Here is a 72,089-nt window from a genome sequence, read left to right as displayed (position 1 = left end):
TCAGTCTCCTTTGCTGCTTTCCCCTCATTTTGACAACATCTAAGTATTGGAGTCTTCTAAGATTTAGCTTTAGGACCTCTTTTCTATCCACTTTACACCATAGATGAGCCCATCCATTCTCACTGCTTTAAAAATTACCTGCAAGCTGATGACTTCCAAACTTATATTTCTATTCTGGACTTGTCCTCTGAACTCAAAACTTCTGTCTCCAAAAGTATACTCAGTACATGTACCTGGATATCTAACAAGCATTTCAAATAGAATAAGTCCGAAGTTGAACTGTTTATTCAACCTCCAAACCCGCCCCAACCACAGCCTTCCTCATTTCAGTAAATGTTAACTCTATCACATCAACATAATCTTAAAGTGATTTCCAACTCTCTTTTCTCTGAGACTTTCAGAACTACCTTCAAAATACATCCAAAATCAACCTCTTCTCACCACATCTTCCATTATCACCTTCTCCCAAACTTCTGGTACCAATTACTTTGGTTATTACAACAACTTCCTAATTGGTTTACATGCCTCAGCCTTTGTCCTCTGCAGCCAATCATCTTATTGAAAGACTTCTCTGACCACCCTATAGACTCTAATAGTCCCCAATCCATTCCTTCTTGACTACCTTTTTTCCTCCATGTTACTTATCACCATCTATCATATTACATGTTAATTTTATCATTTGTTTAGAGACTGTCTTTACTCAAAAAATGTAAACTCCATGAGGGAAGGGACTTGATCTGCTTGTATACCACTGTGTGTTCTGCATGTAGATTAGTAAGGAGCAGGTACTCAATAATATACATTAAATGAATGAATGGACACACAAAAAGATGTTCAACCACACTAATAAGAGACTGCCTACTAAGATAGTAAATTTCACCTAGTAAAGTGACAAGGAAAATTATTGAAGTATCTGCTGTGGGTGGTGGAAATACAACAACAACAAGCTTTTAAAATGTTTAGTATAATTAAAAATGCCATATTTTTAACCCAGTAATCTTATTATTGGAAAATCTCTTCTAAAGAAATAGAAGCAACAGTATCTGTTTGTAGTAGTAACAAAGGATGCATTTTTATTGTCCTGTGATATGGATTTGGTAGAACAAATTGTGGTAAATCTGTATTACAGAATAGGTCAATTATATTGACCTTGAGGATGCTCATGATATATAGCAAATTTAAAAAACAAACTATGATATTGGTTATATATGGAATCTAAAAAAAAGGATACAAATGAACTTATTTACAAAACAGAAATAGACTCACAGGCATAGAAAACAAACTTATGGTTACCAAAGGGGAAGGGCAGGTAGAAAGATAAATTAAGAGTTTGGGATTAAAATATACACACTAATATATATAAAATAGATAACAAACAGGGACCTACTGTATAGCACAGGGAACTATACTCAATAACTTATAATAACCTATAAAGGAAGAGAATGTAAAAAAGTATAAATATATTTATATAAATGTATATAACTGAATCACTTTACTGTTCACCTGAAACTAACACAACTTTGTAAATCCATTATACTTCAATAAAAATTTTTTTAAAAGCAAACTGTAGAGTACTAAAGTCCACCTGGCAAAAAAGTTAGATTTACTATTTACTGAATCAAGAGAGTATTTGGATTTGTTTTAAGTGATTTGGGGAAGGGTTCAAGGAAGGTGGGATTTTTTCCAATACTGGGCCAATTAGAAAATGGAAACAATTCTATGACGAGCGTCTTAATGTGTTATCTAGAAGGTGAGAGGGATAGAGTGAGGCTAAAACTGTCTTTAATAAAGAAATATCAGTCACTCTCATTAGCAGAGAGAGAGGTGTTTAATTACTTTTGTGGTTCCATAGTGTTCTTGTTTTTGTCTGGGCTTAGACGTAATTACAGAGTGATCTTGTGTTGCCTCACTGATCCAGTCACAGAGTGATGTCGTCGTATATTGGTGTTCTGTGACATCTTCTGTGTTAAACAGAAAACGTGGCCAAGGTGATCACATTCTGCCAGCTGCCAGCTGTCAAGACTACTTTCTCCTTCTCAAGATTAATGTGCATACTGTGATATCTTTTTAATTAAAACATGGCATAGACAACATCTATAAGTCATAAGTGTATTGTATATATCTGTGTATATATATGTGCATATAGATAGCTGTACACACATTCATACTAAAGTGTATGTTGGTATATCTGTGTAGGAGTATAGAAATATGAAAAGTACACAACAGGTGATTAACATTAGCTGAAGGAATGGGAAGTAATACAATTTTGAGAAGAGGAGAAGGAAAAATTATTAAATTTTTTGCTAAATAATTTTGATACCCTTTATTGGTAGCCATGATCATGTACGTGTAACATTGTACATCTGAAGGAGAAAGCTAATGAAATTTAAAGGCAAAAGAAAAAGAACAATTTTTAGGTCTAAGGAAAAATTTACTTATAACCTAAAATCAGGAATCCCTAAGTTTTCTAATAAAACCCAGAAATTGGAAGAGGGGTTGAAAGTGGGAAGGAAAAATTCTCAGGAGCAGAAGTGACTCAAGAGTTTGGTACTTTCAGTTTAATATGTCCTGTAAAGCAACTGGTGTGCCCAGGCCAATGAATTTAGGTGAGAAATGAAACCAGAACACTTGTCTTTTTATCTTATAACTCGGGCATGAAACAATTTTATTAAGGGGGATAAGAATGGAGAAGTACAAGCCACAAATTCCTCTATTTAGCTGAGATGGTAGCTGCTGGTTAAAATAGAAGTAGTGAAAGGGCAGCGTGGTACAGAGCAAAGATTACAGCACTTACAGTCAGGAGACCTGATGTCTCTGCCAGTTTTGCCACTTTCCCCTGCTGTTTGCAGCATGATTTTAAGTATATCACTTACCATGTCTTAGTTTTAAACTTTCCATTGGATATTGAGGAAACTGGAAAAAAGGGTGTTGGTTTTCCAACAACATATAATTCTGTAGCATCAAATGAATGCCCTACAATTCAGTTCACTTCAACTAATTACCCTCACAGCGGGTAGCTCAGGAGTTAACTCAGACCTCGCAGGTTAAGGGCTCAGTTCCACAAGCCTACATCCACTTCAGATGCCAGCTGCAAATGGGGCCCCCAAGCTACTTGAACTTCAGCCCAGCCAACTATAAATTCAGGGGGGTTTTCCACAATCCCATAATATATCTCTCAGGCTCACAAATTTGCTACAATGACTCACAAAACTCAGGAAAGCACCATACTGACAATTACAGTTTTATTATAAAGTCTACAGCTCAGGAACAACCAAATGGAAGGGACACACAGAGCAAGGAACTGGGGAATGGGGATGTGCAGAGTTTCCATGCCCTCACTGGGCAACCTCCCAGCACACAGCCTCCCATGAACACATTGGTGTGTTCACCAATCTGGAAGTTCCCTTAGCCTTGTTACTTCAGAGTTTTTATCAAAGTTCTACTACAGACATGATTAATTAAATCATTGGTCATCAGTGATTAAACTCAATCTCCAGCTTCTTTCTCCTCCAGGGAGGTTGGGGGTGGGACTAAAAACTCTAATCCTCTAATCAGGTGGTTGCTTTTCCTTCTGGCAATCAATCCCAAATGAAGCTATCCAGGTCCCCACCCCCCCACCAAGAGTCATTTCATAAGCATAAACTCAGGTGTGGCCCAAAGTGGCTCATTAAGAATAAAAAGGCATTCTTATGATGCTGCGAAGGAGCTCTGCGTCAGCAACCAGTGACAAAGTCCAAATGTGTACTTTTTGCTATGTCCAAAAGGGCAATCAACTAGATTACTTCCAAGTCCCCGTCAGGTTCTAAATATTCTTCTATTGATTAAGTTTATTTACACTTTTAATGCAAAAATAGGATGAAAATGCTTAGCTATGCATTCCTTACCACCATCACCAAAAGACATGATTCTCAGTGCTAACAAAATTTCTCAAGATTAAGCAGAAATAAATAGGAATAGAAACAAAAATAACAATTTGGGAGGTGGAGGAAGAAAAGTTCATGCAATAAATCTCGTTAATTCTGACTTCTCTGTAGATTTTACTCTAACTTAGACTCCAAATAATAGCAAATGTTTTTTCCAACAAACAATTCAAATAAATTGAATAAATATATTTTCTGAGATGGCTACTTAAAAGGTATTTAAGATAATTAAGCAATCAAAGGTATATATATATTCATGAACAAAAAATATAAATAATGATATACTATTCACAACACTTTAGTAATCAAAACACGAATTCCCAGAGTCCCACATTAGTCTATATTTTTACAAATTTAACACAATATTAGACTTTAGTTCCTACAGATTTCATTTCTTTTAAATTGTAAACTTCCAAATTGTAAAAAGAAAACTAAAAAGAAGAGGAAAAAATAAACTGGTCTTAGTCCTGATGAATCAAACACAGGGAGAATTTTCTGTTCTCGTGTTTTTCTACACTATCATGTTTGTGGGAATTGTAACTAGAGATCTGTTGCTTCAGGATGCATAGGCAACTATAGTAAGGATTTTGTTCCTGGCCTTAAGAGCAAAGTAGATGTGTTTTTCTCTAGGTCATTTGCTGTACATTCTGTCATGACAAATAACAACTGATCAGAAAGCTACTGACAAAGGTTTCACTGTTCACTGGCAAGTAATCACAAAACAGGGCTTGAAGCTAAACCTCAAGATTTTTCAAAATGTACTAAAGACATCTTATATTTCAGTCAAACAGAAGTCACATTTATAGCACCATCTTGTGAAAACATAAGGAACTGGCATGCCACAGAAGCAAACAAAAAGCAAGCCCTTCCAAGCTCATTAAAGGAAATGTTTTAAAAATCAATTTCTTTTTAGTTGTCTGTTCTATCACTGTATGTCTGTATGTGTATATATATGTATATATTTATGAGCAATTCAATTTGGAAAACTTTTCTACTTACTTTCAATGTTTTTCTCTAAGCATAGTTAAATCATTTTGATAGTAATCACTAAAGCTACATGAAATAAGACTGTGTTATGCTTAACAAATATGATTTTATATTCAGGGAAAATATTTATTCCATTCCTGTCTCTCAGTATTCTCTTCTTTTAACCTCTTCTCTTGCCCCTCCATAGATATGAGGACACATTTTTTTAAAATGAATGAAAAAAATAGAGGTGAGGGAATTCATTTCTAAAGTTGCTCATACCAGGGCATAAATTAGTTCAACGTAAATTGTCTGCTTCTTTTCCAGTACTCCAATGAATACTTGTCCCCCAAATTAAACATGGAAAATTTATAGTTGCTATGTTTCTTGTTATGAAGTTGGTTTTCTGAATTTTAGAGATAAGAATCAATTCTTTACTCATTAAATTCTATAAAATATTATTTATTTTTCTAATTATTTGCAACTTGTACAGTTATCTGTGTAACTGTGGTTTTCAGACTTTAGTATGCATAAGAAACATCTAGAGGAAAAAAAGGCTAACGACACCTTGGAATTTCCTTGGATTTTTTTTGTTAACCGTGATTTCTAAATCTAATTTTTCCCTGAAAACTGCTTTCTGTATAGATGGTATCTCTAATTAACGACAATGTAGTAGAGAAAAATTTACAGAAGTTTTGGCCATGATTTTATCGCTATTATTTGGTAACTAAAATGTAGTGGAATAAGAAATATGTAATTGTTGGAATTGAGATGTAATTCCTGCTTCCAATTGTCAGGAAATTCTCCACCTCTCTTGAAAGTGAGGGTAGTCATCAGTTAGACCTCTTAACTATAACTTCCTTAATAAATAATACGTTGTAACCTGCCTTCACTGACCAAGCTTGTTTTAATTGTTCTTAAAAATTGCATAACCTGCAAGCTTCACATAGCTTGGAGAATACATTACAAGATGCCTTTAATGCCCTGTATATTAATAGATAACACCTCTGATGTATGGGTCACTATAGCAACTATCTTAAGTTGTTTTCCTGGAACATGAGTTAGTCTTGCCCAATTCAAACTGGTTGAGAGCACTGCCCATTCATCTGGGGCTGTGTGAGTGTCTGATGGATGATCTTTCACTGTCAAAGGGCCAAAAAATCCACCCGAGATAATGCCAGTCCCGTTGCTTTCTTATCAAGGGTCCCATGAAGAAGCACGTAACTCAGATAATTCTGCACAGAACAGCTAATATCTTCCCTTTTTCCTGCTTCCAATCACCTTGCCCTTCACCTCCAATCACCATACCTCTCTACCCCATAAAAATCCTGAGTTCCTTGCCTTGGGCAAGGCTGATTTGAGACATATTCTCCCATCTTCTTGAATGGCTGCCTCAGGAGTAAACTCTTTCTCAGCTGCATACCTTGGTGTCTGAGCTTCTGACTTGGTGCACAATGGGCAAACAAACCTGGTTCAGTAAAAATCTAACCTTGATTTCTTCATCTATAAAATAAGGTCTCAGAACTTTTGTGAGGATTTAACAACAAACTCTGCAAAAGCACTTTCAAAACTACAATATACAAATGTGTATCATTTGACAGATGAGAATGTTAAGGCTTAGGTTAAAGCCAGATCTCACGTGTGGCTTCTTTTCCAAGTAGTTTATCTGGCTTTAAGATGCTGCCCCCAAGTGGATGGTAACTGATAACACAGACTAGGTATGATGAGTTCAGATTATTAGGATCTTTGTAATTTTGTGGGAGTAAAAATTAAGTTCATCCAGGTGTACTTATGTTTATTAGATACCTTGTATTAATATAAATATATAACATAAATATAGAGATATATAATATAAAACAAAAATATAAAACAAATGATGTACGCTTACATGTACACATAGACATACAAAACCAATATAAACTCACACGGCGTATTTAATAGCAACTGTCATGGTTATTCTCCAATCACTAGTTTCCTAGCTGTCAATCAAGAAAGGCCTTTTCTGGACTTCCTAGGTGGCACAGTGGTTAAGAATCTACCTGCCAATGCAAGGGACACAGGTTTGAGCCCTGCTCTGGGAAGATTCCACATGCCACAGAACAACTAAGCCCATGTGCCACAACTACTGAAGCCCACGCACCTAGAGTCAGTGCTCTGCAACAAGAGAAGCCACTACAATGAGGAGCCTGCGCACCACAATGAAGAGTAGCCCCTGCTCGCAGCAATTAGAGAAAGCCCCTGTGCAGCAACGAAGACCCAACGCAGCCAATAAATTAAATAAATAAATTTATTTAAAAAGGTGACTTTTTTTTTTAAACAAAAAAGAAAGACCTTTTCTGGTTAGGACTACTGCTATTTAAAAGATAAAATAATAATACTGTGTATTAAATGTTTAAGCAGATTTTGTTAGCAACCTATAGGATCCATTGACATGCTATTTAAAATAATTTGAGCCAGGAATGATATAAATTGTTGCTTATTTTTAGCTATTAACACTTCTAAAAATACTTACACTACATTTAATTAATATCTAAGATTGTGTAATGTAACTTTTAAAGACCAATGAAATAAAATATAACTGGGTTTCAAAATACAGCCGGAATATCGCTTTTTCTCACCAACAAAATTTCATTCCCTGGTTCCATGAGAAATTAATAAAACCAACAACAATAATGACAAAATAGCAATAATAAACAAGATATAATTATCCTAATAGTATTGCATCTTGAATTGTTTTTTGGAAACCATTCACATTTGCAATTTAATAACAGAAATTTTTCTAGGTCTTAGGAATTTGATATTTTAGAACTGTTCAATTAGGAGTCTAAATACACTCAAGTTGTGGAAAAACCGGATTGGATGTTTTTACATATAAATTTAACATACATTTCATGTAATCTTCACAATTTTATGAGAAAAATATTATTTCACATGCAAGAAAACTAAAGTTCTCATGTTAAGACCTCATCCAAGTGTGTGTATGTGGCGGTGGGGGGGGGGGTCGGGGAGTAAAGCTAAAATTGGAGCATTTATCAACCAACTGCAACACATTTTTCTTGCCATTCCATTGTGATGCAGCCAGAATTAAAGACAAGATTCTATCTTCATGCAGGACAGCTACGTAGATAGAGAAATGGGCATGGGAGGAAGTGTGTGTGTGTGTTCTGCAGTTTGCATGCATTGAATTTGAATTTTTTTTTAAGAAATTTTATTGAGATATAATTGACATGCAATAAACTGCATATATTTAAAGTGTACAATTTGATATTTTTTTCTTATTAGTAATGTATATATGGCAATCCCAATCTCCCAATTCATCCCACCCCCCTTTCTTGAATTTGAATTTGATGAGAGTGGTTATAGTTCGTTCGTTCGTTCGTTCTTTCTTTCTTTCTTTCTTTCTTTCTTTCTTTCTTTCTTTCTTTCTTTCTTTCGGCTGCTCCAGGTCTTAGCTACAGCATGCAGACTCCTACTGGACTACCAGGGAAGTTCCTATACATTCTTTTCTTTTTTGTTTTTTTTTTTTTTTGGCTGCGTTGGGTCTTCGTTGCTGCACACAGGCTTTCTCTAGTTGCAGTGAGCAGGGGCTACTCTGCATTGTGGTGCATGGGCTCCTCATCGCGGTGGCTTCTTTGGTTATGGAGCACAGGCTCTAGGCATGCAGGCTTCAGTAGTTACAGCTCAATAGTTGTGGCGCACCGGCTTAGTTGCTCCGCGGCATGTGAGATCTTCCTGGAGCAGGGATCGAACCCGTATCCCCTGCATTGGCAGGCGGATTCTCAACCACTGCGCCACCTAGGAAGCTCTATAGTTCTTTTGAGAAGATTTTTAGGTCAGAAAAATAAACAGAGCCTGAAACTCCAGGAACTCAAATTAATCTAATGGGAGATCCCACTGTAAAAGCGGGTAAATGGCATTGCCACATGAGAACAGACTTTAAAAGATCAAAAACTTATACAGATATAGGGACAAACAGATTTATCATTTCTTCTTGCATCAGTTTTGGTAACATTTTTCCATTTCTTATTTAACTTTATTATTTAACTTTTCAATGCTTAAAATCAATCAGTATTTTAACATTTCTCCTGCACAATAAATTATCCTGTGGTACTTTAACTCCATTTGCCCCTCATGACTTACGTGCTATTATTATCAAAAGTTTTATTTCTTTCTCTTCTATTTTTTTCAATTTCATGAGTTTTCTGTGTCGTATTTAATTAGTGGTTAGATTTAACCACACATTAACCACTTTCTCTGCTCTATCTATGAAATATATATAATATATTGTGGTCTACAGAAGATTAATTCTCTTGGCTATGGAAAAAGTATTTAATTAGCCTTTGTTTTTAAAATTATATTTATAGGCTATATAATTTGCTGGATCTATATATTAATTATGAGAATTTTCTTTTAGTACCTTATAGATGTCACTACACTGTTTTCTAGCTTGTTTGGCTTATAATGAGAAGTCTGTTTTTATTTTTCAATTTGTTCCTTTGTTGCTAATATGCTTTTCTAATTTTTCATCTCTTTTTAAGATTTTCTCTTTTTCTCTGATGTTTAGCATATTGATTACGATGTGCTGGGGTGATTTCATTTGTTTTTTAACTTGGTTAATTGAGTTTCTTGGATCTATGTGTATGTGGAATTCATTACATTTGAAAATAGTTTGGCTATTATGTATCTCAGTACTTGTTTCTGTCTTCACTCCTTCCATCAGGGACTCTAGTGCATGTATTGTAGGCTGCTCTGTTCAGTTTCTTCCTTTTTTTTTCCATTTTTAATAGGGGGAATTGGTTAATTTTCTCTGTGTTTCATTTTGTGTAGCTTCTATTACTATGTCTTCAAATTCATTAATTTCTTCTTCTGTACTATGACTCATCTTCTGTTAATCCTATCCACTATATTTTTAATTTTAGATAATAGTCTTCACCTCTGTGGAGTCTGATATGGAACTCTCTGTATTTCTCTCCTCACATACTTATGCTTACCTCTATCTTTTTTTATCATAAGATATTTATAATAGCTATTTTATGGCCCTTGTCAGCTAATTTTAACCTGTGTCATTACTGTGACTTTGTCTATTAAAAGAGATGTCATATATCATACATTAAAGGTCAGATATTTATAGTATTTTTTAAAATATCTCATAACTTTTTGTTGTGAGTTTACCTTGTTGAGTGCTGGATTTTTTTTGTACTCTTTTAAATATTTCGGGTTTTTGTTCTAGTAGAGACAAATTTTGAATTTGATACATTAGAAACTTGCTATTAATTAAATCACATTCAGATTACACTTTATTTTAGGATAAATTTCATCCCACCACTGAAGCAATATAGGTTTAAGGACTCTACTTAGAGTGTTTGAGGATCTTTCTACTGCAGTGGAGGGAAATATAATCCATCCCTAAAGCACCCACCCTTTATTATGTTTCCTTCCCTAGTCTCTGTGGCTTCCTCACATGCATGTGCAGATTAATATTCATGAAAAGATTTGAGGGGACTCTGATTGTTATTATTATTTTTAATTTTAATAGGCTCTTTCAGAAGCAATATGACTCATATTTCTCAGAAAAAAAGAATTTAATTGAATGTTTAATTACTCCTTAGTAATTCTATTTACTCCCATTTATTTTGTTTGTCTTAATTTCATGCAGCAACCCTGTCAGTTTAGCTTCTGTTTTGCTTATCATGACTTTCAATTGTCTCCTGCATAAATTTTTAACAACTCAAATAAAATCAGCATATTCTTTCTATAGAAAGTATGTTTTAATTCTAGAGAGAAATGGAGCTATTTCAAAACTAATCTCTACTTTACAAGATTATGTTCCCTATCATATTATATTGTCTATCAAATTACATTGCCCTATCAAATTATATTGTTCTTCCTTGAAACTATTTTTATAGACTTGTTTTTATTTAAAGTTTAATTATTTTTTATTTGGTCAAATGTTCCTATGGAAAGCAGATAAAGAGTTTTTTTGTTTTTGTTTTTTTTTAGATAAAGAGTTTTGAAACAACACTTTTATATTATTATATAGTGTATAATTGCCACGCTTTAGTGTCTTTCTTAAATTTTGCAAACTGAATCTCTCTCTCTCTCTCAACTTTAAACTAATAGAAAAGTAGATTACCTTGTGATTTCTTTCCCTTTATATCAAGCAGCCACCTCTACGCTGTTACAAATGTTGCCGTAATAACTTCTATTCTGTACACCGAGGCCTAATAGAAATACAGAGACAGAGATTTTGGAGGAAGAGAGAGATGGCTTTATTTTTCTCTGCCAGGCAAAGGGAAGACAGCAGGCTAGTGCTTCAAGAACCGTGCCCCCATCCTTGGGAGTCTGGGAAGATTTTATACGTGGGGCTCGCAGTCTGGGGTATGTGATAAGAATCAAGTTGGTGGAGGTCTTGCATTCTTTTTCCTTTGCATTATTCTTTTTTTTCCTTGCAATATTTCAAAACAGTCATAGCTGGCGTCAGGCCACCCGGTGACTAGGGTTTGGCAGTTCGTTAATTCTGCGTTTTCCTGGCAGTTTGTTGTCTGTTCGTCTATGGTTTGTCAGCTGGGGACCTCCTTTCTGAAATGCAAAAGAAACTATAGGGATGATTTTGTTACAAAGGTCATATGGAATGCAGCTTCCAAGTTGTAAATAAGGTTAGCGAGTAAGAGGCAGGATGTAACTCACACAGAGTTAAGTATCAGGGATTAGCTTCCTGAAGTAAAAATCTAGTAACTACAGATATCTAGTGACTATAGATTAGTGACAGCTAAAGTAAAACAAGGAATGATTAACTCTTTCAGGCTAGGTTATCTTTCTCTTCTAGCCTGTTCGACATTCTCTTTGTTTTCCTCGCTCTCAAGAGGAAAAAGAAAAATCACTTCTATTTGCATTGTAACACAAGTACCCAGGAAAAGAGATTCCAGGTGATCCTCCTGGTGTAGGCCATTAAGAGAAATAATGTCGTTTTATTTTGTTTTGTTTTTTCCTAAGATTAAGAGATTGTCACATCTATGATTATAGGAAGAGAAGATTCAGGAATATTTTCGTTACACATTATATGCGGTATTACTTGAGTAATAAAATACATCTTCACATATATGCATCAAATTCTAATAGCTATTGATTAAGATCCCATTTCAATATTCTAGTGCTATGATATTTTATCTCTTTTTCTACATAAGTTTCATTTTATATTTTTATCTGTTAGTAATGTTTTCCTTGAGTTTCTTTCCATTGTTTGTGTAATTACCTTTAATTTGAGATCATGGTTCTGTACTTATACTACTGTCCTACTATAGAGATAAGTATAAGTCTTATATTTTTAGCAATTGTTAAATTACTCTGGCAGAATATTTATGTTTTAAACTAAAGCTGATTCAGGTGCAAGTTACTGGATTTATAATATTATCTTATTGATATTGTCAGCACCTTTAAGTGCTCCATTTATCCCAGTCTGGTGAAACATCTATTGCTCATTTAGTATCATGCACCCCAATACACTGCTTCACTCTTTCTCCAAGGCTGTCATTTCTCATTTATATAAATTAGACGCAATAAAACAAGGATTTTTTTTACAGGGGATGTAGCTGAGGAAACATATGTATCTGCAATCTCCATATCACAAAAGGGAAAAAAATAAATATATTGGACTGGCAGATACATAGGCTTCGTTTTAAAGGTGCTATCTGAGGACAACAAAGAGCAAAAAGGGCTGTTCATTAAACTAAACTAAAATAGTGAATTAAAGAAAGAATTCTGTCTGCTGAGTGTTAATCTTTTCTATACTCTATATTTTAGATCCAATAAAATGATTTTAATTTTTCCTTTACTATATTTCATTATCCCACTCTCCAAATCTCAAACAATGTTAATATGAGTACATAAGTATTCACAGTCAGAGCCTGAAAATGGAAAGTCAGGGAGAATCAGAATTTGAAGAGGATGAAAAATGCAAACCAAAAGTACAGTGGATATCACCTCACATCTATTAGGTTGGCTATAATAATAATAATTTTACAAACTAACAACAACAAAAGATAACAAGTGTTGACCAGGATGTGGAGAAAAAGGAACACTTATACAAATACACCATTGGTGGTAATGGAAAATGTTGCAGCAGCTAAGAAAAATAGTATGGAGGGTCCTCAAAAATTAAAAATAGAATTATCTTATGATTCAGCAATCTCACTTCTGGGGATGCATCCCAAAGAATTAAAATTCAGATATCAAAGAGATATTTGCACTCCCATGTTTATTGCCAAATTATTCACAACAGTCAAAATATGGAAATAACCTGTGTTTATCAACAGATGAATGGATAAGGATAATGTAGTATATACATACAAAGGAATACCATTTAGCCTTTAAAAAGAAGGAAATCCTGCCATTCGCAACAACGTGGATGAACCTAAAGGACATTATGTAAGTTATTGCATGACTCCAATAGATGAGGAATCTAAGATAGTCAAACTCATAGAGTTAGAAAATGCAGCAGTGGTTGACAGAGGTTGGGGAATGAGGGAAACGGAGAGTTGTTCAATGGGCATAAAGTTTCAGTAATGCTAGATGATAAATTCTAGAAATGTGCTGTACAACATAGTGCTTATAGTTAACCAAGTTGTATTGTGCACTTCAAAATTTGTTAGGAGGTTAGATCTTATGTTAAGTGTCCTTTACACACACACACACACGCACATGCAAACACAGGGACAAAGGAAACTTTGGGACGTGTTAGATATATCTATTACCTTGATTGTGGTGATAATATCACTGGTGTTTGTATATGTCAAAACTCGTCAGATTGTACACTGTAAATATTTGCAATGCATTGCTTATCAATTTTACCTCAATAAAGCTGTTAAAAGAAAAACTAGCAAGAATGGAGAGAAAAAATATTTGAAGAATTTGAAGATAACGGGAAGAAAAAGCACATTTAATTTAATGAAATGTGACCATTTTTGTGTATTTCTGGAGTGTTTACAATTGCTCCTCATACAGGTTTTATGTATTTCTTATTAAATTTATGGCTACAGATTTTATGTTTTTGTTAGAATTATGAACAGCTTATTCATTTCATTGTTTTACTCACTTCAAATGTTCATTAGACATTTTGTGTTTATACTGGCTCTTTTGTATATATAAAATTCTATTCATATTTCAATTTCGATTATATATCTTGCTATTATCCTACACTCTCTTGTATATTGAACTTAATTTTCCAAATATACATTTATATGAACTGTAACTAAAAAAGGATTATCTCTTCCTTTCCAATTTTTATGTAACTGGTTATCTTTTCTTGTCTAGTTTTATTGTTTGTATCTCCAAACACGTTTCATAGTAGTGAAGACATGGCCTTCATATTTTCTTTTTAAATATAGTGGAAATGACTCTAAAATTTTCTCATAAACTAAGCTGCTTGTTTATGAGCCAGGTTAAGAAAATATTATTGATTTCTCTTTTATTAAATGCATTCTTTGTAAGTCAGAATTGAGTCACATTTCACCAACTGCTTCTTTTCATAGAGAGTCAATTAGATAAATTTCTCCTTCATTCTATTAATGGATATATTATATTAATGGATTTTCTTTTGTGAATCATTTCTGTAACAAACCCCACTTAGCTGTGATGTATTTTTTATAACGTTTTTGGAATATGTTGCTAATAGCTTACTTAAGATATTTTTATGAGTAGTTTATACTTCTGTTATTTATCAGCAACAGACATAGATGTCATCTCATTCTGGCAATAAGAACAATATTTATTGCTGCATTCACAATTCACAGTGCCTAAAGAAGACAGAAAGACGAAGCTTTTTAAAAATCACCCTTAATCACATTATGGTTAAGCACTCTGGTCAGTCTCTGCAGTCAGGTAGCCTACATGCAAATCGTGGCAGTGTCATTAAATCTCTGAATGACAGTGAGCAAGTACCATACTTTCCTATGCCTTGGATTTTGCATCTGAAAATAGAAGTAATGACATTACCTTCCTCAAAAGGTTGTAAGAATTAAATAAGTTAAGGTATGTAAAGTACTTAGAATAGCACATGCATATTGGAAATGCTCAATAAACATTAAATTGAAAATGCAATGAGAGATCAAAACTCATACAGAAATTACTGAAGTGTAAAACTGATCACAGGAAAAGAGAATCATTCACAAGGATGTTAAACTTGAGAATTTCTTTAAGGATGTATCCTGTGGTAGATTGTTTGCAATATGGACACCATGATTCCCCTCTCACTCTGGCTCTAAGCTTGGCCAGATAACTTGTTTGACCTTCAGAACTCTGCGTAAGTAAGACTCAACTTCATAACATAGGCCTTGAGAAGCCTTGCAGGTATTGCCTTCACTTTCTTGGAATAGTACTCTGAAACTGTCATTCCAGGATGCTTGATCTGGTTGGATCCTGGAATCAAACAGTCAACAACCAGCACCAACCTTTGGACATACAAGTTAGGCTATTTTAGATAATCTAGCTAAGTAGAGTGTATTGGGGTTCTCCAGAGAAACAGAACCAACAGAAAGTGTAGATAGATAGACAGATAGATAGATAGACAGATATATGTAAAGAGTAAGATTACTTTAAGGACTTGGCTCGTGCAACCGTGGTAGCTTGGTAGGTACAAAATCTTTAGGGTAGGACAGCAGGCTGGAGACCCAGGTAAAGTTGTAGTTCAAGTCCAAAGGCAATCTGTTGGCAGAATTCCTTCTTATTTAGGCAAGATCAGTCTTTGTTCTACTAAGGTTTTCAACTGATTGAATGAGGCTCACACATATTATGGAGGATAATCTGCTTTACTCAAAGTCCACCAATTTAAATATTGATCTCATCCAAATACCCCTTTACAGAAACAACCAGAATAATATGTGATCAAATATGTGGACACTGTGGCCTAGTCAAGTTGACACATAAAATTAGCCATCACATAGAGTCACTAGATGACTTTAACAGAAGAAGGAGTATTTAGTGAGATAAGCAGAAATGCCCAGCACAAACTGCTGACCCACAAAATTGGTAGAAAATAAAATGATTGTCATTTACTAAATTTTGGAGTAATGTCTTTCACGGCAATACAATAACTCAGATAAGGAAATGTTTGATACAAGTTTTACAACACTGAGATTCAATCAGAATAAGAATGCATTTTTAAAAAATCAATGTTACATATGGGGATATGTGTATAAAAACAGTTGATTGAACCTGGTGTACCCCCAAAAAAAATAATAATAATAAAAAAAAAAAAATCAATGTTACCAAAGGAAAATTTTTGAGTTAAAAAGAATACACATATGTTGAATGAGTTCATTACCGATGGAAGAAAGTTTTACATATTAAAGTATGGAGAAGTCATTCTGGCTTACACATGATTTAAATTGAACTTTAGGCTAATCAAAACAGCCTGTTTGTAACCTAATTAAAAAATGGGTAGAAGAACTGAATAGACATTTTTCCAAAGAGGAAAGGTAGATGGCCAACAGGCACATGAAAATATGCTCAACATTGCTAATCATCAGAGAAATGCAAATCAAAACCACAATGAGATATCACCTTACACCTGTCAGAATGGTTATCATCAAAAAGAACACAAATAAATGTTGGCAAGGATGTGGAGGAAAGGAAACCATTGTACCGTGCTGGTAGGGATGTAAATTGGTGCAGCAACGGGGGAGAACAGTATGTAGGTTTCTCAAAATGCCAAAAATAAAACTACCATATAACCCAGCAATTCTACTCCTTGATATCTTCCCCAAGAAACAAAAACACTGATTTGAAAAGATACATGCACCCAGAGTTCATAGCAGCATTACTTACAATAGTCAAGATATGGAAGTAACCTAAGTGTGCATCAACAGATGATTAGGTAAAGATGTGGTACAGGACTTCCTAGGTGGCGCAGTGGTTAAGAATCCACCTGCCAATGCAGGGGACACAGGCTCGATCTTTGCTCCAGGAAGATCCCACATGCCGCAGAGCAACTCAGCCCATGTGCCACAACTATTGAGCCTGTGTGCTGCAATTACTGAAGCCCACGTGCCTAGAGCCTGTGCTCCACAACAAGGGAAGCCACTGCAATGAGAAGCCTGTGCACCACAATGAAGAGAAGCCCCAACTCGCCACAACTACAGAAAGCCTGTGTGCAGCAACGAAGACTCAATGCAGTCAATAAATAAATAAATAAATAAATAAATAAATAAATAAGAAGATGTGGTACATATAGACAATGGAATACTATTAGCCATAAAAAATAACAAAGTTTTGCCATTTGCAGCAACATAGACGGCTTGGAAGGCATTATGCTAAGTGAAGTAAGTCAGAGAAAGACAGATACTGTATAATATCATTTGTAGGCAGAATCTAAAAAACACAACAAACTTGTGAATATAATAAAAAAGAAGCAGACTCACAGATATAGAGAACAAAATAGTGGTTACCAGTGGGGAGAGAGACGGAGGGGAAGGGCAATATAGGGCTATAAGAGTAAGAGATACAGACTATAAAGTATAAAACAAGCTACAAGGATATATTGTACAACAGGCAATATAGCCAATATTTATAATAACTATAAATGAAGCATAACCTTTAAAAACTGTGAATTGCTATATTGTACACCTGTAACTCAATCTTGTACAGCAACGATACTTCAAAAAAACGAAGAAACACAACCAATAAACGTTTGTGCCCAATTAAACATGTATTGTACAACTGTTTTAACCATTAAAGAAAAGAATGCATTTAACAAATCAAAATGTTCTAAATATGATTCAAGAATTCAAAATGGAGTTGCATGGCCGTTGTGGACATGGGTTCAGACAGTGTACCTGTGTCACTGAGAACTTACTTGAATTCTCCGAACTGTATCAGGTTCAAGGATATCATGAGTCATTCTCAAAACAATATCTGCTGGCAGTTGCAAGCAGCAACCTTCTAGTCTCAAGGTCTCCCCTTACAACTATGCATTCATTTCACATTGCAACCAATTCTTGCTTAATAAGACTCTTACTTCTTGCCAGCTCTGATTATAATCCTCAACAAACAACTTATATAATTTTGCACTTTTTGCTTTTATAAGCTTTCTCCATTTTGTAGTCTGGCAGGACACAATTCAAGTGCTTCTTGAATCTGTGTCTCCTGGGCTATAGTACTCAGTTTGGCTCAAATAAAACTCTTTTCTATTCCTATTATGGATTTTTTATTGATTGCTTCCATCAACATTACCTAGACAAATTGTGACAAAATAACTTATAGGAATAATGTAACTCAAACACACATACTGTACACACATTGAAGTTGTCAGCTTCGTTGTTGTCTTTTGTAACAAGAGTTGGAAAAAGACAGTACAATATGATCTACTAGATATTTAGTGAAAAATGTCAGGATCAAAGAAATCAGTTATCACCCATGTTGCCATCCAGGTGTGAAGGTGAAAAATATATTACTAGATGTACAAATATTCAGAAAAGCTTTTACCTGTAGGCTTATCCTGAAATATTTACTTAGATTTATTCTATTTAGTTGATAGGTAAATTATATTAGCAATTCAAAGATGGAGAATTATTCTATAAAACATGTACAGTACTGATTTTCTTTTATTCTAGATTGAACTTGAACTCCACAAACTGAGAAAGAATACTGGTAGCCCTGTGTACGCAGTCTAAGGGAATTAAACTTGAAATGCTGTGTGGCGCTGCCAAGTTTCCTCTCCACTGCCATGACACAAAACGCATTTCTGTGAAACTAATTCCTATTTATGATCTGTATGAAATTTATTGCCACATCTGTTTATCAACTACAACAATAAAAGGTCATGTTCTATTCTAGTACTTATTTACTAAATATGACATATTTGGGACACTGTGTTAAAAGACATAATTATTATTTTTTCCCCTTCGAAATGGTTGCACAAAGAAATGTAATTTTCATTCTCAAGGATGTTGCATGATGAAATGGTGCAGCTTTAGAACACTTAGTTAATGGTCTAAATTAGTAGCTTTATTAAATATATAAATGCAAAGATCACCAGGATTTTCCAGAGATGTTTCTTCATTATAAAGAGCAATTCAGTTCCTCTGTGGTTCCTATATTTGAATTAACATATACAATTATCACCATTACAGGATTCAGCAGCAAAGAAGAAAGACACTTCAAATTAAAAAAAAAAATCTTTTTATAATTAATAATAATAATAATAGTTTTATGCTGCATGAACTTGAGAGATTAATTTTACCTACTTCTTATAATAACCCAATTGTTAATCATTACCAGTAATCATTTCAGATATATCCAGACATATTTTGTTGCTGTGGAGGTGGGAGGTTGCAGAGACCATGATAGCAAAGGCAATATTCAATTCAAATAGTTTCCAGGGAACTAATAGAAGGATACACCTTTAACAAAATGTTAATCTGCTTTATAATGTAATGGGTGGGGAAAGTAAAGTGTAACAAGATCCGTATAATCTTTTCTCCACTTAAGATCATATTTCTCATCATTTATACTTACCCAACTAGCATTTATCTAAGTTCAACTTCTTCCTAATGGCAAATGAGCTCTATTAAAGTTCTGGCTGGAAACTTCAGGTAAGAAAATTTTAAATCTCATGACAAGCAATACATAAGCAATGTGTAATGTACATGTGGACTTTATATTTTCTTCTAAAAGAAATATCAATCATTACAAATTTGATGGTTAATTTTTGGTTTGTTTCACTACTTCTCTTTGGAAAAGTTTTCAGGTTTTTGCAAATAACTCAAGGGTCCCTCCCCAACTCCGGTGTCACAATTCACAATAATTTCCCACAATAGATATTGAGGGAATTGTATTATAGAGCAACCAATTGGGAGTTTTATCTAAATGTGAGCTCAAGGGCCTCTTTAAAGCTTCACTTACCTCAGTTCCAACCAGTGGAGAGTTTATTTCTTCCTTCATTAGCCAACACATAAAGTAACAAATAAGACTTATACTGATGTATGGTGAAGGCAAAGATGATTCTCACAAGTGACAACTATGGTCTTTAAGATAGAACATGTATAAAGATCAAGATGACATCCTTTGGTGGGTATTTTATTTTTTTAATATTGTGCAGTGGATTTTTATATCTATATATTTAAATATACATATACCTCAAATAAATCTCAAATAAGTTTATGCAAAGTCAAATTTATTTATTAAAAAAATTTTAAATTTTCTCTAAAGAAAATCCTGTTTTGAAAACAATAACCAATTTTAGTATTGTAAATACTACGCTTGCTTCCTTTGTGCAATTAGGTAAAGCACATTTTTAATCATCATCTATGATAAAAATATTTTTATATACTAAGATATTTGTATATAAATATACTACAAATATAGTATAGCATTTGAATATGTTAGCTTTTTTTTGAATTCAATTGATTTCACAAATATATTAATCAAATTTTTAGCTGTAGTCTCAAAAATTTTCTGGAAAGTATTATCTTTTCAGTGCTCTTAAGGTTAGAATAATTAAAATCACATTTTCAGACCCTCATATTTGGAAAAAAATATTTTTACAACCTCTTTAAACATCTATGGTCAATATAATTTCTTCATTTGGTTTTCTATTAAATTTAAGAATATAAATCTAAAATTTAACCTCAATATTTTGACAAATTTCTTAATACTTGTCACATTATTAAGATATTTTTTAAATCAAAAAGTTTATGACATAACACTGGTTTCTTTTGTACACGTTACTCTACATAATTTATAGTATTTATTATAAGTTATATATTTATTATGTTATATATTTATTATAAATTAATAAGTATTTTATCTATTTTGTTGCATTATTTTATACTCACAGAAGCATCCTAAGTTGTTTTTAATTTTCATTTTCCAGATGGAAAAAAACTGTTTCATAAATATTAAGCAGCATAATGTAAAACTAGGACATTTTGGCCTGATTCTAAAAACTAAACTGTTTTTCTAATATCATGCTGACTTTAATATACTATGCTGATTTTTGTTACATTTATGTATGCAATTTTCTTCTCTTCCTCTGATAGACTGTAAGATGAATATAAGTATCTCTTTGATCCATCTTTTGCCCAGTAGGGAGTTCTGTGCCTAGAAGGTACCCAGTCAACACATATAACCTGACTAAAGACTATATTTTAGTTGTTTAAACTGGATCTGATTCCCCGCTAGTAAATAAAATGAATAAAATAACAGTCCATTGGACTGGTTGTCCATCCTAGTAGATCAACTATTTTAAAATCTCCTGGCAAGTGACTATGGACCAGGGTGACACTAGCAGGCAGAAATTTTGTGCATACCATAAAATCCTACTGCACAGAGGCTTGAATTGAAATCCACCCCATTGCTTGTCTGAATACTCTGCTAAGTTTTGAATAGTACTTTGTAAAGGGTGATAACTGTTTTCATGAAGCAGTTAATGTTTCACTACAGATTATCTTTGGTGATGGGGAGCTCAGAAGGACATCACTAAAAAAAAATAGGATTTCTGATTTCAACAGACATATTAAAACAAAAAGAGTCATCTCTGCGTATTCACAGATGTTGCATGCACATGAACAGTTTTCATAGAGATTATTTTAGTGGGATGACTTGATCATGAATTATTCAGCGCGAGTTACCCAAATTTATATTGTGCATTTTATATTGTGTCAGCATGTTTGGGGCGGTTTATGGTTCATAAAGATAGGTATCTTATAGTTGATAAGGGGACATGATATACTCTCATGTTAAACGCTGTCCTAGTGTTTAACACAGTAGGCTCTGGGAGACAAAGAATCTTAAAGCTGTTAGTACCACCTCCTTCTTTATTCTGCTGTATGAACTTATCAAGTTACTCAACTTCTCTGAGCAATGGTTCCTTCTTTATGTGGGAATAATTACAGTACCTACCTCACTGGATTTTTTTTAGTGAGAAATAAATGAGATTAATACATATAAAACACTTTGCATGATGTCTGACACATAGTGAGCACTTAGATACTAGCAATTTTTAAAATCTGAGTCAATAATCACCCTAGTTGTTATTCACACAAGCTTAGCTAGCTTTTGAGCAGCACTTTCAATAAAAGCATGCTTGAATTAGCAATTCTCTTCAAATAGCTCCTATTCACATGTATCATTACCCATCATTTCTTGTATATATTACTTGCACATAGTTTATTTATTTACTTTTAATATTTTCTCAGTAATTCATGAAAATAAAATATTTTCCAAAACATATTATTAAAGTAGTAATAATTATTGCACTCAGTATGTTTGTTTGTACTTTGCATTTTGTAAGTATTCTCTTTGCAATAATCTTATTTATTAACAACTAAGAACTACTCAAAAAGTTTAATTGTTGCTAATGACATTATATAAAGTATATTAAATATTGGAAAATCTATAGTACTAGGAACTCTACATTTCTGAGTAAGTTCTGGCTCTGTCTAAGCTTTGGGTACCTAGGCCTGAGTGTAGAGTTGAGATACACAGTGGCTTTAAGCAGCTTAATAGTAATAATTTAATAATTATAAGAAGCAAAGAAAGGGTTGAAGAATCAAATTCAAAAAAAAGATCAGAGAGCAAGTGTCATAACCAAAGTGAAAGAAACAGGTTGAGAGATGACATGTTACCCCTAAATCTGTAATTATCATAAAATTATGATTATAGAGCTACCATGACTAATGTTATTTTTTAGAGAGAAGACTCAAGCGTATCAGTAGTTTGAATCAAAACTTAGAAATAATTTCTTTCCTTTTTGCTTAAAAAGCAGAGCAATTCGTTTGTGTCACACCTCATTGAATCTTCTACATCAAGCGACATCATGTTGAACAAGAACATTCTACTGTTGTCTCTTCAGATAAGTCTCCTAGGAGCCACTCTTGGTGGGAATGTTTTGATTTGGCCAATGGAAGGTAGTCATTGGCTAAATGTTGAGATAATCATAGATGAGCTGATTAAAAAAGAGCACAATGTGACTGTCCTAGTTGCTTCTGGTGCACTTTTCATCAAACCGACCTCTAACCCATCTCTGATATTCGAAACATATAAAGTGCCCTTTAGCAAAGAAAGACTAGAAGGAGTGATTAAGGACTTTGTTTTGACATGGATGGAAAACAGACCATCACCTTTAACCATTTGGAGATTCTATCGGGAGATGGCCAAAGTCATCAAGGACTTCCACATGGTATCTAGAGAAATCTGTGATGGTGTTCTCAAAAACCAAAAGCTAATGGAAAAGCTGAAGAAAAGCAAATTTGAGGTCTTGGTATCAGATCCAGTATTTCCGTGTGGTGATATAATAGCTTTAAAACTGGGAATTCCATTTATATACTCCTTGAGGTTTTCTCCAGCCTCAACAGTGGAAAAACACTGTGGGAAGGTACCATACCCTCCTTCCTATGTTCCTGCTATTCTATCAGAACTCACCGACCAGATGTCTTTCACTGACAGAATAAGAAATTTCATTTCCTACCATCTACAGGACTACATGTTTAATACTCTTTGGAAATCGTGGGATTCCTACTATAGTAAAGCTTTGGGTATGTCACTTTATTATTATTATTATTTAAGTTTGAACAAACAGAGCTTTGTATCACTTCTCTATTTCTCTATGGCTAGTCTTCTTCAATCCTGCATGTTGATTACTATTACCTTCATTTGATAGCAGGAAAGAAGACAAAAGGTACCATGCTTTGGAACTACTGTGTTGTTTTCTAATTTTATGGACATGAAGGTACCGAATAAGTTCTTTTATGGATAACATCTGGTGACAAACACCTAAGTTTAGAGATAGGACTAAATTCTCAGATATAGCATCGAAAAAAGAAATTGCCTAGAAACTTCAGTGGGGTGTGCAAAAAGCTGGAAGAAATTAAGCTTTCTACAAGCCCATTATTATAAACATTGGTGTGTGTGCTTAAAAACATATGTTTATGAAAAATGATTATTGCACATAGATTTCCTCTGTTTACTAGGCTCTCCCTTAGACAGAGAGGTTACGACAAAGACTGAGATCAAGTTCCTGGCTTCAAGGATTTCACAGTCAAGCAGAGAAGTCAGACATGAAAAGGAATATTTATGGTATGAATGATGCAAATAATGGAAATATGTGTAAAAGACAGAGATAGGAGACAGGCAGTATGTGATGAGAGAGAGTGGTATTCCAAAAAACTTCAGAGTTAAGGTGTTACACCTCAAAAGGAAATTTTTAAGCAGTGAATATGAATTTTCCTGCAAACTAAATGTGGGGAAGGAAATAGTGTGCCCAATATTGTGGAGTCTTAAAATAGCATCTGTGTGTTGAGTATTACTGATGATTCAGTATTTATGAAAGTCAAAGTATAAAGTCAGGAAGCATGGAGAAGAATGTTGGAGATGTCAGGACTGCAAGAATGAATTTATTCAATACATGTTTATAAAGCCTCTAGTACATCATGCTAAGCATTTTGATTTTTAGCTAATAAGCAGCTGGGGAAAGTTTAAAGAGATGCATTATGACTGGGTTGCATTTGATGTAAAATACTTGGATAGATGTGGACCTAGAGTGGAGGGTTGTTACACTGTAGGCTATTGCATCACTCCTGGAAAGATGTGGTAAGAGCATGCACTAGTGAAGTAGCCTATACATGGAGAAAAACAATGCAGATGAGACTACAAAGTAATGCAATTAGGAGAGCAGGCTCTTGATGACCAGTTTCCAGTTAGGAGTGTGTGACCATGGAGGTATAATTAAACCTCCCTATACCTGCACTTATTTATTCCATCTCTAACAGGGCTACTGAAAGAACTAAATGAGTTAACATATAAAAGGATTTTAAGATTGTGTCTAGGAACTAGTAACCATTCAATTAGTGTTAGCTCTTTATCAGGTAAAATTAATAAGAACTGATAACATTGGTGTGGAGTATTAAGAGGGAGGATGGAGAGATTAAAATGGTTTATTCTTGTGCTATAATTGACACATAACATTAATTAGCTTCAGGTGTACAACATAATAATTTGATATTTGTATATATTGCTAAATGATCACCATGATAAGTCTGGTTAACATCTGCCACCACACATAGTAACGGTTTTTTTTTTCTTGTGATAATAATTTAAAAATCTACTCTCTTAGCAACTTCCAAATATACAATACAGTTTATTATCATTAACTATAGTCACCATGCTATATATTATATTTATTTTATAACTGGAAGCTTTTACCCTTTGACCCCCTTCACCCATTTCACCCACCCTCTACCCCTCACCTTTGACAACCACCAGTATGTTCTACTATATCTCTGAGTTAGGGTTTTTTTGTTTGTTTGTTTTGTTTTAGGTTACACACATAAATGAGATTGTATGGTATTTGCTTTTCTACCTGACATTTCACTTAGCATAATGTCCTCAAGGTCCATTTATGTTGTCCCAAATGGCAGGATTTCCTCCTTTGTTTTGGCTAAATAATATTCCATTGTGTGTGTGTGTGTGTGTGTGTGTGTGTGTGTGTGTGTGTGTGTGTGTGTGTGTGTGCGCAGCCAAGACATGAAAACAACATGGGTGGATACATAAAGAAAATGTGATACCACACGTAGCCATTTTAATAATGCTGCAATGAATATGGGGATATAGATGGATATCTTTTCAAGTTAGTTTTCATTTCCTTTGATAAATATTCAGGAATGGCATTGATGGATCATATGATAGTTCTATTTTTAATTTCTTGAGGAGCCTCCATGCTATTTGCCATAGTGGCTGTACCAATTCACATTGCTACCAATATTTCACAAGGGTTCCCTTTTCTCCACATCCTCATCAATATTAATCTTTTATTTTTTAGATAACAGTCATCCTAAGAGGTATGAGGTAATAGATCAGTATGGTTTTGATTTGAATTTCTTTGATGATTAGGTGCTATTGAGCACCTTTTCATGTATCTGTTGGCCGTCTGTATGTCTTTGCAAAAATGTCAATTCAGATCCTCTGCCCATTTTCAGTCATATCGTTTGTATTTTTTGCTACTGGGTTGTATGAGTTTTTATATATTTTTGACATTCACCGCTTAACAGATATATGATTTGCAAATATTTTCTCCCATACAATAGGTTGCCTTTTTATTTTGTTGATGGTTTCCTTTTTCGTGCAGAAGCTTTTTAATTTGATGTCGTCCTACTTGTTTATATTTGCTTTAGTTGCCTTTGCTTTTGGTAGCAGATCCAAAAAAGCATCACCAAGACCTATGTCAAGGATCTTAGTGCCTGTGTTTTCTTCTAGGAGTTTTGTGGTTTCAGTTCAAACCATAAAAGTCTTTATTTCATTTTGAGTTAATTTTTGTACATGATATAAGATGGGGGGGGGTCCAGTTTCATTGTTTCACATGTGGCTGTGCAGTTTTCCCAATAGCATTTATTGAAGAGACTGTCTACTCCACAGCCTATTCTTGGCTCCTTTGTTATAAATTAATTGCCCATATATGAGTGGATTTATGGGTGAGGAGTATTAAGAGGAATGTAAGTTACAATTGTCTCATCGTATCCTCTGGATATGTTAAATAGTTGCCCCCAAATTCAAAAACAGATATTTCTCTCTTGGAATCTAAACAAGCCTACCTGTTCTGATGTTTAGAGAGAATAAGCTCAGCTACCATGACAATCATGAACTACCCTATGAAGATAAAAGTGAATGGTCAACATTGTAGGGCTAAAGCTTAAAAATTAAGAAAGAAGATAAAGGAATGGCAATTGTATAAGGTAACAAAGCTGTCAAGATCTTCGAAAACTCTTTAATCTTCTCATGCATGTAGTAAATTAACAGTGACATCTGAACATGAGCAACACCTCAGTTAATGGACTAGAGGAATGTACACAGAGAGTTCCTTGGTTACGATAAGTGTCTACATTTTCATCACTTATGTTTTTATCAACTACTCAGTTCTCAAGCTTGGGATAATAATTATCAGGATTACAATGTTCTTGATTTATGTTGGTGAAATTATCCCTAGATAAACCTTCCCCATGGTGGAAATCTCAAAATCACATTTCATTGTATTTTGCTTGTAAGTTAATGCTGGTAATAGAACCACACTCTTTTCCTTGTCTTAAGACATTCAAATAATCTTTCTTAACAATTTGTTCATGGGAATGTAATGAGGATTTCTAAAACACTGCTTAGCCTCTGATTTTGAAAATATTATGTTTCTAATCAAATTACATTCTTCTGACTTAGAATGACTATTTAAAGTTTGTTTTACTAAAACACAGTATTCTTATTGATGTCCAGAGACTTGAACACTCATATTCAAAAAGTCAGGTAAGAAGTAAAATACTGACATAACAGAGTAATTTATTTTTGTGTAAGACTTTGTAGATGTGGAATGATAAAGTCAGATAATGAACGGAACTAATGTAAAAAGAATGAATTTCCAGTTTGTAATATGAATTTACCTTTTACTTTACCTTGAGTGTTCTAATCAAAGTCATCGCAACAAATACATATCCACTCAGGTCACAAATTGTCACACCAGAGTAAATAGAGGGCAACTTTCTATCTATAAGATTATTTTTCTGCCATGGTATGCTATAAGAACCTCAGAGTGAGCCCTTAGCATCTGCTAATTGTTAGGAACTGGATATTATCATTGTGGAAATTTCTTTTATTTCAGGTAACAGGTATTTGGTTCAAACTCATGGATATCATTATAGTAATAGCAGGCAATATTTGTCAGTCTCTTCTGTTGCACTGTATACTAAGAGCTTCACAAGTAATATACATCTTAATCCGTGCAATGAATTTGTGAAGAAATATCCACTATCGCAAATGAGAATATTGAGGTTTAGAAATAGCGAACATGTTAAAATCAAATCATATAGCTATTAGATTGAAAAAATTTTTGAACAAATCTTGCTGACACCAAAGCATCTAGAACAATTTTTCTCTCCTTTAAAATCTTCAAGTGCAAATTCATCAATTATTCGGAATGCTTTAGGTTTAAACTTTCTTGGGTACTTTTCTTCTTCCTTTTGATGTATTTAGTTTTTACAATCTGCTATTCTATTTTAATTTGCTGAACTGAGTTTCACTGGGCCATGTTATCACTAGGCAGCTTGCTATTCCTTTAGGCACAGGTCTCTGCACGACTCTGCTGCCTGGGGCAATCTCCTGAGGATAGCTTTCTGGTCCTAACAGAGCTTCATTTTAACTGAAAGTGAGAAAAGGCTTCTGCAGATTTCAAATATATTTGTCTAAAGTTGATCCAGGTAAGTTTTATTTGTGTTTGGATTAAAAACAAAAAAGCTGCCACCAAAATTGGGGAACTATTTAGGAAAATAATAATGCAGCATTTTAATGCCAGTAAAAATATTTATAACCCATAAATATTACCTATTGCTACCAACAGTTTTACCCTGTGACCACGATAAAAACAAGCAGTTTTTTGTAAGTAATCTTTTTATATTAGATTTATATAAATATATAATGTATTTTTATATATGAATAATTAGGTGAATAATTATCTCTAAAAACTAACAATCTCTAAAAACTAACGCCATGTATAATAACAATAAACTATCATGCAAGTATATTAAGTTCAATAGGTAAAACAGCAGACCTTCAAAAAAGAAAAAAGCATGACCATAGTATTCTGTTCTTTACACAAATGAGGTACTAAGCACAGGTAATTAATTTAAAATAAAGTGCTAGAAATGAGACAAATTTGAGTGTGTATATTTCCACAGTGCTTCATTTACAGTAGTCATTTTAAAGGAGAAAAAAATTTATCAGTGTCTTTTCCCTGAAGAGTGATACATTCTGGTTTGAAACTCTTTTTCTTTCTTTTTTTTCTCTTCCTAGTCTTTGCTTCCCTCTCTTTCCTTCCTTCCTTTTTTCTTCTATTTTAAAATTTAAGTAAATCTTGATTGAGTAGAATTTTCAAATCACCACTGATAGCATTTCCTTTTCCACAATTACCATAAGCCAGATAATAACCACAGCTGTAACATCCAAGACGGAATTTGCTGTGGGACGTTCACAATTCCCAGGAAGAGCTTTCGCTCTTCTTTGCTCCCACTCAATGAAAGGGAATGAAGGTTATAATCTTTATGGATATAATCTTGAGCTTTATATCCTTGCATTTCTTAAATCATTTTTGAACTTTGGAACCGAGTACGCTGTTAATGATAGATCATTTGTGATGTGCCTGGAGACAGCTTGACTGATACTGGGGAGGAATTTGCAGGTGTTTGGGAACATCTGCACTAAAGCTCAGGTGCCCCAGGGAGCCGTTGTCTCCTTGGTGATGAGATCTGGTTAAATTGATCATTGTAAAGTCAGATTCTCTCCCTACAGTATCCAATAAAGCTAACACTTATTGAGTACAAATGCTGTTTTGAATAATTTACATGCATTGCTTCATTCAGTCCTCATAACTACAGAAAAGGCACCTTCATTCTCCCCTGTTTTGTAATGATGCTGAGTAACTTGCTTGAGGTTACAATCAAGGAAGTGGTGAAGCATTTAATGCCAGACCCAGGGCTAAAAAGAAAGCTTTAGAAGATACTCAGTTTGTATAGGGTAAAGCAAAGGGGAAAAAAGACAGTGCACCTAAATTTAAAATTTCAAATGAATGAACTAAATGCTAGTCAAGGAACTCAAGTAAAATTGAAGCACTAGTGTAAGGATAAAACTTTAAAGTTACTAAAGAGTTGATTACTCAGGTGCCCAAAACAGTGCGAAGACTGGTTTGCATGCTTCTCTGGCCTCCGGAGCCACCTCGAAATCTGAGTGACAATGAGAAATGAGTCAGCACAATTAAATCCTAGCACCCAGGGCAGTGTTCAGGGAGCACACAGGAGGAAGAAACCTTCAAGCCATGGCATGTGTTGGGGAAAAAAAATTGTAAGAAAAAGTCCTGTACAAAAATGTTGTTTTAAAGATTCTCAATTCAAATTAATAGCATTATACATTTTAAGATACTTTAATTTAATTTTATACAGATGGCTAACATTCTCCAGCAAGTGTTATATAGAAAATCTTACTAAATCTTATTCTGACAGCTTTATGTCTGTTTTATTACCCTTTGGAGTCCTCTCTTTCAAAATAGAGAATGAAAAGGATCAATTGATGCTGAAGGGGAACAAAACCTGCCACCCCAAAATGAGTCTCTTTTTCTTGAGGATTATCTGGGGCTGGTTGCTTTTACGAGACAAAGACTCAGAAAGTCTTTCTTTCTACCTCCTTTAAGTGCTTAAAAGAATTTGGATAAGGGGCCTGGTCCAGGAAGAGCCCTCTCACCAGAGATATCTACAGAGAACATGGGCTACTGTGGTAGGGAAACTCAGCAGGGCCTGGGGACCAAAGTCTACTCTGTGTCCATTGTCCCTAGGGCAAAGCAAACCTTCCTCTGCAAAATATTTGTTTTTCCATATCCGTGTGATTTGCCTTCCATTCCTCTGAAGCCCCACACCCCTATCCCCTTCTCCTACTCTCAGGCGTATAAGCCACAACTGCCTAACTTGCTCTTGGGCCTCACAGTCTTATGGAGTCCCCGTATATCATTGTTTTGTTTTCCTCCTGTTCATCTGTCTCACATCGATTTAAATTTTAGATGAGCCTGAAGAAACTAGAAAAGGTACAGGGAAAATTTTTTTCCTCCCCAACAATTCAAAGTACAAGAGCAATATCGTAATTGGTGCAAATTTTCTAAAACCTCTATTTTTCACTCATGATACTTCTGCATTGTTTCACAGGCATATGTTTTCTTAATTATTTTTCTAAGCTCTTTAGTTATGTTTAAGATGTTATGATCAAATAATCACAGCTGTGAAAAGTAATGTTTTCTAATTTTTACTCAAAATATATCTCAACTATTCAATTTAAAAAGTAGAATATAGAAGAAAGAACACTGGACTGGGAAACAGAATACTTATGCAGTTCCAGCACTGAGACTTTCAGATTGTTTAAACCTTTCTTGATGTATTTTCTTACATACGAAATGATGGAGTTGGGCAAATTGGACTTATGCTGTCTCCAGAATGACAATCCCTTAATGCTATTACTGAAACCTTATTAAGAAGTGCTATTAGTGAACTCATAAAGCAAACAGATACATGATCATTTTAAATTACAGAAACTCATTTTTCATGAAATTATGCATATTTGGCATATTATTTTTTCACTGATGGAAATTTAAATTTAAGCTTATACCTACATTATCCCCAAACATAATTTATTTTTTAATCTCTTCATAATTTTTGAATTTGCAAATTATGAAACATTTCAGGCATACAGGAAACCAGAGAATAAATGGAACAGATACCTACATTGATGGCAATGAAATTAAACACTTTAACATCCAAGAATAATTTGAAAACAAAAAAATACATATAATATCAGCCACTAATTAATCCTGCTGTCTCCTATTATCTTTTTTAAAGTAGATCATTGTTTTATTGTCTTGAAGAAACCACTTAACAGTGGAAAGTTGACTCGAACTCTTGAATTTTTTTTGAATTCAGAGTAATTTAGGGCTGCCTGCTTGCATTTGATTCTTGGGTGCATTTTGCTTTTAAGTGTTATTATAGCTGTTGCTAGTGAGTAATGTCTAATTAATTATTATATTATACTTACATAGACTTCAATAATTGGATAAGTCTCTGTATTTTATAAATAAACTTTCAGTTATCCCTTATATGCTGTTGTGTTTTGTCTCCTTTTTATAAGAAGGTCCATGACAGCAGCAGATTTCCTTATGAAGATATTTCAAATTCTCTTCACTAGGCCTATTTTAATGGCCATCAAGATTAGTCATACTCTTTTCTTGCTGTTTTGCTTCAAAATCTAATTAATTTTAAAATCAATGCCACTATCTCCAAATTGAGGCTAGCTCTTGAAAGGATGCAAATACAATTATTCTAAAAGCATCACTTCTCTCTCCCCTCTTTCCCTTTCTCTGCTTTCCTGGCCTTTTTATTCCTCAAGGACCTGAAATGACACAATTCAAGGGCAATAGATTAAGAAGAGAAAATCCAGCACTTAATTTCCATTCTCATTCCTGGTTTCTCTCCTTTTAGTCACTTTATTTGTTCCTATTTTCTCTTGTTAATGGCAGCCTTTGAAATAGCACGATCATATAGTTGCCTTTGTTCAGTTTGGCATTCACTAAGAACCACAACGAATAGATATCGTTACATCCATGACTAGCCAGTCATTCTGTAGTTAGCCCACTGATTTATTGACCAATCTTTAGGCAAATTTATTAAACTACTAACATTACTAAACTCTTGCTCTGAACCAAGCAGTTTGCAAAGTAGCTTTGCAGATAATATTGTTAATTCACAATGTAATATAAGAAATTAGCATTATCTCTCATTTACACATGAGAAAACTAAGGCTGACAGGGTCCAGGTAAATTCACCAGTGTCACAAAACTTGTACAAGGACAGTTTTTGAATCTGGGGCTGTTGAACTATAGAGTCCACCTAATTTAAGCTACTAAGCAGCCCTGAGTAAAAAGCGTGTGGTTCCTCATGTGCTAGTCCCTATCTCCTTGATTGTGTATAAAGGTATCATAGGGAAGAAAATAAAAATTTCCCTGTAACAAGGAGACAGTGATCAATTTGCTTTATTAGAGAAGAAAACGGTCCTCTATCAAGTGTGTAGCAATTTATTACCCAATTAATCCAGAACATCTTGAAGTGTTTGAGCAAACCTCCTCTAAATGAAGCTTGTTTTTAATTTTTTCCTAAACATAAGCCATGGGGAAATGATAATAAGGCCAGTCATAAGGCATTGCCAAAGTTCCTAAAACCTACAGAGATGAGACATGACATTGTAAAAAGCCAGCAATGAGTGAAATAACATGGTGATCATCATCCCCGTTACACTAGTCTGTCAAATATGCTGCGGAGTATCCAACTCAACATTAGTTTCATTATCCATGAAATGGAGTAAGTCATTTCTGCCAAGCAAGAGTATGAAAAGGATTGAATCAGACAATGCATGTAAAAATGCCTTGTAATAAAGACATTCAAATGGAAAGTCCTGTAAGTTTTGATAAAGTGGCTTTAGCAGTGAGAACTGTTATTTTTCATTTAACCTAATTTGGGGAAAGATGTACTAAATTGAAAACATATTTTGTAAGTCATAGATATTATCACAGAGAACACAGATATCAGACTTATAACCTGACTGCTTCTTTTTCTTTAAAATAGGGCCAGATTTCATTTCTTTTGTTGGAATAATCATATCAATGCATTTAAGAATTTGTTATATTGTTTTCATTTTAATCTATAAATCAATTGACTTCTTAATGAGTGTAGCTGTCACATTAAATATTATTTTATTTGAAAAAAATAATCTACCTAAATATACTGTGAAAGTCTCTTTTCATTTTAAAAGATCCACAGTGGGATGGTTTCCATAGTGGATACCACCATGCGTAAGAAGGTTTCCCATCTTCTGATTTTTAATTTGACTCTGATTGACATTGTTCTAAGTGGGAATGTGCTAATTTGGCCAACGGATGGTAGCCATTGGTTAAATATTAAGATAATTTTGGAAGAGCTGAATCAAAGAAATCACAATGTGACTGTACTGGCTTCATCAGCGACTCTATTCATCAACTCCAATCCTGATTCTCCTGTGAATTTTGAGGTGATACCTGTTTCCTACAAGAAGAGCAATATAGATTCCTTAATTGAACATATGATAATGCTGTGGATAGATCACAGACCAACCCCTCTCACGCTCTGGACTTTCTACAAAGAACTAGGAAAACTCCTAGATACTTTTTTTCGAATTAATGTACAAATCTGTGATGGAGTATTAAACAACCCCAAGTTAATGGCAAGACTTCAGAAAGGTGGTTTTGATGTGTTGCTAGCTGATCCAGTAACAATCTGTGGAGACCTGGTTGCTCTGAAATTAGGAATCCCATTCATGTACACTCTGAGGTTCTCTCCAGCCTCAACGGTGGAGAGACACTGTGGAAAAATCCCAGCACCTGTGTCCTATGTGCCTGCAGCCCTTTCAGAGCTCACTGACCAGATGACCTTTGGTGAAAGGGTTAAAAATACCATATCTTATCCTCTGCAAGACTATATATTTCAATCCTACTGGGGAGAATGGAATTCATACTACAGCAAAGTCCTAGGTAAGTCTCTAAAATATTCTCTTACTAATGCTTCCAGATACCTTATTTATTCATATTGTTAATACAGCAAAACTTTTCCATACCACTGTATATGCCAAGCTGAAATAAATATACTTATTATATCTTTGTACACATCCTTGAACATTATTTTTGGATAAATTCCTGAAAAAATGGAATGGTGGTATTAACATGTATGGCATTGTCTCAAAGCAAATAATCTTGTGCCTATTTAGGTAACAGCTTTTCAATGTGTAAATCAAATATAAATGAATATACCATTACTAGGGTAAATTATGGCACTGCTAAAAAATACCTTGGCAAACATGTTGAAGTGATATCTGATTTACTTTCCTTTCTTCATTCTTCATTTTTTCTTTGTCTGAGGAAGCTTTAAAAAGCCTAGGATTAGGTATTGGAAACTTGAATTTATACTCTTCTCTGCCTCTCACTATCACTACATCCTTTGGCTCCCCTGGATACTTGCATCAGCACTGCCTCCAGCTTAATTGCTCAGGGACCTTGGGCAAGCTTCAAGGTTCCTTGCCTCACAGATTCCTTGATGAGAATCAAACAAAATAAAACAAACTGTCAAGGTCAGTTCTGATTTGCTGTTTATATTACTTCTTTTTCTGATCTTCATGAGTCTTCCTGATTTTTCTATTTTATTCTCCCTTGAATGCTTTTTTCTCTAGATCTATTAGTAGTAGCAGGGATACTAATTAACAGCAAAAATTAATAGTTGATGCTACAAATGGTGCATTGTTGCAAACGTAATATGCAAAATACTATTTTTGTACTCACCTTTTGGCCTTCCTCTGCCCCTCCCTTTATTTCTTTTCCTTCCTTCTTCCCTCTCTCCCTATTTTCCTTCACTTATTTTACTTTCTTCCTTCCCTCTTCCTTCCTTCCCTCCTTGCTCCCTCCCTCTTTCTCTTCCTCCTTTCTTTCTTCCTTCCATCCATCTCGTTTTCTTTGTGTAGGAAAGTTACCAAGTACCAACCCAATACCTGTCTCTTTTCTAGGTACTGGGAATACAACAGTTAGCAAAACAGATCAAAATCTCTACTCTACTCTTATGGAGCTCACATTCTAGTAAAAGGAAACAGACAACAAATAAAATGAATCTATAAAATATATAGGATGTTAGATTGTGATATATGCTGTATAGTAAAACATGAAGACTAGGCGGTTCTGCAAGTAGTGTTTCACTTTTAAATAGGGTGGCAAAGGAAGGTTTAAAATGAAAAGATGACATTCAAACAAACAAAAAGATGACATTCAAACAAAAGATGACATTCAAACAAATGACATTCAAACAAAGGGGAGTGAGGGTGAGAATCAATAGGAGGAAAAGTATTTCAGGCATAAATAAATACAAGTGCAAAGACCCATGGCAGGTGGTAGATGCAGGATTTACATAAGGATTTATGATAAAGATTTACTGTAACTTGACCTTAAATCTTACCTTTCACAAGTAGAATCTGTAAAATTTTTCTCTTTCCTTGATTTTGGAATATTCTTTATCTTGTTTTCCATTACTTTTATACTTCTTCATGGAATTGGCCTAGAGGGAAGATATTGAACATATATCACAGATATAAATAAAACATATTCAAGGTAATTAAGTTTTATGTATACTTTTGTAAATATGGTAGAATTTTGAAAGTAAAATTCTGTGTGTTTATATCTTTTACAATGTAAAAGATAACTGTATTTTCTTTTTTTCTGGATTCCAAATTTCATATGCCTCAAAAACATATTTTACTTTAAATTTAGATGTTATTCACATGATTATTTCCCAACACATTTGAAACATGTGCTGTAATAATTATCACTGTGCTTATATGTATCACATATCAACTACTGCAAGTTTTGAATGACATAACTATCTATATTCCTTAAATAGGGGGATGCAAAAAGTAAAATGGTGAAGGGTCTAGCAAAGCACTGAATATTCTGGGTTCAAGTTCCACTTGCTAACTGTGTGACCTTAGGCTGATAAACTCTGAGTCACGGCACATCCTTCTTTTTAAAATGGGGAAATTATTTCACAGTACTCTTTAGGATGATCATATGACACTTTATGGAAATGTTATGTCAATTATGAAGGCTTATACTTATGCTGAATGTTATTTACACCAAACTACACCAGAACTCTGCAGTGACAAAGCTCCTAATTATGCTATCATGGGACTATATACATAGAAAGTAGTCAGTATATATTTGTAGAAAATGAATGGCCTCTGGGATATACTAAATCTCCCTTCTCAAAGGAAGCCACGGCAAATTATATAATGTGTGAAAAAGCCTTTGTGAAACAGAGTGTTCCCAACTTCTCATTTTCACAGTATAATAATCTACATACTAGAAATTAGAAACCCACATATTAAGAAATTAAATATCTTATTTACTTAAGTCCTTTATGCTCCTTATGTTACTAAATGTAGTTGAATAACAAATAACTACCTTGAATATTTTATTTCAAATCAAAGTATTTTTCCAAAAAGAACTGGTAAAATCCAATTGTCTTTTGTTTGCAGTTACATTCTTAAAGTATTAGAGACACCTGTAAACTGTAAACTGATACTGAAATAGGGCAGGTATCTTATATTTGATATTATTATCTTTGAACACAAAAGATTTCATAACATCAAATTTCTGGGGAGTTTCCATTTCAGTTCTGTGAGAAAAACAAAGTAGAAAAGCAGCATATTTAAATGAGGTTAAAAAAACAAATGAGAACAAACAAAAACCCTCAAATATTTATTTTGAAAGAAATAGAAGTAATTGACAAGGAAATATCTAGCTGCACTGGTTAAAAATGGTGTTTTATTTATCCGTGTGGAAATCTTTTATGAATGAAGTAAATTAAAATGATGATCAATTCAATTTTAAATATGCTTCTAACACCTAATGGAACAAGCATATCTGGGAATACGCCAATTGTTGTTATTAATATTCAGGAGTGAATCTATTAATAAATCTTGACCTAGCTAATTGTTCTGCAAGGGATCTTCAAATTGCACTGAGCCTGATCTCTCCCCCAAACTCAGAAAGGTCTGCTATGCATATAGCACATAGGTAGTTCTCCTGTGGGCAGGATTTGGGGCTAGCCTTTGCTACAGCTATAGAAAGGCCAAAGACTTGAATGTTGTAATGAAAATAGTTAACCCAGTAAGGAAACTGAATGGTCCCATTTTGCCTGTATCTTTTGGATTCCTGGTCTGTCTCCATTTTTCCCAGCAGACTGCAGACAAGAGAGAGGAAAGCCCAGTACTAATCTTGGCCAGTGTAGCCTGCTTTTACCTGTAAGTACCATGTGGGTTCCATGTTGGTCCCTCTTTCCCTGACGCTAAATTTTAGATGGATTCCCGAGAACTAACCCTACCTTTTCCCAGACCATTAAAAATAAATAAATTGTTTAAGTAAATAAGTCTCATAACATTTCCCCTCTACCCCACTTGCCTGAAACTGGGCTAGATTACTCAGTACACTTTTTTACATTTGATTTCTGGCTTCCTTTCTGGGCCCAATATTTTGTTGATTTGTTTTTATGTATCCCACTCCCATTCTAGTCCCCATTGCCAACCTCTCATCCTTTCCCTGGAAAACGTGGATCTCTCTGTTAATCTGCCCTCATATAGGCTTTTAATTCCTTCTCACATATGGTTTTCCTGTGAGAGTTTTAAAATTCTGTGTAACCTTTCTTTGGAAGTAAAACATAAAACATAAATTGTACAGTTCATTGCAGTTTTGCATTATAAACCTACCCATGCAAAGAACATCCAAAGCAAGACGCAAAACATTATTACACCCATAACTCCTTGTCCCTCCTCACATCAGTCCCTACAACTCCCATCTAAGGGTAGCAACTTTCTTGACTTTGAATACCACGGATTGAATTTGCCTGATTTTAAACTGTAGAGATGAATCACATATTATGGCTCTTCTGCATTTTGCTCCTTTCATTTAACATCATGTTTTGTTTTATTTGTCCAAGTTGTTGCATGTAGGTATACTGCGTTCATTCTCAGATCTGTCTATTGAATTAATTTTACTTATCCAGTCTACTGTTGATGGTCATGTAGGCTATTGTGGTTTTGGCTATGTATGATAAACACTGCTACAAACATTCTTGTACATGTCTTTTGGTGAATATACGTGTCATACTATGGGTGTATACATAAGAGTGGAATTGCTAAGTCATAGGGTATGCATCTGTTTACCTTTAGAAGATACTGCTGAAGTCTAGTTTCCCAAGCACTTGTACAGATTAATAATCTCATCAGCTGTTTACTAGGATTCCAATTGTCCTCCATTTTCATCTCACTGGGCATTTTCTTTTTGCTCTTATTTTAATTGCAACCATATTGTTCATCTGCAGTGCTATCTCATTATTATTTTTATTAATGGCTAATTTGCATGTGGTTTTTTAAAAAGTACATAAAACACACAATGATTTGTTTTATCATACCTTTGTAACCAACACATCAATCAATCTCTAGGATCCATTCTAACATGGCAGCTCTGCAGACATTTTCAGATACTTATCAGACTAACTCCTACCACTTAGTTCAATTTTCTTATTTACTTCCATTTTTCTTTTTTTATTGAAATATAATTGATCTACAATATTATATTTTTTCAGGTGTATGACGTATTGATTCAATATTTTTATGGGTGATACCCCATTTAAAGTTGTAAAATACTGGCTGTATTCTCTGTGCTGTACAATATATCCTTGTTAATTTATTTTACACATAGTAGTTTGTATGTCTTAATTCCACTTCCCCCTTCTCACTGGTAACCACTGGTTTTTTCTCTATATCTGTGAGTCTGTTTCTGCTCTGTTATACACATTCATTTGTTTTATTTTTTAGATTCCAAATATGAGTGATAACTTAGAGTATCTGTCTTTCTCTGTCTGACTTATTTTACTAAGTGTAACATCCTCTAGGTCCATCCACATTGTTGTAAATGGCAGATTTCATTTTCTTTAATGGCTGAGTAACATTCCAGTGTGTGTGTGTGTGTGTGTGTGTGTGTGTACATATAAGACATCTTCTTTATTCATTCTTCTGTTGGTGAACACTTAGATTATTTCCATAACTTGGCTTTTGTAAATAATGCTGCTATGAACATTGGGGTGCATATATCTTTTTAAATTAGTGTTTTTGTTTTCTTTGGACTTCCATTTTTCTTTTGTGAGCTTTTTAATGCATCCTATAATCATTTTAACTTTAAAAGTAACATCATTACATTGTCACTCATGTTCAATTTGTGACCCATCAAGTATCTCAGGTCTAGTTTTCTATTCAGTGATTCTGTAGCTAATGTGCTTCCTAGATATACCATGTGTATATCTAAATGTTATGGACTAGAATAACTAGAGAAGGTATCACCAGGGAAGCAGCAGAGGTGTTGCTTGTGATCCCAGCAATTCAGCCCCAGAGAACAGGGTTACAGCAGGAGAGGCAGTGCACACAACTCAGGCCTGCTGGCTGCAATGGTGCTCACAGCCACAGGTAACTGGGCAGCAGTCGGAGCAGGGCCTATGACTCTGTCCCTCCAGCCTTGGAGACACCCACAACTCCAGCCCCTCGCCCCTGCCTCCAGTGGTAGTGCCTATGAACCCGATAACCCCGAACACAGCAGAGAACCTGTGACCCCCACTTCCCTCCATCCTCCCCTACCCCCTGTGGAGACCAAGCTATTGCATGACTCTGGAGATAGCAGACACAGCAGAAACACCCACTATCTTGGAGCCTCAGGCAGCAATGCCAGTGACACCAGCAGCAGCAAGGCACCAAGGACTCCAAAGCAGTGACAATGCCAGCATTAGGCAACACTTCTGACAGAATTAGTGGACAGTGGGAAGTGCCTACTCAAATATAACCAGTCAGTGCAGGTAAGAGAAAGCAAAAACTTGGGCTGTAGTGCCTCCTACTGGAAAACAATAGGAGGACATCTAATTTCTATCCCATTGAATCAGAAAGATCTGATTAAAAAAAAAATTACATAAAGAAAGAAGTTCACTATTTTGAACGTGCCAGCAAAGGAACAACTCATCAAGGTCCATGAAGATCCACAGTAACATTGTACCAAAGAAAGAAAATGACAGTTCTCCAGAAACAAAACTTAAAGTCATGGAATATCACAATCTGATAGAGAATTCGGAATAGCTATCATGAAGAAAACCAACAAGCTACAAGAGAACTCAGAAACGCAATGCAAGGAGCTCAGGAATAAAATTAATGAATTAATTAACAGAAAGAATAATTTACCAGGGAGATTTAAACTCTAAAAAGAATCAAACAGAAATCCTGGAGCTGAAGAACTCAATACACTGGAAGTACCACACTGATTTCAAACGATATTACACAGCTGTAGTAATCAAGCCAGCATGGGATTGACTGAAAAACAGATACATAAATAAATGGAACAGAATTGAGAAGCCAGAAATAAACCCATGCATATGTGGAGAATTAATTTATGACACAGGGGCAAAGAACATACAGTGGAGAAAGGATACTGTCTTCAGTGAATGAGTACAGGAAAAACATTTTACTCAGAAATTTACATTGCAATTATGAATTACACTTTGTTTTATTGAACTATCCATAATGTTTTACTTATTATTCTTACTGCTTTCTTTTTTTTTCATTTTATTTATTTATTTATTATATTTTTGGGGGATACACCAAGTTCAATCATCTGTTTTTATACACATATCCCCGTATTCTCTCCCTCCCTCGACTCCCCCCGCCCTCCCCGTCCCAGTCCTCTAAGGCATCATCCATCCTCGAGTTGAACTCCCTTTGTTATACAGCAACTTCCCACTGGCTATCTATTCTTACTGCTTTCTAATTCCAAAATTATCAATATTATATATTTGTGTGTGTCTATGTTGATAGTGATGTTGCTGATATTGTTTAAAGTTGAACATATCTATCTATCTATATAAAGTGGTATTATATATTGTATAATATTATATAGTATATATTATATAGAGATATCAATTTAAAACATTACATATGTATAATATGTATGTATGTGTATGCAATATTATACTATGGATATATTCAAGTTTGAAAAACGTTATATATGTAGAACATCCCTCTATTCATTATATATAATATTAAATATATGTAAGTATAAATTGACAGTTTGTCTCCCTAGGTGCAGGGCTGTAACTTGGCAATGGCTATATGTTTCTTTGAAATGTAGAATGTAGAATGTCAGTGTAGACAACTATAGCATTTGAAAGTATGGCAGTTTTATTTTTTTTCCCCTAGTTTGTCTTTTTTTTTAATACAATTTTTAAAAGTTATTTGCCATTTACAGTTATTACAAAATATTGGCTATATATGGTGAACAATGCATCCTTGAGCTTATCTTATACCCAATAGTTTGTACCTCCCTTTTTCCCACTTCAACATTGCCCCTCCCCCCTTGCCTTTCCTTACTGGTAACCACTAGTTTGTTCTCTGTATCTGTGAGTCTGCTTCTTTTTTGTTGCATTCACATTTGTTGCATTTTTTAAGATTCCACATATAAGTGATATCATACAGTATTTGCATTTCTCTGATTTATTTCACTTAGGTGTATAATATATTTTTCTTGTGCTGAGTGAAACTTTTGACTTAATATTAAAGAGAAGTGGACATTCTAGGGTATACTCATATTTGATTTTAAAGGGAATGATTTTAATTTTTTCTTTCACTTAAAATGATGTTTAATATATAACCATTCATATTAGTTCAAAGAAGTTTCCTTCTCTAATTTTTAAACAAATTATTTTGTTGAAAATTGAAGGTTTAACCACTTTTTTAAGCCATTAATAATAATAGTATTAAGAAATTTTATCTCCTTTTCTTTTAATCTGCTAATATTATATATGCTATTGAAAAATTTTCTATTAAGACTTCCTTCTACCCTTGAACTAATCTCTACATAATATTTTGTTTTCTTGTTCATGATTGAATCTATTTTGCTCCTATTTTGATAAAGATTTACTTACCTTTGTATTCATGAGTGATTATGGATCTAGGCTATGTTTCTCCTGCAGCCCTTTTTGCTAAGTTTTTATTGCTTTTGGGGAATGAATGGAGTCTTTCTTTCTCTCTCTTTCTTCCTTTCTTTTTCTTTCTTTCTTTCTTCTTTCTTTCTTTTCTTTCTTTCTTTCTTTCTTTCTTTCTTTCTTTCTCTCTCTCTCTCTCTCCCTCCCTCCCTCCCTCCCTCCCTCCCTCCCTCCCTCCCTCCCTCCCTCTCTCTCTCTCTCTCTCTCTTTCTTTCTTTCTTTCTTTCTTTCTTTCTTTCTTTCTTTCTTTCTTTCTTTCTTTCTTCTTTCTTTCTCTTTCTCTCTTTCTTTTCCTAGCCCAAAGAAGAAAGATGTATTACTTGGAATTTTTTGCTACGGCTTATCTATAAAATCATATGGGTTTAGTATTTTCTTTCTGCAAAGGTATTTAACTGCTATCTCAATTTATAATGCAAATATTGTACTCTGGTTTGCAAATTTGTTTTTTTACAAGTCTATGGATTAACATAATTCTGAAGGTATTTTATATTTTCACTGAGATTGATCAAATACATAAATGTATAGTGGTATTGGGAGACAGTTTTCTCACTGCTGAGGAAAGGACTTAGAAATAAATAGATATAGAAGTAACTATAGATATGCATTTATGTGAGTATTAGTATATGCAAGTATATTTACTAGCTTTTTCTGCTGAATAAGACTAAAACCCCAGTAGCACTGAACACACCTAACATGCTCATCTTTATTTTTAAGTGCCATTCTCTAATAAAATGAACCAGCATTCTTTGAAGAAATGGTTGATTTTAAGATTAGGGCAGTGAAAACAGTAGAAGATCCTGAAACATTTTGTGGTATCAGAAAGTAAAAAAGTGCTTGAAAATGATGGGGCCATATCAAAAGAACGTAAGAACCAATATATGAAAAAGTTTCCAAAATCTGTGACAATTTGACCAATAAACTAAATAATGATAATAATTACATAGAGTCTATAAAAATAAATTTTTGAGTTATAGCAATATAAGTAAATAAATAATTGAATAAGTAGGAAATTCTTTAAATTCTAATTAATAAATTGAGAAGGAATAATTGAATCTTTTAATTGACTGAGTTTTTAACATTAATATTTTATATAACCATAATAAAGTTATCAAAACTAGGAGTTCTTATTAAAACATTGTCAGGTATCCTTCTGGTATTCTTTTGTCTTTCCAATATACAATCCAGGTTTCCCCCTTGCATTTTCTTGTCCAGTCTCCCTACTCTTCAATTTGTGACAGTTCCCATAGTCTTTCTTTGTTTTTTCATTTATGAAGAGTACCAGCTAGTTATTTTTCAGAATATCCCTTGATTTTTATTTCTGGTATTCTCTTGTGATTAGGATGAGATGATGCATTTGGGGTAAGAATACTACAGAAGCAATCTTGTGTTCTTCACAGTGGCATATCAGGTATTACTAGTGACCATATTTTGATCACTTAGTTAAGATGATGTCTGCCAGGATTGTCCCTATTTTGCCCTTTGTAATTAACAAGCATCTTGAAAGGAGATGCTGTGACACCATGCAAATCATGCTAATCATATGTTTGCACATATTTTTACAGTCCTTTACAGTAAAATTTCAATTAATAGTTACAGAAGGAATAATGGAAATAGAAAATCACTATTAGGCAAACCCATAGTAATAATTACGGTAGGGTATACAGAAATCTCTATACTTAATTTGAAATTTTTATGTCTAAAATGATTATTTAAAAATTTAAAATAATTGGAAGATTTGGTTAAAAGAACATAAATGTAGGGCTTAATTGTGCAGTCTGCTTGCATGAAAAATGCACAAGCTTTAAAGAGTGAAAAAAAGACTTGAAAGAGGAGGCACAGAGTAGGCAGAAGCAACTAGATTCAGGTCTTAGTCTATTCTCCATGCCTCTTCACCATTCTACCATATTTCCTATTCCATTTTTTATTCAAAACTTACTTCTACATAAGGTCTTCTGATTTCTCTTTTGGGTCACTGTTTATTGGTGGAGCTGTGCTTAATTTACTTTTCAAGCTATCCATTGACTTTTATATTTCATTTGTTGAATTCTTAATTTCCAGAAATTCACTTCATTTCTTTAGCAAATTTTCACAATTATTCTTTTTAATTTCTTGTTCCTTGCCCATAGTTTCAGACTTTACTTTCATACCTTTAAATATATTGTACAAAATAACTTTATTTTTCATTTCAAACAATAATAATATTTCAAATCATTGTGTTCATATTTCTGGTCTCTGTTGCTTTTGCTGGTTCTCAGTCTGAAGACTAGGTTCCTCATAAAAAGGAGCTGCTTATTTACCTTGAAATTTTATCTGTGGGAATCTTTGAAGCTGGGGTTAAAGTTTCTTCAAAGAGGCTTTTATAGTTTGAACTGGAAGTCCATAAGAAGGCTGACTGTATTAAGAATTCTAAGGGAAGATGTTTTTCATCCATATAATGTCAAGTCAAAAATATCAGTTTTGCTTGCTGTAAACTTCTGTGTAAGGGAATTTGTTTGTAGAAGTGAGGCCATATCTTGAGAATCTAACATTACATGAACATACACAGGGTGTAGGGTCTTGGACAAGTTTTCAGACTTTCCTTCTCCCCACTCCTGCCACTTACTGTGTGTTCAAAGAAATGACAAGTTTAAATATCAGAATTTTTGGGCTTCCTAGGTGGCGCAGTGGTTAAGAATCCGCCTGCCAATGCAGAGGTCACAGGTTCGATCCCAGCTCCAGGAAGATCCCATATGCCGCGGAGCAACTAAGCCCGTGTGCCAAAAAAAATATATATATATATCAGAATTCTTGCTTTAACTTTGTTTATGGATTCTGCTGACTTTCTGGCCAAATCAAAAATGAATTTTAATGGGGCAATTTTATATTTTATCCAGAATTTTTAATGTTGCAGTTTGACATAAGTGAAAATATGCCTATACTTTTAAATTTATGCAAATAAATCCTTCTGCAAAATCTGAGCTCTACCTTAGTTTTCTCATATAATAAAATAACTTAGAAATATTTCTCTACCAAACAACACATGCATGTTGAGGTTAATTTCTGAGCTATATTATATATCTCTGCTTTTTCTTTGACTTTTAACTGTTTATAACATATGAACTTTGTCATAGTGAGTAGATAAATTTATCAGTCTTTTTTTAAAATTACTTCTGGGTTATTTATCCTGAATAAAAGGACTTTCCTCCTTTAACGTTATCTCAATTTTCTTTTAGTGGATTTATGGTTCTGTCTTATCTTCTTGGTTCTGTCCTTTTCTGACTCTCTTTTGGATCCTGCTTTTTACCAATTACTACCACAACTTATGCAAAGCCTAATTATGCAACACAGCACAACTCTCAATCCTTTGTCCTGGATTTATCTTGGCATTTTCTAAGCAAACCTACTCTGGGTTTTCATTTTAACAAAACAGATAAACTCTCAAGAGATCTGAAATATCTCTTTCAAATTATTAAAAATCAACATAATTTTGTAACTGAATATAACCATTGATGTAACTTTACCACACTTCTTAGAACACATATACATTAATATTCTCTTTCACTTCTAAATCATACTTTTCAACCTGCTAAATATACTCTTAAAGACTTAGCTAACTCATAATTCCAGCATTCCCTTCTTCCACCAAGCAGCCCTCTTCATGGGATTTGCCCTTCCTCAATTCATCTCTACCTTCTATGATCCATCTCCCTTATACTTATATGATAGGTATTGGTTAACCGGTTAACTTATTTTCTGCAATAAATCTGTGAGATCATTTTTAATTAGAACTATATTTTACTTGTCTTTTTATGCCCTGTGCATAGGATAGAATCTGGCATACAATAAGTTCTAGAAATTGCTTGTTGAAGCTATGAAATATCAAAGGATTTGGAGAAGTAGAATTGGATTGAAATACGGGTAGATGATTGGACACAAAATCTGTACTTCTAAATTTTACCCCCTCTTGGATTCACAGACATGTCCAATCTTTAACTTACACATTGCAGGTCAAAAAGCTTCCCACAGCTACTCCTTCCTTAGTGTTTCATGATTTTGCTAGTCATTATCGCACTCTGGTTGCTCAAAATATAAACCAAGCACTTCCTTGTTAACAACTAGTCACTTTTCATTTCTCATCAGTCATTGAGACTTTCATTCTATGCTCTCCACTCACAAATCAATATTATATTCTCCCTGATACGCTCATCAAATCTTGCTTTCCTAATATTTAACTTTAACCACTTATATATTCTTTATTCTCTACAATTGAAATCCTATTTAAATGCCAGAATAGTTCTATTAAAGGATATATATGATCATTTTCTGAACCTGATTTGAAAATTTGAGTAGACTTTTTTTTATGGAGATTGAAACTGAACCCAGAGTATATCATTCAAGGCTCTTCAAAATGTCTCAATTTAACTAATATTTTCTTTTTCTGCACACTTCTTCTGTGTTAGCCTCTGCTCCATAAATACTGAACTATTAACTATATATTTAAATGACCATGAGTTACATATCATTCATCTTTTCTCCTTTTCTTCTATTCACCTTCAGAATTTTTCTCCTGTAATCTTTGCTTCTGGGCTCAGCTGAAATGTCCCCTCCATCTTGAAGCTTTGTCTGATTTTCTTCACATTAGAGTGACAGCATTTTCTGAGGCCCTGAAATGCTGTACCTTGTACAGTATTTAGTATATTCATCCTATATTATGTGACATATGTGTTTTATCCACTTACTAGCATGTGATCAACCTTATGACAAGACCTTCATCTTTATTAATCATCATGTTCCATAAGATACATCATACAATTTACTAGACTTACTTAAATGGATTCTTATATCATACTTTAAAATCATCCATTAAAAATATCATTTTTTCTATTTTAACATATTTAAGACAAACTCCTAGAATGCTGCAATCATTTCCTCCAAAATACATAAATATTTCATATCTCCTCCTGAACAAATATCATATAGTACTGTGCCCAGTTAACAACACAGGCAAAGTTCTCTGCATTTAGTAAGTGCCATTTCCTAACTCCAGAAATTAATTTTTAACTTGATCTATGTCTAAATTGCCACTTCACTTCTGTGCTCAGCAAATATTCAACCTTGCAGAGCAGTGTGTGAAGGAGCTGCTGTCATGGTGTCTGAGAAATGGGTTTCAGCAATTTTATTGCTGCAGCTCTGCTACACTGGCTGTGGATTCTGTGAGAAGATCCTGGTATGGCCCTGTGACATGAGCCACTGGCTCAATCTAAAGATTATTCTGGAGAAACTCACGGAAAGGGGCCACGAAGTAACTGTGTTGGTGCCTTCACAAAATTTCATCATTGACCACAACAAGCCTTCCTCACTGAACTTTGAAGTGATGCCTGCGTCACAGGACAGAGAGACTGCTGAAAATGTACTAAATGAATTTTTAGACCTATCTGTTAATGTCATGCCATCATTGTCACCCTGGCAATCAGCAAAAAAACTGCAAGAATTTTTTCTTCAAATAAGTGGAAATTTAAAACTTCAGTGTGAGAGTGTCGTCTACAACCAGTCAGTCATGAAGAAACTCCAGGAAGCCAACTATAATGTTATGATTATAGACCCTGTGATGCCCTGTGGAGAGCTGATTGCTGAGTTTCTGAGAGTCCCCTTCGTATACACACTAAGGCTCTCCTTGGGTAGCACAATGGAGAAATACTGTGGGAAACTTCCAGTTCCACCTTCCTATGTGCCTGTTGCCATGGCAGGACTAATAGACAAAATGACCTTTCTGGAAAGGGTAAAAAATTTAATACTTTCCATTTTCTTTGACTTCTGGCTCCAACAATATGACACTCAGCTTTGGGACCAGTTTTACAGTGAAGCATTAGGTAAGAGACTCTGCTCCTCATTCTAAAGTAGTTATCAGAAAAAGCTAAGGAGGTTTAAGAAAAGTCTAGGAAGATGAAAGGAATATATTTTTAAAACTTTCACTTCCACATAAAACTCTACAACTGATAGCAATGAACTGTTATTCAATAACTAATTGGGAAGGGGAGGCAAGACACATCTTGCTATGGTTACTCTTTCTTTACAGTCATCTATTTTGTAGGATATTTTTTGGTTATTTTTTGGCTGCATTGGGTCTTGCTGCATGCAGGATTTCTCTAGTTGAGTTGAGCAGGGACTACCCTTTCTTGTGGTAAGTGGGCTTCTCATTGCAGTGACTTCTCTTGTTGTGCAGCATGGGCTGTAGGAGCACGAGCTTCAGTAGTTGTAGCATGTGGGCTCAGTAGTTGTGGCGCATGGGCTTAGTTGCTCTGTGGCATGTGGGATCTTCCTGGCCAGGGCTCGAATCCATGTCCCCTGCATTTGGCAGGTGGATTCTTAACCACTGTACCACCAGGGAAGTCCCAAGATACTTCAATACTTAAAAGATTGTTAACAAACAAAACGAAATATAAAACACACTAATAAATGTCAATCCAATGGAAGATGTATTTTTTGTAAGATGCAGGATATCACAAATAAGTCTAGTACACTGAGTTTTCATAGAGGAGGATGTTTGACTTCTTATTGGTAGAGTGGAATGTTTGTTGAAAAAGGAAAATAATCTCCTTGCCTGATTCCACTAATAAACTGAAACCTGAAACAATGGGATTAAATTCGGTATATAATTACTTAGTCTGAATTTTGCTCTACAAATTTTGAAAATCATGAATTATTAGATTTAAAATTTATACCATTCTCCTGTTGGACCAGAGTACTTTCTATTCCCAACTCTCTCATAAATTTGGGATGAAACTTCAGTAAGTCCTATGTGAACTGCTTTATCATTGTTGGTAATACTGAAAAATTTCCTAGTCTGATTTTTACTCCTTGGGGGAGTATAATACAGAAACTTGGAAACCTGAAAGAGTTTATACCTTGAGGTGTTTAAAACAGCATATTTTCACTTCACTAGTTATATACATTCTATTTTTAATTGCTTGCCTTTTCTAATAAAGAATGATTTTGCTTTACAATTTTCACATACCTAGCTTTATCTGATTCCAACAGTTGGGGCTGTCTTTGACTCCAAATATTTTTTTTGTTGAAGTAGAGTTGATTTACAATGTTGTGTCAATTTCTGTTGTTACAGCAAAATGATTCAGTTATACATATGTATACATTCTTTTTTATATTCTTTTCCATTTATGGTTTATCTCAGGATATTGAATATAGTTCTCTGTACTATACAGTAGGACCTTGTTGTTTATCCATTCTATATATAATAGTGTACATCTGCTAACCCAGAACTCCCACTGTAGTCCTCCGCCACCTCTCTCCCCCTTGGCAACCACAAGTCTGTTCTCTATATCTGTGAATCTGTTTCTGTTTCATAGATAAGTTCATTTGTGTCATATTTTAGATTCCACATATAAGTAATATTATATGGTATTTGTCTTTCTCTTTCTGACTTACTTCACTTAGTATGGTAATCTCTAGTTCCATCTTCTTTTATTGCAAGTACTGTCATTGGTTGTCATTGCTGTACTCTCTCATGTTCTTTAGTAAGCAATTCTGAATGCACTATGAGTATAATTTCATTCTTGATGTCCTGATAAAAATAACTAATACAAATTACTAAAAAATTTGAATGGAACAAAAGTATATATAATGAATGATAATTAGCTTCATGTTTCTCCTACATAAGCACTGTCAACTTTTCTTGTCTTTACATCAAGATATTGTCTATGTATTATTAAACATAAATGCATATTTTTTCTTTTTTTACCAGTAGGAATGATGATTAAATATTCATGCTTACCTATTTTTTCACTTAATATAGATTTGACATCTTTCCGTGCATTTTAAAATCTACATTATTCTTTATTTAGTAATATTCATATGAATGGATGTAACAAATTATTGAACTGGTCTAGTGTGAAAGCTATACTTCAGTTGTCCAGCTCTGGTGTTACCAAAAAAACCCAAAAACTGTTGCCCTAAACTTTACTACTTATATCTCTGCCACAATGCCCTCTAAAATTTTTGAACTATTTAACCTTCATCTTCAGAGCTTTTCTTAGGTGGCCAGCAATTATTCCACTGTCTTAAGGGCTGTTTATCTTATTGATCTCTAACTGGCCTGCAATTTTAGGGAATTGAAAGCCTTTTTTTCTACAATATGCATTACAAACACCTTTTTAAGGCCATCAATTGACAGGAATTTTAAACTAATTTACATCAGCATAAAAATATTTTATATATATTTTAAAATATTACACATGTAGCTTCAGATTTTAGAAAATATCATACCAATAAAACATGAAGAATGTAAGTATACAGTTGAAAGAAATAATAAAATAAACCTCTGTGTGCCCTATAAGCAAGGTAAGAAATAGATAGTTGCCAGTTCCTTAGAAACACACTTCTTCCAGTAAAAAACACAAGCCTGATTTTGGTGAACATTTTCTTGGAAATTTTATGTCTACCGTTATATGTGATTTCCTCAACACTCTATTGTTTAGTTTTTTAAAATATTATACAAGCATAGATGTGCTACTTATGCTCAGTACTCAAAGATTCAACCATGTGTGTGTTTTTTTTTAAAGCCCTATAGATAGTATTCTGTTGTGTGACTATATCATGACATTCTGTGGATGGACAAGTACTACTTACAATTTTTTAATATAATGTTGTTATTATGAACATTCTTATATATGTCCTTTGTTGTAATAGAAGAGCAATAGTATCTATAGGATGTAAGCTGTATATATATATATATATATTTTTTTTTTTTTCCCCTAACTAGGAAATTTCAGACTTTTCTCAAAAAATTATACTCCAACCAAGACTACACAAAATTTTACCTTAACCAACACAGCATTTTACTCCTTGTACCACATCGTTACTTAGCATATCATTGAATGACTTTTATTAGCAGTCATCAGCAACTGTGGCCATGTTCTAATTTTATAATCCCCCAAAGAAATGATTTTTTTTAAGTTTTGTCAGTGTGATAGGTCTGAAGTTGTACCTTAGGTTTTATGCAGATTTCCTTGACCATTAATGAGATTGAGTAACTTTTCATATTTTATGGGCTGTTTTATTTATTTTTCAGTGAATATCCTTCTCATGTCTTTTGCCCTTTTCTAATGGGTTTGCTTGTGTTTTCATTATTGATTCAATAAATACCTTGTATATTCTAGATATCCTTTGTTAGTTTCATGTATCGCAGACAGTTTCTTGGCAGTTTACGATGTGCTTCTCATTCTGCTAATTATCATATGAAGACTTCAGGTTTTAAATTTAATGGAATCAAATTAATTAACCAGTTTCTTTGTGCACTTGAGGAAATCCTTTCTTACACTGAGGGTATAAAGATTTCCTTTTATATTGTCTTCAAAGAAGCTATGGTTTTGCTTTTCTTTTGAAGATTTTAATCTACTTAGTAATTTATTTTTGTGTATTTTGTAGGTTGGGCTCAATTTATTTTCTTTTTACCTTTCTTCCTTTGCTGTTCCTCCTTCTTCTACCTTTCCTGCCTCCTTCCCTCTCTACCTCTCTTCTCTCCTTTCTTTCTTCCTACCCTTGCCCAGGGATAAGGAGCTGTGCCATTACTATTTATTCAAGGCTTCTTTTCCCTACTTATCTGCAATGCTTGCTTTCTCATTTGGAAATTTCACTACCTAAGTGGTTTTGCTACTGTTCATTATCTTTCTTTCTTGTATTAGTTCTTTTTTCTAGCTTTATTAAGACATAATTGTCATACAACATTGTGTAAGTTTAAAGTGCACAACATGATGACTTGATACACACAGAAGTATAGCAAAATGTTTACTACAACGATGTTAGCACATCCATCATCCCACCTATTTACTTTTTTGTGTGTGAACATTTATTACCTACTCTTTTAGCAGATTTCAAGAATATAATACAGTATTGTTAAGCAGAGTCATCATGAATATTAAATCTCCAGAACTTATTCATCTTATAAATGAAAGTTTGTACCCTCTGACCAACATCTCCTTAAGTTCCCCCCACCCCAGCCCTGACAATCACCAATCTAGTCTCTGTTTCTTTAAGTTCGACTTTTCTTTTTTTTAAGATTCCATATTTCAGTGAGATCATACAGTATTTTTCTCTTTCTGACTTATTTCACTTGTAATGTTTCATTCGTTTTGTCACAAATGGCAAGATTTTCTTCTTTTTCATGGATGAATAACATTCCATTATGTGTATATACCACATCCTCTTTACCCACCCTTCCAAAAGTAGACTTATGGACTGTGGCTGGGAGGGGCTGGAACTGAGTGTAGAGCCCTTTTCAGGATCTCTGAGAGCACAGACAGGAGTGTCTCCTACTGGGTCCCTGGGCAGCAGATTTGCTAATGGACAGTAGCTGTGATGGGGTTGCAGCTAAGTAGGAAGCTCTTCAAGATCTGTGGGGACACAGCCTTGAGTGTCTTTTACTGGGTCCTCATGTTAGCAGGATTGTTTGCAGACTATGGCTAGAAAGGTCTGGAGCCAAGTATAGGGCCCTTTCAGAATCTCTAGGTTGCAGATCAGAGTGTCTCCCTCTGGGACCCTGAACCCTTATGACTGCTGACAGACCGTGGCTGTGAGGAGGCTGGAGTTAGGTATAGGACCCTTTCAGCATCTCTTGGGGTGCAGACAGGACTGCCTCCTTCCTGGTTGCAGTACCAGCAGGGTTACTTGAGGAATGTGGCTGGGAGGGACTATAGCTCAGTTACGAGGCCCTTTCAGAATCTACAGTCTGACTAAGTTTGGCAAACTAGCCTCCAGGGATCCCACAGGGGCTCAAGCCAGTTCATGGGCCACTTCAGGGTCCACAGCTTAGACCGAGGACTATATGTTTATTATCAACATGCAGGGGCCATGACTCCTCTTGGGTTCCCTGGCATATGGTGCTGGTGACAGGAAAAAAGAGAAACAGGCCATAGCTGAGTTCTCAGAAGTACAGAGCTTTATTCCATGCCTGTAGCCAGGATCATACTCTGAGGGTCAGTCAGCTGGTAGCAAGCTTGTCTTCTCGAAAGGTCTTTGTCTTGGACTGCACCCAGATTTCATAGTTTCCTATCTGGACCCCAAAGCTCCCACGAAGGCACATTTGTCTATGGATAAGTGCCAAGTCATTGTTGAGGAGGGGATACATGAAGGACATCTTATTTGGTCATCCTGCTCAAAATACCTGGAAGGGTAATACCCTCTCCCCTTGTGTCTCTTCTAGAGTACCTTGATTATCCTTAGCTCTTTGCTCTTCTATTATGGAGTTTAAAAATTAAGTGTAAAATTCTATAAAAATTATCAAGTTTCATGATTTTGAGATTTTAATGAGAATTATAGGGAATCTGTAGATTGACTTGGAAAGAATGGACATCTTTATGAATTTTGATTTTCCTATCAATGAACATGACAGCTCTATTTTTCTTTAGTGGGTTTCAATAACACTTTATAATTCTAATCATACCTAATTTATACAACTCTGACACAATTATTCAAAACTTATAAGTTGAAGTGTATATTTTAGTTGCATATTCTTTTATTCACATGCAGAAATTGCAGTTGCCTTTTCATACTTTTTGCATCCATTGAAATTTTCAGACTTATATTTATTCTAATAACATACCTGCATATTCTTTTGGAATATACAGAGAGTTTCAGCTTATCTGAACAGACACTCAAGAGCAGAGACTCAGGATTGGAAATCACCACAGGAACCAGTGCCTGGGTAAGAAGACCTGAACTGTAATAGGTGAATTGCTGGAGGTTCAGTGTGGACAAATCTGAGAGTTAAAAATTCAGTGGAACCCAGTCATAGAGGGGTCCCCACAGTATTGTGAGATTTACTTCCAGGAGCTCAACCAATTTCCATAGTAAATATCAAAGAAAAATCCCTTGCTTCTAGTTAGGGGAGGGGAAAAGGAATCATGTTGAAAGAAGTCAAAGCACTCTGTTCTTCCTAACACGGTCTGTCCTCAGAGTAAACTAGTTAACCAGCGCACAATGTGCTGGGGCATTGCCAGAGCCTAACTGACTGGGGGAAGGAAAATACTCAACTCCAGGCCCCTCTCGACTATCACATGGAAAAGGAATATACTCAACTCCAGACCATCCTGCCCCATATAAAGTGGGAGAAAAAATTGAGAAATAGTTGTGAAGACCCCAGAGGCATAGACTCAGTAAAATACTGAGACCAATTTAGGACTATAGAATGCTTCTCTCCCCACAATTCACCACCACATTTAAAAAGTCAATTTACATAGTGTCTTTTACCCAGCACATCATATCTGGCTATCAAGAAAAAATTACAAGGCATACCAAAAGGCAAAAACACATTTTGAGTAGACAGAAAAATCATCAGAACCAGAAATGGCAAGAATGTTGTAATTATCAAAATGAGGATTTAAAACAACTCTGATTAATATGCTAAAGGCTCTAGTGGATAAAGTGGACAGCATGTAAGAAAAGATGAACTGTGTAAACAGAGAGATGCAAATCATAAGAAAAACCAAAAAAGAAGAGGTAAAAACATGTAAGAGAAATGAATTCAAAGATGAAATTATCCTAATTCTTTCTAGACACTTTCAGAGGATAGAAGTTGAGGGACTAATTTCTAACTCATGAGAATTTCTGTTCTATGAGGATAGCATTACCTAGATGTCAAAACCAGACAAAGACATTGCAAGGGAAGAAAGCTACAGATCAATATTTCTCATACACATAGATGCAAAAGTCCTCAATAAAATGTTAGAAAATCCTGCTCTGTAAAATACAACATCAACAGAATGAAAAGACAAGGAACAGGCTGGGAGACAATATTTGCAAAAGACAGGTCTGATAAAGAACTGTTTATCCAAAATGTTTTTAAAAAACACTTAAAACTCCACAAGAAGAAATCATGAAACCTGATTAAATAGTGGCCCAAAGACAATAACAGATACAATACAAAGAAGATATAGAGTTGGCAAATAAGCATATAAAAAGATGCTCCAAGTCAATTGTTTTGAGGGAATTACAAATTAAAATAATAATGAGATACCACTATACACCTCTTAGAATGGGCAAAATATAGAACACTGACAACACCAAAATCTGGAAAGTTGTAGAACAGGAACTCTGCTTATTGCTGGTGGAAATGTAAAATGGTACACCCACCTGGGAAACACTTTGGTGATTTCTTATAAAAGTAAACATACTCTTACCATACTGTCACACTCCTTGGTATTTACCCAAAGGAGTTGAAAACTTATGTTCACAGAAAAACATGCACATAGATGTTTATAGAAGTTTTATTCATAATTGTCAAAACTTGGAAGCAACCCAGTGGCAGATCCAAACAAAGGAATATTATTCAGCCCTAAAAGATGAGTTATCAAGCCACGAAAAGATGTGGAACCATGGAATAACCTTAAGAACATAATATTAAGGAAAAAATTCAAACTGAAAAATCTACATACTGTATGATTCAAACTCTGACCTTCTGGAAAAGGCAAAACTATGGAGACAACAAAAAAATCAATGGTTGCCGGGGGGAGGATGGGGGTGGGAGATTAACAGGCAGGGCACAAAAGAATTTTGGGGCAGTGACAAGACTTTGTATGATACCGTAATGATTGATACATGTCTTTATTATTTGTCCAAAAGCACAGAATTTATAATACTAGGAGTTAATTATAATGTAAACCACAGACTTTGGGTGGTTATAATGTTTCAACTTAGGCTCTTCAGTTGTAACAAATGTACCATTCTGTTGGGGGATGTTGATAACAGGGGAGTCTATGCATGTGTGAAGACAAGGATACATGGGAAATGCCTCCACTTCCCCTTCAATTTTGCTGTGATCCAAGGATTACTCTAAAAAAAATAAAGTATTAATTTTTAAGAGTGATATGGTAATTATGCATGTTAGTTTTCTTACATGCCTTTGAAAGAAACTAATAACCTAAGGAGCCTAGAAAAGTTATCTCTAGATTGCTATCTACAGCTTGCATGACTTACCACTGAGAGATTGGATACATGGTAATTCAAATTTAACGGCCATTTATCAATTATTTATATAATTCTCCACTGTGTTCATAACTTATTTTGTGCAAAAATAAAATTATAGGAAAAAGATTGGTGGTAAACTTTAATTCCAAATTTTTGTTTTACAAGTCCTCAGCATAATGTTTAGAATGTCTTATGAAATTATTTAACAACTTTTGTGTACTTTTGCTCAATTTTGTTTTCACATTTGATTGGCTTTGTATTTCATAGTGGGCATAACTGCTTCAAATATAGAATTTTAGCTTATACTTTAAGCTAGATCTTTCTTAAAATGTAGTCTACAGGTTTGCACAATAATTTCACCTAAGGACTTAGTAATCAAGGTAGGATGTCATACACATGGAACAAGACATGTAAAGAACAATAACATATTGGTGGGGAAACTGAAGCAGTCTAATCTCTGGCAATTGCAAGCTGAGTGTCCTTGGAAATCGCTTCTTTATTATCAAATTAAATCATTGCCTACGTAACTTCAGACACACAGCCGAACACTACAAAGAAGTAACAATTCTAAACAGAGGCTATCCAGTCTGGGGTATATCTGATCACCAATTTTGAATAGAATCCTTAAGAAAGGAACATTCTCATTTGAATTTTTATTTACTTAGATGCAAAGCACGTTTTATGTGTATATGAATGACTGACTTGGTAATTTGCAAATACTCATTCTTCTCCAAAAATTTCCTAAAATGAATACTTAGAATCTGTCCCTTTCAAAAAACATCATTTAAAGGTAACACTAAAAGAAGTGTGTGATGTTAATAGTGTATGCATTTGTACTTTACATTCCAAAGGGGATTGTATTAGGTATAAATTACTCAGGGATTTCCTACTGAGAAAATAATGGCAAATCAATGAAGTGATAAGATTTGACTTAGCAAGATAAGGTAAAATGATATTGGTGGGATCTGTTAACAAGCCGAAAGGTAGAAATATAGTCCTGACTGGAAATTAGAAAACCATGGAGAGTTAATTTGGTGTAAATGTGATGGGGCTAATCTGTCATCTGTCATTTAATTGGAGAGAAACAGTATTAAATCCATCAGTACTTGGTTAAAAGTTTTGATTGAATTCATTTCCTGAAAGAACTTATTTTTGTAAAAGAATTTTGTTTTATTTGATTTTACTGAATTAATTTTTATTTTACATATTACTGTTCTTTCACTACCCATTCTTTCTCCCTCTTCCCACCTTCCATCCTTCTCTCTCTTCCTTCCTATCTTCTTTCCTTTCTTCCTTCCCTCCCTTCCTCCCTCCTTCATTATTACTTTAAATTCCCTTTCCTTTTAACATCTAGAAGTGATAAGTAATTTAGAGGAACTAGATTAATTTTTTTGCTTAATAGCACATGAGAAAATTATTGGTGCAATTTTTCCCCAGCAAATATAAATGCTAATAACTTCCAACCAACTTTCTTCATTTTCTCCAGGAAGACCCACTACCTTATGTGAGACTATGGGGAAAGCAGAAATTTGGCTAATCAGGACATATTGGGATTTTGAATTTCCTCGTCCATACTTACCTAACTTTGAGTTTGTAGGAGGATTGCACTGTAAACCTGCCAAACCATTACCGAAGGTAAGTCTATTTATAGTGGAGGGCTTTTTGGTACCTTATGATAAAATCCTGATTTTCCTTGAAAGCTTACAGGGTCAACAATAGAGTTATGCTGCCGGATATCTTTAGTTTGCTACTCCAAATCTATTTTCAAAATCATAGGGGTCTCTTATGAATGATATTACTTATTTTTTTTTTACTTTACTTCGATATTTAAGCAGAAGAATGAAGTCTTCCAAGTGACATATTAAAATATCAGTGTGTCCACAGTGTAGATATTGGATTGAAGAACAGGAAGCTGGAGCCTTGGAAATCACTAAGGAGACTGTTGTCGTCTTCCTCGCAAGCACGATCTAGTTATGAACAGGGATGTTTACTATGATCGCTTGAGTGATAAAGATGCTTTCATGAGCCAGGAAATAGTTGGTTGAAAAAAGTTTTTTGAGATGGCAATGATGAGTTCAATTTCAAATTCATTTTAAGAAGTTAAAGGAATTTTCAGGTGGAGACTTCTAGAAATCATCTGGTTAATGCAAGGTTGCAGTCTCAGCAGAGAGCATTAGAAAGAAATTGGGAGTCATCCACATATAGTAGAAATCATAAAGTTGAGAAACCCAGACGCTGAATTGGTTCTTTATGACCATGATATCAGGGTTTTTTTGGAGTGAAAAAGGAAATCATATACCCATATTCCAATGTTATCAAAGACTAAATATGGACTGCCAGAAATATTGGAAGAAAATATTGAGAAATAAAAGAGAATAATAGGTAAGCATAGTACATATATTGCATTTAACTATCTTTATCAATAGGCAATAAAGAGACATATTCATTTGCTTGTGTTGTAGGTAAACGAGCATAACCTCTGTAGAAGATAGTGGGTTAAATGATGTTCCCAGGAGAGTTCTTGATTTCTGCTTAGGGTAAGATGGATATTGAAATTTAAAAAAATTCATTTCAAGATTCTGAATATGCTTTTCATACCGAGTCATAGCTGAAAACAAGCTCTACTGAGTGTTATTACTGGAGATAATAAACCAATATCTAAAATAAAGGTACAGAAAGAGACAGGACATATTCCATGGCTCACTAGGTAATACCTTGCCATACTATTGTGTTTATCCTTCCACCCCCACTTTTCACATGCAGACAGTTTCACAAAAATGACTCAGGCATATTTCACAAGAGGGGAAAATTATTCCATTCCAAACCCAATTATTAATGTAGATATTTGGGCAATATGAATACCAGTCATATCTTATATCTCTGGTGAAAGAATTATGCCAGTCACTGGATACACAGAATAGAAAAGCAATGAGAGTTAAATCAAGAATCCAAATCAAACAGGTAAGTGTGTAAGTCTTAATATACCTGTGTGTGTATGTGCCTGCATGTGTGTGTGTGTGTCTGCGTGTTTAATGTTTTTTATTCAATCACCATCTTCTGTGGAGTTGAATCAAAATAGTAAAATACCAATTACCAGGACATCGGATATTCTCTTAACAGTAACTAAGCTAAAAATAGCAGTCTACTTTAATTTATGGCATTGTCCTGCTGGTAATTTTACTAGCCTTAAACTGAGAAACATCAGTGATTACAAGGTGACCACAAATAATTGCAAAGAGATAACACATCTCTAGAAGGTGACATTCACATAGATTATGTGAAAGACCTCAATCACAGACTTTGATGTGCCCCATTTGCACAACTATAAATGATGATCAAGAGAATTTTATTTGCAGAGAAATGCATATTTTACTTCAGTGCTAAGGCTCAAATTTTGGGCATGCAGTTAGTGTCACACTCTTGTGGGAAGGCAGAGAAACACTGTCTCGTAAGTGTTATCATGATTGTAGCAGGAATTTAACTGCATTATCATCTGTTCAAATATATTACTATACACACCGTTTCTTAAAACATCTTTTTTAGCCCTATTAATCAGGGAACTAATAAACATGAGAAGAATATCCTCAATGCCTAACAGGAATTTAGATCAAGTTATTCATAATTTATTGGCTGTAACTTGGCATGCTAAAAATTTTAATAGCCTAGTTCAGAACCCTTCTTTAGGCTTCCTTCCAAGGAATATTTTACAAGTTTGCAAACAACACTCTTGGTTCATAAAATTAAGCCTTGGGAGTAATAGTTCCATGTACCATGAAGACATCTGCCTCTTAGCACTATTCATTTTGTGTAATGCTTTGATTCCATGTCTTTATGTGTAATCACTCACTATATATTTTAGCCATAGTTTTCAGATATTCATTTCCCCTTAAAGAGACTAGATAATTCCATGTGGCAGAAGACAGAATCAGTCTAGCAATGTCCCTAACACTATTTGGAAGTGTAGGAGAGGCTTTTTCCCCCTGTGGTCTTGCACTTGTGTAATAGAGGTAATTTTATCTCTGCAGGAAATGGAAGAATTTGTCCAAAGTTCAGGTGAAGATGGCATCGTGGTGTTTTCTCTGGGCTCAATGGTCAAAAACCTCACAGAAGAAAAAGCCAATCTCATAGCCTCAGCCCTTGCCCAGATTCCACAGAAGGTTAGTACAAACGCCAGTCCTGGGAGCAGCCACTGTGCCAGCTGGAGTGTGTGTGGCTAATATTACTCTTTCCAGATGAAACTTGTAACTCGTCACAAACTGAGCAGAACTGGCACCACCTTTAAGTAAAAATGTCTCAAAACATTAAAATGTATTTCAGGCACATTTCACCATTTACCTACTGAGGCTTCACATGACTACGAAAATACATCTTTTTATGAAGTCATTTATTTTCAGTGAAATAGAGGTGAAAATGTTAAGATTCTAATACATTTTTACTCTTTGAAACCTTATGACTTGCACTGACTTTTCCTAAAAGTTCACAAGTGTGTCAGCTCCAAGGTCCAGGAAAAGAGAGATTTCACGTAGAGTAGAGGGGAATCATGCACAAAAATACACTTTATATCTCTAGGCTTTATTAGGACTCAATTAAAGTGTAGTTGGTTTAGAAATAGAAGCCTAATCTTTCTAAATTTTCTACAGTTAAAACAATTAAAAATCCTAATGTGATTACCAGTGTGTATTTTCTAATTTATGACACTCAATTAACTTTAATTTTGTTAATTCTAGATTTTTACTCTTTATATACTTCCAGTCACAAAATACCCTGTCTCTATATTTTCACATTAAAGTATATAAAACTCTATAATTGTTAAGTGTACTAATTAGGCCTGTTAAAATTCTGGATTTTTATTTTTAAACTTTTCTGTTAAAGAGTTTGCCACCTATTAGTATTTAATCTGAAATTCATCATACAGAGTTCCCAAAAGAAGAAAATTATGTAACAAAATGTTAGCATCCTAACAAGATATTTCATTAAATAATGGAGTGTAAACAAATCCTCCATCTCATCCCCACTCAAAAACAAGAAAGAGAGAGAGAAAGGGAGAGAGAGGAAGGAAGGGAGGGAGGGGGAGGGAGGGGAGAAAGACAACAAATCATCCAAAAAGCAGACAAAAAAAATTTAAAGCTAATTACAAGAATGAGTCAAAAATTATCCACACTTCGGTTCTATTAAAACTTCTGTTGGCCACAGTCTTATCAGCACTTTCCGTTCAAGGCTACTGTCTCCCCAGTCACTGCTGTGCAGGTGTGAATGTGTTACACCAGTTCATTTGTAACTGCAGTGCAAGCAAAAATGGATGCCCCACTTGTGATATGAGCAAAAGAAGAGCAGCGTGCAGTGATTCGTTTTTTGTGGTCTGAGGCGGTACCTGGTGCCGTTATTTATCAAAGACTTTGTGCACAGTATGGAGAAAGTGTTTTGTTGCAAAGAAGTGTATATGAATGGATAGGGAAGTTCAAGGAAGGTTGTACAAGTGTTAGCCACCAAGAAGAAGCCAGACGCCCGTCCACATGCACAGCTGATGATGACATTAAGTGTACACGTGAAATGATTCTGTCAAATAAACAAGTGGCAGTGAATCATGTGGCAAATCATTTGCAAATCAGCCATAGCTCTGCCTATGAAATAATCCATGAGAGACAGGTTTCAAAAAGTTTGTGCTGAAGCTTAAACTTTGGGTTAAACACAGAGGACTGCTATCCAAGGGCATTGTGATCTTACATGGCAATGCACATCTGCACACTTCTGCCCACACTGTTGACACTCTGCAAAAACTTCGTTTTGAGATGTTAAAGCATCCTCCCTATAGTCCTGATCTTGGTCCATCGGGCTTTCACCTGTTTGGTCCCTAGAAAGTAGTCCTACGAGGATGAAGATTCACTTCTGATGAAGAATTAAAGACAGCGGTGCATTCGTGGCTCGCAGATCAGCCTAAAACATTTTTTAATGAGGGAATATGAAAGCTTGTTGACAGATTGGACAAAATGTATTGAAAAGCAAGGAGATTATGTTGAAAAATGATGTATTTGTCTTTCCTAAAAGTTAATTAAAATAAATTTTACAGCCAGAGTATGGATAATTTTTGACTCATCCTCGTATATTTTTGGAAAACATTACATTTGACACTTAAGAGCTACGATGGCCTCATGACAAGTAAATTTACATAGTATTCATGTTTGTTTTTATGCTTTTTAACCCTCACATTCTGCCTAAACTAGTCCTATTTATTTTCTATTTCTTCACTCACAATCTCACTTCCAAAAGCTTTTAAGTGATAATGCTATATTTAATAGACATTTAGTACAAGCCCTTTCAAAAATAGTGAAGGGAAACCGTTTTACCTTATCTCTCAAACGTTTGCAAACTACCTCTTTTATATGTTCCTCTCAAGGATCACAGAAAGGAGGATGGGCTATGAAAGGACGGGTTTGTGCGCCACCTGTTGGCCATTGAGGGCAGAGCAGGATGCTCAGAACTCAGAATTTGGAGAAGGACATGCGCAACCCCTCACCCCCCTGCCCCCCCGCAAGGATAAATCACTCAATATGTCAATGTCCCAGACTCTTTACTTATGGCACCAGTGATGCTCTGCTTCAGCCATCGCTGCTTTCTTGCCTGGGACGTGCCTCACCCATTGGAACCATAACCTACGGAACAAGAGTCAGTCTTTGAGGCTACCTGAAAAATCCCCTGTATCCTGTCCCTAGAAAAGAGCTGCCTGTTTCCACTGGATCTTCAGCCTGTTAGGCACAGAGGACTACAGCTCTCCTTAGAATAAAGTCTTCCTTGATAAACTACCATGCATACTGGATCATAATCACAAATAACTGAAAAAGAAGATGAAAGTGAAAAATATTTGGACTTGTCTACATTTGTGAACTGAGGCCCAGAATTGATTCTAAGAAAGCAGGAGCTGTCTGAAGCTGTGGAATACAGCTGTCATGCCTTGGAGCTTGTCAGGGAGGGAATCAAACTATGCTTCTCTCTAATTTAGCAATTCCTCTCAAAATATAAAGAAATGAGGAAGAACATTATGCTCATGACCTTCTCTAGGCAATTGTATTTTATGCACAAGAAAGTAATCTGCACTCACACCAGCTATAAAATATCTGAAAACAAAATAATGTTATAGATTTAAACTATGATATATCTTGAATATCCAAAAAATTATCTAGAACACGATCTATGTTTCTTAAATTAAAAAAAAAACTTCCAAATTATAATTCTAATTTATCTTTTCAGAACATCAAGTCATATTTGCTATTTTCAGATTTTGGTATACTTTTTCTGGAAAAACTTTCTTCACAATATTCTTTCGTTTATGACTTAAAAGTTAACTGCTGTAATAGACATACATGAACATCAGTTGTTTGAACTTTTTATAAACTTCTGTTTACTTCATGTAACACCTCAACACAGGCTTTCAAATAGCTAAAAAAAAAGAAAGAAAGAAAAGAAAAGAAAAACAAAACTAGGGTGTTCATTCAAACAAAAGAATATTTGAAATCTTTGTTTTCAAATATTCTTGGACTTTGAAATATTGGCCTATATGATTTCTAAATAACTCTACAGCATTAAAATGTTTTAATTTTGTGTTTTTACTTGTAAAATTAAAGCACTGTCTTCCACAGGTTTTATGGAGATACAAAGGAAAGAATCCGGTCACATTAGGTGCCAATACTCAGCTCTATGATTGGTTACCACAGAATGATCTTCTTGGTAAGTCCAAGGAAAAAAAGCTGTACAGTTGGATGATGGACAAGTAGCTGTTTAACAGCAAGTAAATTCAATACACATTTTAAATATTTAAATATCCAAACTTTACTTGCAGTTTTAGAGCAGATATAATTAAAGAATTGGCCATTAGTTTTATAGATTGATGCTTCCTCTGGTTCACAAAAGAGAATCTTCAGTTAAGACTCTCATCACTCTTCAAGTTTCAATCTCAGTTCACATATTATCTCCTCTGTAAGTCTTTCTAGACAATGCAGAGGGAATTAATTCCATCTTTTTCAGGGATCACGATTTTCTGAGATAGCAATTCCCCATCTTCTTGGCTTTTGTAGAAAATACTGCCTTCTTCATTGAGTTATCCAGTAGTTTTTTCACCATGTCTCTCTGAAATTCTTTTAATATATTATGTATCATGAAATCCTCACCCACTTCTCAACCAATTCCCAAACTAGGTCATCCCAAAGCAAAAGCTTTTATCACTCATGGTGGAACCAATGGGATCTATGAAGCTATCTACCATGGGGTGCCTATGGTGGGAGTTCCCATGTTTGCTGATCAGCCTGACAACATTGCTCACATGAAGGCCAAAGGAGCAGCTGTGGAGGTGAACATAAACACAATGACAAGTGCAGACTTGCTCAATGCCTTGAGAACAGTCATTAATGAGCCTTCGTAAGTACTACTACTTTTAAAGTAGTATTAATTATGTTACCCATCACACTCAAAAATGTTGTGTTTCATGCATTTCTGACTAGTGTATTTTCAAATAATTATAACATGACCATTTAAAAACCATTTTATTATTTCATTTCCCAAATTGCTGAAGCAACTGTCTGAAATTGAAAAAGAAAACAAAGATTCAAATATTCTTTTGTTTTTTCAAAATAAATAATGTTAGTGATTACATAAATTCTTAGATATTTTTCTGGATAATCTGCTTATTTTATAAATAAATATGCATGTTTATTTAAATATTATAACCATTCAGTAAGTACAAAAATGGAAGTTATAATTCACCCAATATTGACGATTCAAAAATAATCATTGCTAACACTGAGGGTATATCATTAATCAGTATATGCATGTATACAGGGAGGAGTAGAGTAGTTAATAATTTTATAAATATCAATTGATACTATATATGGATTTTTAAACAAAATTTTAAATTTATCTGATTTGGCTAAATTTATAAACCATATTTATAAACTATATAAACTTTAGATACATATCATTATATCTTAATTTTTTTTCTCTGAAAGATCTCACCAAGGTTAAGAATTAATATACGTATACATAGTGTTAATTTTAGTGGCTAAAATTAAAACATATTGTTTTAATTTTGAGATGAAAGATTTTAAGTTTACTTCCATGAAGTTGGAAGTAATCTCATTTCTAATAGATATTACTTAAAATTTTAATTTGTCAATACTTAAGGCACTTATTTTCCTCACAGTAATTTAATCTTTTTACATATTCTGAAAGAATCAATGTTCACCATTGAATCAGAGATTCTTTACTTCAAAATATTTTGAATCCATTCTTAACTGAATATATCATTTGGAATTTTCCTTCATTAAAGACTCATGGACTCCCTGAAATAATGGTTAACAATATTTGCTCACTGCCTTGATAGGAGAATGACACCCATCTGAATATAACATACCTAGTTCTCCTTTCCTTTCCTTCTGAACTGTGCAGTGTTACTCATGATCTTCTAGCTTTAAATGCTGCTGTAGAGTGTTGAGGACTTTCTGATCAGTATTAATTTTTAAGAGTTTCATGTTCATCCTGCAAATAGATATTATTTTTTAAACTCAGAAACAAATATGACATATCCTTATAATTTGTTTTCTATGTTTTCCTGGGATTATAGCGTGTCCTTTTAACACTGTTAATCTAGAATGAAAATTATTCAGTTTTTCTTTTCAGAAATTAATTTTTGTTTGTTGTATCTTTTATTTCCATTTTTTAATCTCTATTTTAGGGACATCAGGTTTTAATGTTTCCTATGTTCAAATATTTGAGTTTGTTTTCTTTCTCTATTATTTTCTCATTGTGCTAATCATTTTTTACTTTTCTTAATTCACTGATTCCCTCAAATAGTCGATAAATTAGTAAATTCACTTTTTCATGAACATTGTTTGCTGTTTGTAATTTTTTTATTAATCTTTTAAAGTGCTATTTTTAACAACTAATTTCAATAGTTCACCTATGTCTTTTATTACCTCCTCTTGTTTCATAATCTTATCTTTGAGCTCTTATTCATAGCTCTCACATTCTTACTCTACTTAAACTCTCTTCTTCCCTTGAAATATGTATTATGCCTAATTACATTCTAAGTCTGTCATTTTTATGTTTTCCCCCAATATTGTGTAAGTTGTTGTCAAGTCATGTTTTTCATCTTGCTTTCAGTATTTGCTCCAAATTTGTATAGATACCTTATTTTAAAATTTGTTTCCAGATTATCTCAGACTCAATTATTTTTGTTCAGAGGCAAAACTTGAAGGATAGCTATAACATTCCATTCACATTACTGAAACCTGCAATTCAGGAGGTAGGAGAGAAGGTAAACTTGAACGGAATTTTGTGCAGCTTTTTTTTAGTGAAACTGTTCTGTGAAAAACCATCTCTTAAAGCCCTAGCCGCAAGGTTTTCTAGACAAAGTGGTCAATGTATTCATTTCTGAAAGGGAAGACACTCAATATTTGCCTTGAATGCATCCTAAAAAGTCAGCCCTGGTGGTACATCTTCCCCTCCCACCCACATTCCAGTCAAAAGATTTTTGTTGAGGCATATTCAAATCATAATTTTCAGATTATTAGAGGTATCATCGGGAGCTGGAAAGGGAGGTTAGGAGCTTCAGCAAGGTTTACCATGTTCTTTTATTTCTCTTAAATGATGACCTTGATGTCCAATCTATTAGGCTATTACCAAGTTGTTAATTGCTGATAATTTGATTCATTTTACTAAATATCAGAGTAGGTAAATGCTGTAATTTTTAAAAGTTTTACTTCATTTTATAGAAGGGTTACTAAATTTTCTGGTTGATTTGAAAACTATTGATGTGAAAATATCTAAAATTATTTATTTAAAAAATACCTTAACATTAATCCTAAACTTAATTCCAAGTCTGAAATTATCTGAGAACAAAAGTGTTTAGTGTAAAGTGTATATATAATGTATTTATATTCCATTTTCTTATTTCTTAAAGGAATTAAAGAACACAAAAAATACATTTAAATACATAAACCATAGAAATTTCAAGTACTCATAATATTTTAACATAACAGTCATAAAAAATAGTGTACAATAAAGATTAAATAATTATCTTAATGAACATAGTCATGTTTTGTCCTACCTCATTTGTAGGAAAGCTTACTTTCTTTTTATTTGGATTCACATGTACAAGTCTATCTGTCAAGTATATGCATATTTCAAATTTTAAATCTGTGTCTATAGATGGAGAAAACTTTGAATAAAAATATGATTTGGACAGTTGGTCTCTTATCCCCACTGTAGTTTGCTTAAAATGTATTAGGATGAAGTTTATGCAATTACTCTTTTGGTCCTACCTTATATTTCAATCCAAATTGAAAGAAAGTATGAAAACACAACAGAAACAAAAATAACAAAAAGAGAGAGTATGACTATTCTTCCTCACTGTGCACACACACACAAAACAAACAAACAAAAAAACCACGCGAGTAAACTCCCCCTTGCTGCTGGATGTTGTGTACCATGTTCACCGGTGAATGATGATTACATTTCTTCTTCTCTGACCCCAAAAGTGTTCAACTTGCACCAGGACATCTCTTCACATCTTTACCTTCTGTCATCTTCATGTCTCCAGGTTGGAACTTTTATTTCTAACACAAAACCAAAGGTAAACATACTAATTCTGGCTTAACCACCAAGAAATCTCAAGTGAAGACAGAACTTGCCTTTTGAAGACATACCTATATCCATTGTTGTTTGAGAGATTATTGGAGTTAACTAGTGCTACTGCGATGCCACACTGATTTTGGGCTTTATCCTACTGAGATATTTCTATTTACATTAAAAACTCAAAATCCATGCCTTTGTCATTTCTAAAATTATGCTATTATCTTCATCCAGTCCTGACACTGCCAATATATAGACACTGTCCTTTGCATCACAAAGTGTGCAATGGAGGAATTATCACAGTGTCAATATCTCAGACATTGCAAAAATGGCTCACTAATGTTGACTATCAGTTTCCTGCATCTGTCATCATTAGTTAGCCTGACATTAGAGGCCACGCTTATGGACTCTCTAATGGGTATTTTCTCTCAATATAGGGTTATTCACAGTCTTGGTCTGGAACAATCCTGGAAACTATAATTCACACAATACCAAAATTCCTTCTTGGAAAAATGAGGCTATACATTTACAACTGACTTACTCCATCTTTTTTATATGTTTGCATTTTACCACATTCTGCTAAGAATATATTTCTTCCACACCCCTCTTTCACAACTCTTTAACATGCTATGCAACCATGTTACAGTTCATGTTACAGCAAGAATTAAAATGTTTTTCTCAACATACCTATGGCTTTTGGCTTGCATAGCATATATCATGTAGCCTATACTTACCTTTAATTAAAACAAAGCTCTATAATTTCTATGTTTTTGCCTACCAGCTATAAAGAGAATGCTATGAAGTTATCAAGAATTCACCATGATCAGCCTGTAAAGCCCCTGGACCGAGCAGTCTTCTGGATTGAGTTTGTCATGCGCCACAAAGGAGCCAAGCACCTGAGGCCAGCTGCCCACGACCTCACCTGGTTCCAGTACCACTCCTTGGATGTGATTGGGTTCTTGCTGGCCTGTGTGGCAACTGCTGTATTCTTGGTCACAAAATGCTGTTTGTTTTCTTGTCAAAAATTTGGTAAAACAGGAAAGAAGAAAAAGAGAGAATAGATCTTTCTAAGTTTGGTAAAGTCTTGTATGGGCAATTCTGTTCATTCCAGCCACAATGACCTTAATGAAAACATGACATCTTCATATTGTTTTCAAAATTCCCATTGCTCTCTATTTTAAAGTAAAGTCTAGAATTTAACAATAGCATTAACTGGTGGGCATGTCCCATTCTTCCTTTGTCTTTTCCAGCTGGCTTTACACTCTTCCTCAAACATTCCTGACAAAGGTACACTAATAAATAATTTAATGTTTATTCTATTCATTATATCAATTTTTTCTTTATTTTTAATCTTAAGTCATATGCTGACTGACAATATGCTAAATCCTGGGGAACACGCAAAATGTAAGCCAAAGTTGATAGATACAGGGAACACAGAGAATAAGATTCACAGTTCCTCTAGGATATACAAAGTAGGAAACCATCATAGGAGACCATTATTAGAAGAGTAATGATTTCACTTGTCATAAAAATAAGTCTTTCTGCTTTCCCAGTGTTACTGGGGTCAGAGCATGAATTGACAATAAGTGTGATGGTGCTTCACACCAGGAAAGATCTACAAATTCCCATTAAACCATAGATAATCATATGTACATTCCTGCCTTTAGTCAGCAAGTATTCTTGTGTGCCCTTTAGTGCAAGAAGCTGAGCACAGCCTGCAAACAAGAGATCAACTGAATCACTGATTTTTTTCTCAGTGACAGAGAATGTCAGTAGTATATACGTTAAGGGGGAATAGATAATTTTTAGAAAAAATAACAAGAAAATAGGAAAAATTTTTAATAATTTTATGAAAATGTTAATTTATAGTACAATTGATAATATTGAAGTTAAATGTCAATTCATTATATTTAAAAATCATTAATGCTCATAATCTATAATTGCTATTTATAATCAAGGTGTAGTCTTCTGTCAAAAAACAAATATTCACTTGAAAGATGCAATTATTATATTAGTTTTTAGTCTCTATCTTCTACAAATTTAAATTCATCAATTAATTGTTATGCCAAAGATGTAAGATGTTAGCAGACCTATTCAACCAAGGATATGTTGTAGTAAATACATATCAATGCAAAGCACTAAAGAGAAATGTTTATATTGGATTCAGCTTTGCATTAATTTAATAAATAGATTAAAGATTTTACTTTCTTTACCCATTATAAACTTAATGATATGTCTAACTAAAGTTTTAATCTCAGTATTTGATATATAATCGAAGAAGTAAATAACATCCATTGTCTTACTGAACTTTTTGAAATTCTTATCTATTTCAATATGGTATATCAAAAATTACTTCCAATCTAAAAATAATTGTATCACTGGAAACATATAAGTATTTCCTCTTGAATGTGTACATTACTGAAAATGCAAATAAATTCTACAAATTCTTTTGTGAAGGCTGAAGATGTATTTGTTAAATGTTATCTTTCTGAAAAGGTGATTCATACTGATACATTTTGACTTTTACAATTATGTTTTAAGAAGAGATATTTATGTGCGCTCTATGCTCAACTTATTTTTGGTAATTAGAACATAGCGAATAGCTAAGATCTAATGAGAATTGGGCTGGCCATCCTTGGCCCTGAACACTACCTAAGTGCAGGCACCCATTTGGCTTCTGAGACTGGATACCTGTTACATACAAGACTTACTTCAGCACCATAGTTGCTGCTCACCTGATTTCTCCCTTTCTGTCCTCTGATTATCTACAGGTTTCTTTCTTTGCCTGAGAATCATCGAAAGTCACCTGGCAAAAATTTCTGGGTGATACCACTGTATTAGTTACAGTAACTGCAGCATATATTTGGATTTTTTTAAAAAAAGGTTAAGAACGGACTTTCCTTAGCAGTCATTCATAAAACTGTTCATTCTAGGAAACTCTCATTGGTAAATGCAGAAACCAAGTCCCATCAGCCAGGGTACTTTTGCACAGATCTTACTTTCTCAGACCTTAGGTATGACCAAGAGACTGAACTTAGTATTTGTACTTACTTTGTTCATAAATATTCCACATGCCCTTTATCCTCTGGTCAGAGTTCTTTACCTGATAGGATTATCCAGTCTTTATCCACTCCAAATCAGTGTAATAATATGTCTTGTCTGACTGACTTGTCATGGCTTTTCATGGACTTTTACTATTGGACACCAGAGTATTGAGTAATCTGCTGGATTACTAGGACACATCTAGATATAATTTTGCCTATATTTATCATGTGTCAGCAACCTAGTTTATCTTTGGTATTTTGGATAAATTACTATAGCCAGGAGAGTAACCCCTTCTCTAACTGAATTCTGAAGCAGAGGAGCTCAAAATAATTAAGAAGTATGCATGGCTTCCCATCTAAGTAAATTGTGTCCATATGCTTGTGTGGAATCACTGCTCTCTTGAGAAATGCAACCTCTAAACTGCCTGACTCTAAGCTGTAGTAATGAAAAACACACTTGTCTAAGGGAAATATCTAAGTGAAACACACTTTTTTAGAGGACCCATTTCCACTTTCAACCCCTTGATATTTTAACCCGTGTGTTCAAATGGAAATACAAAAGGTATCATATGTCAGGCCAAAATTTAAAGCATGCACTGCCTCCTGTAAGACAGCACCTAAAATATATTGGGTGTTATCCCCCAGCTAAAACCCTGAAAAGCTTTCATTACCTAATAGGGAACTTGGCAAAATCAGCAAATTCCACAGATACTAGACCTTGTGGCATTTCCTCAGCTGTGAACGTGTTTCCTGCTCATACACAATGTTGATATCATTACCATGGTTTTTATTAAGACTATGTCCATGGTTTGTGATGCTGGCAGATGTACTATAGACAGGTTTTAAAAACATTGGTAGGTTCCACAACAGTCTAAGCCACCTGCACAGAAAATTTACTTGTGTTTCTGGACCTGCTTTGGCCTGTTCTCATATTTACCATGTCTATTTAGTTGTAGAATGTTGCTGCTAATGTTCAGTTATATTTTCTTACTGCAACATAATAGTCATCATAAGTAGCATAGTCACTTGGTATCCATAATCAGGTGTTCACTCTCAACTAGAGCTTGATAACAAGCCAGGGACTGTTTCTTCTAATGGAGAAGAGATGTCAGAAAAATAGGTCATAGCAGTGCTCCAAAATTCTAGGATTTGTTTTTTGACATTTGTCAAAAGTTTATTTAACTATCTTCTATCTGCTACAAGCACAGCAGGTACACTTGAATTTTCTTTCTTTCTTTTTTTTTATTGTGATAAAAATATATCTACCTTAGATTTTTAAGTGTACAATACAGTATTGTTAACTATAGGCACAATGTTGTTCAATAGATCTCTAGAACTGGTGCACCTTGCATAACTGAAACTCATACTTCTTGAATAGCTACTCCCAT

General features: G+C 34.3%; 1 protein-coding gene across 5 annotated transcripts; it reads left to right on the top strand.

Annotated features, from left to right (window-relative positions):
- The first annotated feature begins 22,695 nt into the window (after nt 1-22,695).
- Nucleotides 22,696-70,113, top strand: LOC130849423 (UDP-glucuronosyltransferase 2A1). 5 transcript variants are annotated; one of them, XM_057728301.1, is made up of 7 exons: nt 22,696-23,411; nt 33,371-34,002; nt 57,525-57,673; nt 60,064-60,195; nt 63,673-63,760; nt 64,228-64,447; nt 68,439-70,113. In XM_057728301.1, the coding sequence occupies exons 1-7, from the start codon at nt 22,696-22,698 to the stop codon at nt 68,716-68,718; spliced, it is 2,217 nt and encodes a 738-aa protein (XP_057584284.1). In that variant the 3' UTR covers nt 68,719-70,113. The 5 variants fall into 5 exon arrangements, with proteins under 5 accessions (XP_057584284.1, XP_057584285.1, XP_057584287.1 ...); XM_057728302.1 differs by lacking the exon at nt 60,064-60,195; XM_057728304.1 differs by lacking the exon at nt 33,371-34,002 and having other exon boundaries at nt 22,696-23,413.
- Nucleotides 70,114-72,089: the final 1,976 nt, after the last annotated feature.

Source organism: Hippopotamus amphibius, chromosome 3, assembly GCF_030028045.1.
Source record: "Hippopotamus amphibius kiboko isolate mHipAmp2 chromosome 3, mHipAmp2.hap2, whole genome shotgun sequence".
NCBI classification, from domain to species: Eukaryota; Metazoa; Chordata; class Mammalia; order Artiodactyla; family Hippopotamidae; genus Hippopotamus; species Hippopotamus amphibius.
The sequence above is the reverse complement of the archived record's forward strand: the minus strand, read 5'-3'. Positions and strand labels throughout refer to the sequence as shown.

Excerpts from the sequence above, each read along its gene's own strand:
- LOC130849423 (XM_057728301.1), top strand. The coding sequence starts at position 22,696 with ATGTTGAACAAGAACATTCTACTGTTGTCTCTTCAGATAAGTCTCCTA. Across the intron at positions 23,412-33,370 it reads TCCTACTATAGTAAAGCTTT|GGATGGTAGCCATTGGTTAA; the intron begins GGGTATGTCACT and ends AATTTGGCCAAC. Across the intron at positions 60,196-63,672 it reads TTGCCCAGATTCCACAGAAG|GTTTTATGGAGATACAAAGG; the intron begins GTTAGTACAAAC and ends TGTCTTCCACAG.